The 72,089-nt window shown below is 31.6% G+C and overlaps 5 protein-coding genes across 10 annotated transcripts in view; 3 read left to right on the top strand and 2 right to left on the bottom strand.

Moving 5' to 3' along the window:
* Positions 1-3,800, top strand: part of LOC134696019 (uncharacterized) — a 10,589-nt gene extending 6,789 nt beyond the window's left edge. The window contains exon 3 of the mRNA XM_063557563.1: positions 1-3,800. This exon is cut by the window's left edge and continues 1,303 nt beyond it. Coding sequence (XP_063413633.1) covers positions 1-947 — 947 coding nt within the window. The 3' untranslated portion in view covers positions 948-3,800.
* Positions 3,801-23,565: 19,765 nt separating this feature from the next.
* On the bottom strand, positions 23,566-33,381 carry LOC134696021 (malignant T-cell-amplified sequence 1 homolog). The gene is made up of 5 exons (XM_063557565.1): positions 33,323-33,381; positions 27,974-28,126; positions 26,502-26,602; positions 25,169-25,370; positions 23,566-23,652 (listed from the first exon to the last, which is right to left on the bottom strand). The coding sequence occupies exons 1-5, from the start codon at positions 33,331-33,333 to the stop codon at positions 23,571-23,573; spliced, it is 549 nt and encodes a 182-aa protein (XP_063413635.1). The 5' UTR covers positions 33,334-33,381; the 3' UTR covers positions 23,566-23,570.
* A 3,925-nt stretch (positions 33,382-37,306) lies between these two features.
* Positions 37,307-42,044, top strand: LOC134696020 (uncharacterized). The gene is made up of 2 exons (XM_063557564.1): positions 37,307-37,435; positions 40,096-42,044. Exon 2 carries the CDS (start codon positions 40,103-40,105, stop codon positions 41,663-41,665), a length of 1,563 nt encoding a protein of 520 aa, XP_063413634.1. The 5' UTR covers positions 37,307-37,435; positions 40,096-40,102; the 3' UTR covers positions 41,666-42,044.
* An 11,304-nt stretch (positions 42,045-53,348) lies between these two features.
* LOC134697215 (mitochondrial ornithine transporter 1-like) lies at positions 53,349-62,789 on the bottom strand. Of its 6 annotated transcripts, none has more exons than XM_063559342.1 (7): positions 62,720-62,789; positions 60,700-60,846; positions 59,754-60,162; positions 58,706-58,878; positions 57,859-58,020; positions 54,164-54,307; positions 53,349-53,721 (listed from the first exon to the last, which is right to left on the bottom strand). In XM_063559342.1, the coding sequence occupies exons 2-6, from the start codon at positions 60,839-60,841 to the stop codon at positions 54,180-54,182; spliced, it is 1,014 nt and encodes a 337-aa protein (XP_063415412.1). In that variant the 5' UTR covers positions 60,842-60,846; positions 62,720-62,789; the 3' UTR covers positions 53,349-53,721; positions 54,164-54,179. The 6 variants fall into 6 exon arrangements, with proteins under 6 accessions (XP_063415412.1, XP_063415410.1, XP_063415413.1 ...); XM_063559340.1 differs by lacking the exon at positions 62,720-62,789 and adding an exon at positions 62,609-62,700; XM_063559343.1 differs by lacking the exon at positions 62,720-62,789 and adding an exon at positions 61,996-62,400 and having other exon boundaries at positions 60,700-60,843.
* Positions 62,790-69,050: 6,261 nt separating this feature from the next.
* Positions 69,051-70,814, top strand: LOC134697213 (uncharacterized). Its single transcript, XM_063559336.1, has 2 exons — positions 69,051-69,169; positions 69,771-70,814. The coding sequence occupies exons 1-2, from the start codon at positions 69,113-69,115 to the stop codon at positions 70,425-70,427; spliced, it is 714 nt and encodes a 237-aa protein (XP_063415406.1). The 5' UTR covers positions 69,051-69,112; the 3' UTR covers positions 70,428-70,814.
* The last annotated feature ends 1,275 nt before the right edge of the window (positions 70,815-72,089 follow it).

The raw sequence follows: 72,089 nt of genomic DNA, 5'->3' as shown, positions 1-72,089 counted from the left end.
GGAAAAGACAACCACCAAGAAAAAAGAAAAAGACGGTAGTTTATAATGAATCAGCAGATTTCAGTAGTCAAGAAGAGGACTTAGATTCTTTAAATGAAAACAGTGACAAAGAAGACGATGTTTACACTCCGTCTGGAAAGGAATTGATGGCTGATATAGATGAAACAGAATTTACAATGTCACTACGTAGGAAACCACCGAAACGAAAGGTGAAGAACAGATCTGTTGCTGTCAAATCAACCACAAAAACTGCTAAGATGACAGATCAAACCATGAAAACAGAAGCAATAATTGATGTTCAGGACATGGAGGTGGATCAGAGTCACTATAGATATGCCTGTTATCACTGTCAGTTACGGTTCAGTGATCGTCAAGACCGTGACAAACATGAGGAACAAAATTGCATTAATGAACTGATTCTTTGTGATGTCTGTAAAGGTTATTTTGCAAATACTACATCAAGAAACAAACATTTATTTGAAGTACATTCTGTTTTACCCGATGAACAAAAAGACGAAATTCAAGAGAGGCGGGAAGGGGCTATGGATGAATTTAAGACAATAGCACAAAATCCGTATGAATTTGAAACATTAAAGGACTGTGAAAGGAATGAGAACTCTGGGCTAACCATTGAAAGTGTTGGTTCAATAAGTCAGCCTCACTTTGATATGGAGGCGTCGTCTGCAGATACTCCCATGGTTACAGGTCTAGTTACAAAATTTATCGTACCATATTGTGTTCAAAATGAAAAGAACTTTATAAAATGTCCCTTGTGTATAAGTGTGTTCTCAGACACTAAAACAAAGGATGAACATCTCCGGTGGCGACATAGAATAGCCAATCAAATTGATAATGGTGATGGAACTGTATCTTGTCAAATGATTGAGACGAAACCTTCTAAAACCCCCCCAGTATATGTAACATTTGAAAAAAATAAAAACAATTAAATACTTAAATGTTTTTGAGATTCTGGTAGGTGACACTACAGTCTGTACAAAGGACTGTGGTAAAACCTTTTAAAACCCCATCTACACAACCAATAAATTGAATCAAATTATAACAGTTGAAAACTGAATGATTATTATTTTTGAGTAATGGTAGTATCTAGCTACTGATATATATAATGTATAAGTATATTTAATATAATGTAATAATTTAAGAGTTTTCCCTTAAAACAATGTGAAAAGTCTACAAATCGAAAGGGAAGGCAATGCTAAACAAGCTAAATGCCTGCTATGAGTGGTTGAATCAAATTCCTATTCTGTTTTAAAAACATGAAATTTATATTTTTTCCTTCAGATGGTTACCCTATTCACTCTACTTATACATAATATACATCATTGTACATCTTAAAATTATAGACCTAATATGATCTTGTTTTTTATTTGTTGACTTGTTAAAACTTTTTTTGTAATAATTTTATTTTTTGATATTATTAATTCAGAGAGAATTAAGTGAATTTATGATGTTTTGACAGTCTGATAAAAATGCAGATCATATGTCAGATAGTTACGGTAGTTTACAAGAATCTGAAGAAAAAAAATTTGTTTTAAAAGAAATTTTGAGATTCTCTGGTTTTATTAGATTGATACAATACAAGCCTTTAACAAATTGAAGGTCAATAATTTCATTGGCTAATGTAATAATTACCAGAATAGAAAGTAAAACTGAGTGTTGCAAGATCCTTTAACAAGTTTAAGATGGTACCTAACACTACAGGGAGATAACTCTGTAAAATCGGCTAAAAAATTTAATTACGTTGTGTTGTTAAGGGAATATTTAGCTTCTCAATGATCAAAATAAGTGTTTGTCAAACTGCTATATTACCAGTGTAATTTTTCTGATAAAACGGTTGGTTCAAATTTTTTGAAATTTTTATATTTTTGTCAAAGGATCAAAGTAAATACTTTGTCAAAATTTTATGAAAATTAAACGAGCCAAATTAATTTTAGTTAAAGTGTTGGGTACCACCTTAAACAAAGCCACATGCAAGATCTCAATTTTAAGCAGATTGATGTTTTCCTTGTACTATTGTAAAAGACAATTAAATATGTGATGATATAACATTTGCTGAAGTTTTATGTGAGAACTCTAATTTTAAATTCTAGATACATAATTTATGATTTGAGTTTAGTTTTTTTCTTTACCTAATTGTATCAATTTTGTTTATTGATTTTGTATTCTTGTCAGTTGATCAAAATCAAAATAAGAAATGCACACTTCTTTTTCTTTTAAAATTTTAATTTCAGTATTGCCATTATGGAGAAATGGCTGTTTATCCCATTAATTGTAAGCATTAAATGCTTTTCATGCAATATAATTGAGAATATTTGGTTTATTTAATGCTCCAGCCTAACCCCCCAAAAAATATATAAGATGGTAAAAAGCTCCTTAGATATTTTAGATATCAGGTAACATTAACCAATAATTAGTGTAATTCGCTTGTCAGACATGTCAGAGGCATTAATATTAAGTAGGCTTTGAATTTTTGTCCTGATTCATTAGGCATTTTTCTTCTATGGTTAAATTTACCATTGTAAGTGTACATCAATTTGAAATATTTCTTACAAAAGTACTCAGTATAGTCTACAAATGATTCACTGTATAGGAAATACACCACTAATTCATGGTCCAATTGCTTTCTATGTTAAATTCCTCCGTTTCAAGAAGGCACACCTCTTTTGTTTTAAGTTCAAATAAAGTGGCAATCATTGCATTTCAAAGCAACACTTTATGGTGTCTTCTACTGAAAAAATCAACATACTTTACATGGCATATAAGAAAGAACTGGTTCCCGGAACTTCGGATGTACCAAAACAGGTACTTCAAATCTGACAAACAGACAAATGAACCCTCTTTTTAAAATTTGATGCAGTTTTTTTAATATTTATAATTATATAATTATAAGTCCAAAAGTGTTCTACAATGATCACCAGTCCTTCAGCTTTCATTTCATACCAAAAAATGTACATTTGTACTACTTTCTGGTATGTGCTTTCATGCTGGGCCTTAACTAGTGGTTTAACACCTTTATAAACTAAACTTTTTTGAGTGAATACAAATTCAAATATACATGATGAGGTATGTTGGCATTTGATTTTTTTAAAGGAAGAAAACAAATTTGTGTATGGAAACAACAGGATATATTTTTAAATGTATGTGAAAACAAAAAAACCTTAAAGCATACTTGTAGTTGGGAAATGTGAGTCAAAAAGTTGTAACAATTTATAAAGGAAAATTTAAAAATAATCTTACCAATAAAATTGATAACTTTGATTTGGCTTTATTTAAATCAGATGCTTTTAGGTGTAATATGAACTCTTTTTTGTTTTATAACTATTTAACTAAATTTGGTGTATTTAATACCTTCTGATTGGTTAAAAGTATTACTTTTATTTTCAATGTTGTCAATTTTTATGGCAACACATCCATTCTGACGTTGTGTATTCATATGCCAACATGTGTGTATGCTGTTATTGATAATATAAATAATATGAAAAGTTCTTTGAGTCTTATTTTTTATAGATATTTATTTATAATGAATGGCAATAACTTGTTTTGAATTTATTGAACCATAAAACTAATTTTTGACTCTTCACATTTTTCATTATCTGCTTTGCGAATTATTCAATGTGAAGAGTCAAAAATTAATTTTATGGTTCAATAAATTCAAAATAATAATAGCCATTCATTAATTCATAAACATGGCAAAACATAACTTAAGGGGGCTGGCGGGTTTAAATCAATTTTTTTAATTTAATATAGGATTTCGCTATATTTCTCTCTAAATGAACTTTATCTTATACGTTAACCCTTTCCTCCATAATGACGCCTTTTGACGCCACCCCCCTTACTCCATAATGACGCCTTTTGACGCCTGTGTAGTACCTCAGTTGAAACACTTTGACTACAAACTGTCTGCAGTTGACTTAATAAAGTTTGTATCCAATATGAAAAGGAATATCATAAGAATATCTGACTTAAATTTATTTGATGAAATAGTTGTTTTTCACAATGCCTTAATACTTCAAAGCATAAGTTCAGCATTTTATCAAAAAAATCCTATGCGAACCAAGTATGCAAAAAAAAAATTTCAATGGAGAAAAATGAAATAAAAAAATTGGGTCACCGTTCATTTACGCTCACAATCTGCCTTCGAAAATGCATACATTTTTGTTAATGTCCTTTTTTTCTATTAAACTAATAGGAGAAATAGCGGAATTATCGAAATAAAAAATTTGTAAGGGTTCCACCATTGTCCACGGAACCCAGTGTCTCGCCTACTTTTGCTGTAAATCGCAGGCTCAACAAAAATGAGGAAAAAAATCAATAAAAATATTCCTCTTGATACAATCTTTTGATTGTAAGAAGCTACCATGTACTGTCTAAGTTTGGTAAAAATCCAGCATAGTTTATGAATCTATTAAAAGCTTTAAAAACTTTAACTGCAGACTTTACAGGTATGTAATGTTAATTGGAAGAAAATCTAAGTCAAAAAGTAAAATACGGAAAAAGTGGATTTTTTTTTTCAAATTTACTTCTGGATACTATATTATGATTATAGATAAGCTTCTGTTCAAGTTTGGTACAACCCAGGATAGTTTAAGAAAGTTATTTAAATTTTAAAAACCTTTACCACAGAGTGAATGTAATGTTTCACTGCAGAAAAACTAAGTCCATTTAAAAGTAAAATACGGAAAAAATGGATTTATTTTTTTGTAAAATTTGCTTCGGGATACTATCTTATGATCATAAACAAGCTTCTGTCATAGTTTGGTACAAAACAAGGATAGTTTAAGAAAGTTATTAAAATCCTAAAAACTATCCACAGAGTGAATGTAATGTTTCCCCGCAGAAAAAAACTAAGTCCATTTAAAAGATAAATACGGAAAAAATGGAATTTTATTTTTACAAAATTTACTTCTGGATACTATCTTATGATCATAAACAAGCTTCTGTCCAAGTTTGGTACAAACCCAGGATAGTTTGAAAAAGTTATTAAAATTCTAAAAACTTTAACCACAGAGTGAATGTAATGTTTCCCTGCAGAAAAAAACGAAGTCCATTTAAAAGTTAAATACGAAAAAAATGGAATTTTATTTTTACAAAATTTACTTCTGGATACTATCTTATGATCATAAACAAGCTTCTGTCCAAGTTTGGTAGAAATCCAGTATAATTTAAGAAAGTTATTACATTAAAATTTAAAAAACTTTAACCACAGAGTGAATATTTGTGGACGCCGCCGAAGACGACACCGATGACGACGGAAAGTAGGATCGCTTTGTCTCGCTTTTTCGACTAAAGTCGAAGGCTCGACAAAAAAGAACTAAATGACAGAAATCGCTTAAATTTTACATTTATTTATTTAGTTTGTGTACAGCTTATTCGAAAACAACAATAAAAAATATAGGTCACCGATGAGTTAAAAAAGATATTTCAATTTTAATGCCAAAAAATGGCATGTTTGCACCAAAGGGAGATAATTTGGAGTTTTTTCAATATCTACATTTTAAAAGTAACCTGGGGCCAACACGAATTGATTATTTGGATATGATTTTTGTACCATAAGATAAAGTAACAGCTACTTAAGGTAATAAATAAAATTTGTGATGAAAAATAAATGTTTATTTTTTTTCTAAAAATCTTATACCCGCGACCCTCCTTTATAAGTCAATTAATATTATAATATAAGTAATTATATCCCCCTAAATGTATCAAATTGGTGAAAAGGTTATCTCCCCTAGCAATTTCACAATATTTAAAATTATATGACATGCTATGTTGGTGGTTTATTTTTATCCATTTTGTTCAATTTGTTAAGAATGCACAGTCATGACAGTAGTGATATAAAATTAAATAAGTTGTTTTTTTTGTGGATTTTTTTAAAACATCTTTGATCATGTTGGTCACAAAATTAAAAAATATAATTTGCTGTTGAAATGTTTGTCTAGATCACCTTCAGTGTGTCCCCTTGTCCATGTTTAATTAATCTGAAAGATATGGGGATTTGACAATGGTGGTTATTAATTAAATTTAAAGGATGGGTTGGCATATACAGATTGGATGCGAGTTTCAAATTTTAAATAAATGGGACAACAAATGCATAAGGTTTCTTTATTTCAATTCTTCTAGCAAAGACACTGATGTAAATTTGTGCAATTACAACATTTTACATCACAAGTATAATGATTTATGAAACATTCAACATATTTAAGAATATGCCTCCAAAAAAAAAATTCTGCTTTTTTTTTCTGCAACAGTTCATATGTCAGGATTTGATTCATTTTATTATCATTTTTTGATGTTTATTTTATTTCAAAAAATAATTATAAAGATATAAATATTAACAGTGATTGTTTATTTGTTGGTTGTATTTATGTTGAGATTATACTTATTTTTTTGTTGTAAATACATGTTAACTCATCGTCTGTTAAACAGGTGTTCTTAATGTTTATAATAAAAGTTAATATTGTTTAGTAGCTGTTGTGCGTCTTCTAAACTGCCTAGATTATAAGCCTCAATTACCAAAAGGCCTAGTGAGCAAATGTGATTGATTGACATTCTTTTTTACTACCTGCATGGCCAATTTAAACAAAACTAGACAATTGAAAATACTGCCTTGAAAAAGATCCTTCAATTGTAATGTTTTTTTTGTTTTTTTTGTTAAATAAAATGCCAAACAGGGGCAATTTATTAATGATTTTGAGATGTTAATTTTTAATAAATTTTAGTTTAGTATGACGTCCATTTTCACTGTACTAGTTCAAGTTTTTGTTTAGGCGCCAGCTGAAGCACACCTCTGGGTGTGTGATTTTCTTGCTGTATTAAAGACCATTTGGTGGCCTTTGGCTGTTTTTACTCTTTTGTTGTGTTGTTGTCTCTTTGACACATTCCCCATTTCTATTCTCAATTTTATTGAAAGTGATGTTCCCTACGAGTAACGTCCAGAAAACTGTGATGTATATGTGAACAATTCATACATTCAACAGAACTGCCTCTGCCTTTTAAGCTCACCTGGCCCAAATGGACAAGTGAGCTTTTCTCATCACTTGGCATCCTTCGTCCATCGTTATCCGTCCATCATCGTTAACTCTTACAAAAATCTTCTCTGCAACTACTGGGCCAAATCAAACCAAACTTGGCCACATTCATCATTAGGGTATCTAGTTGAAAAAAATGTGTCCATTGACAGGGCCAACCAACCAAGATGGCCTCAATGGCTAAAAATAGAACATAGGGGTAGAATGCAGTTTTTGGTTTATATCTAAAAAAAATGCATTTAGAGCAAATCTGAGACAAGTAAAATTGTTTATTAGGTCAAGATCTATCTGCCCTGAAATTTTAAGATGAATCGGACAACCTATTGTTAGGTTGCTGCCCCTGAATTGGTAATTTTAAGGAAATTTTGCTGTTTTTGGTTATTATCTTGAATATAATTATAGATAGAGATAAACTGTAAACAGCAATAATGTTCAGCAAAGTAAGATCTACAAATAGGTCAACTTGACCAAAATGGTCAGTTGACCCCTTAAGGAGTTATTGCTCCTAATTACTGGTAGTCCATTTTTAACCCTTTTTCGTAAATCTTAGTTATCTTTTACCAAAATCTTTTTCTCTGAAACTACTGGGCAAAATTAAACCAAACTTGACTACAATCATCATTGGGGAATCTTGTTTAAAAAAATTGTCCGGTAACCCGGCCAACCAATGAAGATGTTGACATGGCTTAAAATAGAACATACGGGTAAAATGTAGTTTTTGGCTTATATCTCCAAAACTAAAGCAATTGGGGCAAATCTATCCGCCCTGAAATTTTCAGATGAATCAGACAACCCGTTGTTAGATTGCTGCCTCAGAATTGGTAATTTAAAGGTAATTTTACCATTTTTTGGTTATTATCTTGAATATAATTATAGAGATAAACTGTAAACAGCAATAATGTACTTCAAAATATAGTTTTGATGGGCCAATGGACAATGAAAATGAGGTTGGGGTCAGATAAACCATGCCAGACCTGCATGTTCACCTTACAATCAGTCTATGCATTAAATATAGTTGTCATATTGATTATAGTATCTAATGTATCTAAGAAACAAACTCAACTCTGACAAATGAACCATGGAAATGAGGTAAAAGGTCAGATGTCAATGCTACTCAGACATATACACTTCCCAATTATTCCATACACCAAATACAGTTGACCTATAGCTTATAGTTTAAGATTAACAGACATAAAAAAACAAAAAAACAATTAATGGTGAAAATCAGGCCAAGGCCAAAGAAACCTTTAACAATGACATGTACATTGTGAAATGTTTGCATAAACCAAAGATCACTGTTTGACCTTTATTTCATCATGTGGACGTACAGTTATAATGAATTTGAATATACAACACTGATGGGCTTGACTATCAATCAAAGTGGTTTATATGTACAAGTATAATTGCACTTATATAAGGTTGATTTCTATCAGGCCAGCTTATTTGTTAAGGGGGTCTTATTGGGGGGGGTTCCAATCCCGGATTCCGCTTATTGTTTTGTCAGATTCCTGTATCCCACTTACACTATGTACGTAAGCAATTCTCATTTTTTTGTCATTTTCCGGGTCACGCTAGACCTCAATTCCCGTTTTCACGACGCAATAATTTGATTTTCACGTATCACACTTACAAAATATCAGCAAACCCGCGTCACGCTAAGACCCTGTGTTAACAACTGTTGGTCCTTTTTTCCAAAGTTTAATTGAACCAGAATTCCATAATTCAAACCTTTGAGGAAAACAAATATCAAAACTCTTAACTTATATTATCACAAACATTCCAACACACCTACTTCAACAATGACAACAGATCAATACTGTAATGATTTAAAATGAACACAATATGATTGTAGTCCTAAAATAACAAGGGAGCACACACTGAAATGTCTCGCCTTCTTTACTAATCATTGATATAATGTTGATAGTCCTCAATATAAAGCTTTACTATAAATATCACATAAACTTTATAACATGATTCAAGAAAATATGACCAAGGTCATAATAACCAACAAGAAATAAATGTTCACCTGACAATCATTCAATACACTAAATATAGTTGACCTATTGCTTATAGTTTCTAAAAAACAGACTTAACCAAGAAAACTAAACATTGACCAATGAACCATAAAAATGAGGTTAAATTCAGATGAACCATGCCAGACAGACATGTAGTTTACAATTCTTCCATACAACAAATATTGACCTATTGCTTATACATGTAGTTTAAAAAACCCAGATCAAAACACAAAACTTAGCACTGAGCTATAAATCATGAATATGAGGTAAAGGTCGAATAAAATCTGTGAGACTGATGTACATTATAAAATATTTCCATACACCAAATATAGTTCACCTATTGCATATAGTATTACCGAAAAAGATCAAAAATCAAAAACTTAACTTTGACCACTGAACCATGAAAATGAGGTCAAGGTCAGATAACACCTGCCAGCTAGACATGTACACGTTACTATCATTCCGTACACCAAATAAAGAGTATATATGGCAAACAATACAAGACAGACCAAATCAAAATAAACTAAAACCAGATGCTTCGCAGGGCGTAGCTTTATACGACCGCAGAGGTTGAACCCTGAACGGTTGGGGCAAGTATGGACACAACATTCAAGCTGGATTCAGCTCTAAATTTGGATTGTGATTAAATAGTTGACACAGCATAGGTTTCTGACACAGAATGAATGTGTTCTAATGAACTTAATTTTTTTGTTTTCTCTTAGAGCAATTCACTATGCTGTTCAATATTAATCCTCTCAAAAAAATGTTTGAAGAAATTTTCTTTTTATTTATGAAATTTCAAATGAGAAAAATTGAACCCAATTTTTTAATCACATCCCCCTTTCCCTTATTCCAAAACTAATCTCAATTAAAATATTCTAATTGAGTTTGCAACAATAACTACTCATTTAAATACATCATAAAATATTAAGATGTAAAAAACTGCTTGTTATCACTGAATGGTAAAGATTATTTAAATTTATCAGTTGGTAGTAAAAAGTGAATATACATTGTATATTGTATATAACAAAAATTTAAGTTGATTCTGGACAAAGAAAGATAACTCCAATTAAAAAAAAATCTTGCAATAAGATATTTCTTGCTTACTATTTTGGACAAAGAAAGATAACTCTAATTAAAAAAAAATGCTATTTCACAATATTGTGAAATTAGATATTTCTTGCCATTGCACAATACTGTGCAATTGAAAAGACTTGCTATTCCACAATACTTAATATAATAATTTTACATCCTGATTTGGACCAACTTGAAAACTGGGCCCATAATCAAAAATCTAAGTACATGTTTAGATTCAGCATATCAAAGAGGCCCAAGAATTTATTTTTTGCTTAGTTTAATTTTGGACTCTTTGGACCTTAATGTAGGCCAATTTGAAAACGGGAGCAAAAATGAAGAATCTACATACACAGTTAGATTTGGCATATCAAACAACCCCATTTATTCAATTTTTGATGAAATCAAAAAAGTTTAATTTTGGACCCCGATTTGGGCCAACTTGAAAACTGGGCCAATAATAAAAAATCTTAGTTCATTTTTAGATTCAGCATATCAAAGAACCCCAAGGATTCAATTTTTGTTAAAATCAAACTAAGTTTAATTTTGGACCCTTTGGACCTTAATGTAGACCAATTTGAAAACGGGACCAAAAGTTAAGAATCTACATACACAGTTAGATTCGGCATATCAAAGAACCCCAATTATTCAATTTTGATGAAATCAAACAAAGTTTCATTTTGGACCCTTTGGGCCCCTTTTTCCTAAACTGTTGGGACCAAAACTCCAAAAATCAATACCAACTTTCCTTTTATGGTCATTAACCTTGTGTTTAAATTTCATAGATTTCTATATACTTATACTAACGTTATGGTGCGAAAACCAAGAAAAATGCTTATTTGGGTCCCTTTTTGGACCCTAATTCCTAAACTGTTGGGACCTTAACTCCCAAAATCAATACCAATCTTCCTTTTGTGGTCATAAACATTATGTTTAAATTTCATTGATTTCTATTTACCTAAACTAAAGTTATTGTGCGAAAACCAAGAATAATGCTTATTTGGGCCCTTTTTTGGCCCCTAATTCCTAAACTGTTGAAACCAAAACTCCCAAAATCAATCCCAACCTTTCTTTTGTGGTCATCAACCTTGTGTCAAAATTTCATAGATTTCTATTAACTTAAACTAAAGTTATAGTGCGAAAACCAAGAAAATGCTTATTTGGGCCCTTTTTGGCCCCTAATTCCTAAAATGTTGAGACCAAAACTCCCAAAATCAATACCAACCTTCCTTTTATGGTCATAAACCTTGTGTTAAAATTTCATAGATTTCTATTCACTTTTACTAAAGTTAGAGTGCGAAAACTAAAAGTATTCGGACGACGACGACGACGACGACGACGACGACGCCAACGTGATAGCAATATACGACGAAATTTTTTTCAAAATTTGCGGTCGTATAAAAACTTAACTACCAGTATAACCACTGAACCATGAAAATAAGGTCAAGGTCAGATGACACCGGCCAAATGGAAATTTACACCTTACAGTCCTTCCATACAACGAATATACTAGACCTATTGCTTATAGTATCTGAGATATAGACTTGACAACCAAAACTTAACCTTGTTCACTGATCCATGAAATGAGGTCAAGGTCAAGTGAAAACTGTCTGATGGGTTGAGAACCTTGCAAGGTATGCACATACCAAATATAGTTATCCTATTACTCACCCTCTATAATATAAAGCTTTTAGGAAGTTAGCTAATGCGGTTGTAGCTGCTGGATCACTATCCCTATGTCAAGCTTTCTGCTACTAAAATCGCAGGCTCATCAATAAACCAGATGCTCCGCAGGGCGTAGCTTTATACGACCGCAGAGGTTGAACCCTGAACGGTTGGGGCAAGTATGGACACAACATTCAAGCTGGATTCAGCTCTAAATTTGGATTGTGATTAAATAGTTGACACAGCATAGGTTTCTTACACAGAATGAATGTGTTCTAATGAAATTAAAATTTTTGTTTTCTCTTAGAGCAATTCACTATGCTGTTGAATATTATTCCTCTCAAAAAAATGTTTGAAGAAATTTTCTTTTTATTTATGAAATTTCAAATGAGAAAATTGAACCCATTTTTTTAATCACTTCCCCCTTTCCCTTATTCCAAAACTAATCTCAATTAAAATTTCTAATGGAGTTTGCAACAATTACTACTCATTGAAATACATCATAAAATATTAAGATGTAAAAAAACTGCTTGTTATCACTGAATGGTAAAGATTATTTTAATTTATCAGTTGGTAGTAAAAAGTGAATATACATTGTATTTTGTATATATAACAAAGATTTAAGCTGATTCTGGACAAAGAAAGATAACTCCAAATAAAAAAAATTCTTACAATTAGATATTTCTTGCTTACTATTCTGGACAAAGAAAGATAACTCTAATTAAAAACAAAATTGCTATTTCACAATATTTTGCAATAAGATATTTCTTGCCATTGTGCAATACTGTGCAATTGAAAATTTCTTGCTATTGCACAATACTTAATATAATAATTTTAGATCCTGATTTGGACCAACTTGAAAACTGGGCCCATAATCAAAAATCTAAGTACGTGTTTGGATTCAGCATATCAAAGAACCCCAAGATTTCAATTTTTGTTAAAATCAAACTAAGTTTAATTTTGGACCCTTTGGACTTTAATGTAGACCAATTTGAAAACAAGACCAAAAATGAGGAATCTACATACACAGTTAGATTTGGCATATCAAAGAACCCCATTTATTCAATTTTTGATGAAATCAAACAAAGTTTAATTTTGGACCTCGATTTGGACCAACTTGAAAACTGGGCCTATAATCAAGAATCTAAGTACATTTTTAGATTCAGCATATCAAAGAACCCAACCGATTCATTTTTTGTCAAAATCAAACGAAGTTTAATTTTGGACCCTTTGGACCTTAATGTAGACCAATTTGAAAACGGGACCAAAAGTTAAAAATCTACATACACAGTTAGATTCAGCATATCAAAGAACCCCAATTATTCAATTTTGATGAAATCAAACAAAGTTTAATTTTGGACCCTTTGGGCCCCTTATTCCTAAACTGTTGGGACCAAAACTCCCAAAATCAATCCCAACCTTTCTTTTGTGGTCATAAACCTTGTGATAAAATTTCATAGATTTCTATTCACTTAAACTAAAGTTATAGTGCGAAAACCAAGAAAATGCTTATTTGGGCCCTTTTTGGCCCCTAATTCCTAAAATGTTGGGACCAAAACTCCCAAAATCAATACCAACCTTCCTTTTGTGGTCATAAACCTTGTGATAAAATTTTATAGATTTATATTCACTTTTACTAAAGTTAGAGTGCGAAAACTAAAAGTATTCGGACGACGACGACGACGACGACGACGACAACGTGATAGCAATATACGACGAAAAATTTTTCAAAATTTGCGGTCGTATAAAAAATAAGTAATGGCATGTTTTTGTTTTTATTACAATTTAGTAGAAGATTCCACACTTGTTATAACACTATGTAATAGCACTGAGTACTGTGAGTTTTTATAAGAATATCACTCAATTTTAACTGCACCAAAAAGATCGAGTCTTCTAGATTATACCTTGGATTGTGATCATGTATTTCTAAGTTCCATTTCTAAAGCTTATATAAACTAGAGGCTCTAAAGAGCCTGTGTCGCTCACCTTGGTCTATGTGAATATTAAACAAAGGAAGCAGATTGAAAATTGACTACAAAGGTCAATAACTCCTACAGGGGTCAATTGACCATTTCGTTCATGTTGACTTATTTGTAGATCTTACTTTGCTGAACATTATTACTGTTTACAGTTTACCTATATCTATAATAATATTCAATATAATAACCAAAAACAGCAAAATTTCCTTAAAATTACCAATTCAGGGGCCGCAACCCCAAAACAGGTTGTCCAATTCATCTGAAAATTTCAGGGCAGATAGATCTTGACCTGATTAACAATTTTACTTCATGTCAGATTTTCTCTAAATTATTTGGTTTTTGAGTTATAAGCCAAAAACTGCATTTTGCTCCTATGTTCTATTTTTAGCCGTGGCGGGATGGCCAGGTCACCGGACACATTTTTTAAACAAGAAACCCCAAAGATGATTGTGGCCAAGTTTGGATCAATTTGGCACAGCAGTTTCAGAGAAGAAGATTTTAGTAAAAGATATATAAAATTTACAAAAAATGGTTAAAAATTTACTTTAAAGGGCAATAACTCCTAAAGAGGTCAACTGACCATTTTGGTCATGTTGACTTATTTGTAAATCTGACCTTGCTGAACATTATTGCTGTTTACAGTTTACCTATATCTATAATAATATTCAATATAATAACCAAAAACAGCAAAATTTCCTTAAAATTACCAATTCAGGGGCCGCAACCCAAAAACAGGTTGTCCAATTCATCTGAAAATTTCAGGGCAGATAGATCTTAACCTGATTAACAATTTTATCCCACGTCAGATTTGCTCTAAATGCTTTGGTTTTTGAGTTATAAGCCAAAAACTGCATTTTACCCCTATGTTCTATTTATAGCCATGGCGGTCATCTTGGTTAGTTGGTAGGGTCACCGGACACAGTTTTTAAACTAGATACCCCAATGATAATTGTGGCCAAGTTTCAAATAATTTGGCCCAGCAGTTTCAGAGGAGAAGATTTTTCTAAAAGATTACTAAGATTTACGAAAAATGGTTAAAAATTGACTATAAAGGGCAATAACTCCTAAAGTGGTCAACTGATCATTTTGGTCATGTTGACTTATTTGTAGATCTTACTTTGCTGAACATTATTGCTGTTTACAGTTTATCTCTATCTAAAATAATATTCAAGATAATAACCAAAAACAACAAAATTTCCTTAAAATTACCAATTCAGGGGCAGCAACCTAACAACGGAATGTCAGATTCATCTGAAAATTTCAGGGCAGATAGATCTTTACCTGATTAACAATATTACCCCATGTCAGATTTGCCCTAAATGCTTTGGTTTTTGAGTTATAAGCCAAAAACTGCATTTTACCCCTATGTTCTATTTATAGCCATGGCGGCCATCTTGGTTAAATGGCGGGGTCACCGGACACAATTTTTAAACTAGATACCCCAATGATGATTGTGGCCAAGTTTGGTTAAATTTGGCCTAGTAGTTTCAGAGGAGAAGATTTTTGTAAAAGTTAACGCCGGACGCAGGACGACGACGACGACGGACGACGACGACGGACGCCGGACGCCAAGTGATGAGAAAAGCTCACTTGGCCCTTTGGGCCAGGTGAGCTAAAAAGAAGAAATAAACAAAAGTCTATAATCATTCTGATGCAAACACAAAACCTTTCATTTGTCTTTTTGATGACCAGAAACATACATAATATATGATAACCAATACTAGTCAATTCTATTTTAATTTCATTCAGAGCTAATTAAAGTGCTTGTGAGCACTAAGGGGCTAATAGGCCCGTAGCCAGGAATTTCCAAAGGGGAGTTCGTTGGACTCACAAACTCGACTTTAACAGTCACAATTCGAACAGAACTTATTCGTTTTCAAGGGGGGGTTCAGACGAATTGTGAACCCCCCTGGCTACGGGTATGGTTAAGGTTTCATTCATTTTGAAGTGGGCTCTAAAATTTAAACACTGCATTGTATCAGCATTGAAAAGCGATATATTTTAAACTGTTTCTACTACAATTCTGGGCAAAGAAAAATATCTCTGAATAATTATTAGTCTTTTGCCCATATTTATTACCAGTAAAGAGCTTTATTTGGTTAATTTGACAACAGTGAGCAGTACAAGGTAGTTCTTTGTAAAATAAGGGGGGTGTATGTGTCCCAAAGTAGTTATATGGAGTGCTTATGTGTCCAAAGGCAGAGTTGCAAAAGACACTGCTTTTGACAAAACCATTATTATCCTATTAAATTAATTTTATTAAATGTTCAGTAGTTTATGGAGTTTTATGCTTCAGACCAGTTCATTATAATTTTACTTTAGACTGAATGGCAAGTAAATCATCTAGCACTTTCACTAACGCTATCTGAATGTATATTTGCTTTGAAAGATGTTAATGTTTATTTCACCCGTAAAAAGTAAGGAAAATTGTTTTTATTTTCAATATTCTGTAAGACAACCACATAAGGGTCACATCAAAAGTTCAATGTAGGATAAAAAACTTAATTCACATAGTTTTTTCACTGACCCCCCCCCCCCCCCCCCCCCCCCTCTTTACTTAATTTGGGAAAAATTGATTTACCAATAGGGATATATGTAAAAATTGATTTTAGATATACAAAACTTGTAGAACTTTAACCCCCCACCCCCAAACTATTTGATTTAAGTTTTTTTATCCTACCGGTACATCGATCTTTTAATGTCGTCTCTATTTTAAACAAAGATCATATGACATACATAGCTGGCCACTTATGCTGTTTGTCTTGTAAATCTGATCGTTAAATATTATAAATAGAGAAATAAACAGATTTACTGGACAAAAAGTTATATGAACGGAGGAAAATAACAAAACAATTGGCTATAACAAGAATAATATCAAAACAAAAGAAATATATTGATAACCATAGAAACAAAAAAATGGAAACATTATTATCTCACTTCTTCATAGACACATTCAGTTATTATCTTTTTATTCTATAATTTGATACTCCGATTTCTTTCATATTCTATTTTGTCTTTAAATTTCATATTTATCATAAGCAAAATGTACTCCTTACCCTTCGAAATTCTTGTATTCTAATGTTTAAATCTGTTTTGATCTTATGTTCTTGCCAAAAAACCCAAAATTGCAAAATTCTATCAACTTAAATGATATAAATTGCTACTACATGGAGTTCTTAACCTAATATACACTTAAGGGCATATCCAACAGTTTCAGGGGAGATAATAACAAACGTAAACGTCGTCTATTGTTTCCCGTAATTTCACGGTGTTTCAACGACGTCATAATGGCCGTTTGGAAAGAGCGGTTTCTTTCCTCATTGGAAATGGCACGGCGGGAATCGGCAAAAAAATCATACAGAATATTAGCAGAACTAGAATTCAAAACTAAAAGATATCTTTGTCCATTTGGTCTATTATAAAAGAACTGCAATTATCTTAATCATTACTAGACCATACTCACTTTTAAGTTTCCGTTTTATTAAATTATCTTCAATACATTAGAAAACAACGACAGAAAATGCATAATGATTTATTATTGCATAAGAAAGTAACACAAATTGTAATTAGTTCTTTATCAACTTTTTCCGAGATTTTGTCATTCAGGATAGAAAACTTAAAGTTTGGTTTTACTTGAGAAAGATGAAAAAAAAGGTTTCTTGAGAAAAAATAAATACGGCGTAAAATAGCATTTATCATGCATCTAGCTTTGCGTTGAAGTGCTAATAGATATACAGTAGCTCTTTAACATGAATATGAACTTTAACCGGTAAACTATGTAAAACAAAAGATGACACAGTAATAAAAAAATATTGAAATAGGAAAACATTGTAATATATACACTGACATACAAGTAGAAAATATCCGACGATTTTGGTGTTTACTTGTGTATGAGGAAACAAATATAATTAAAAAATAAAACACAAAAAAAAACAGTGTAGGTGTCTTTACTAATTAGACACGCCCTTTTCAGTCAGTAGGTCCATAACATGATGGGAAAAAACAGCCTTTGACAAAATACCATAATTCAAAATGGGGAAGGGGGGGGGGGGGCTAATAGCTTTACTCACGATTTTGATCATCATTCAACTTTATCTAGTACGGCATACGTTTTACCGCTAGTACACTCTTTATATCTTGATAATGTATCAATCGATCCACTCTCGCCTCGTCGTAGATATGCGTGATATATTTGCCACTGGAGCACGGCAGCAATAAATTCATCAGTTTCATATAGTGATGCATAATCATTAGTTCTCAACTGATAATTGTCTCAAACAGTGTTCCAGTTTTGGTTTTTTATTTTTATTTTATATCTTATTTTAAAAACGAAAATTTTAGAATTTCTTTCCGCATCTTTCTCTTTGAATTCACTTTTTTGAATAATCAATAATAATATAGAGTGGGGTGCTCAATTTCGCCATATCTTTCCATGTTTTCTTCAGTTTATGTTCAGGTCTTTATGTTTTTGAAGTATACTGATATTTCTATATGAAGATAACTTCAAATCAAATTATTCTTAGCTTGAAAACGTGTTTGTTTTGAGAAAAATCATCTGAAAAGTGTGATTAAAGGGTGTTTGAAATTTCCTGATTTTTTGTCAACGGGGGACACATATTCGCCGTTTTTGCATATCTATTTTAAACCAAATAACTGCAGCTTTAAACAATATTTATCAAATAAATTTCATTAAATATGAATAGCAGACATTTTAAAGGTGTAAAAAAATGAAATTTTGGGCAATCAGTCAAGAAAATAACTAAGAAATATTTCTTTGAATTTTTTTTTTCATGTCCGTTTTTCTGTCCTTTGCGGTTAGTTCCGAAATTGTGTCTCATTTTCAAAAATAACCATATTTGTTTTAAAAATATAATTTATCGGCATATTTCTTCCATTTCAACCATCCTTTGAAGTTTTTACACCTTAAAATTATAAAACGGCGTAATTGTGTCCACGGCGAATATGAGCGCCCCACTCTAGTAGTCTACATTAGTGGTTACATTGTATACAGCCAAACTATGTAGAGGGCAGTAGAACAGAAAACAATTTCCATTGTGTAAATATGCAATAACTCATCTATTGAAGCGTAAAACCACGGCAGTCAGGCTCGTTTAGGTGAAAAAAATACTGTCACAGTTTCAATTTCATATACTTATATAAATTATAGTAAATATGTCATAAAAGCAAAAACACACGAAAAAATGTCCACAATTTATTTTAACATTCAACATTTTTCGGTCGTTTTATTTATGCTCAAGTTAATGTCAAACTGGGGCCTGTTTATCGAAGCTCTCTTAGGATTAGGACGTGTCCTAAGACCAACTTAGGACACATCTTAGTCCTAAATGGGTTTATCAAACATGTCGCAACTTAGGAAAATCCTAGGAATTGTCCTAACTTTAGGATACCAATTTAGGTGTCTTAAGATGGTCTTAGGATGGTCCTTACTTTAGGATACATTCAAATTTCGCCTTTTGTTCATTTTCACGCGTAATATTTTTAAAGCAGTAGTAAAAATAGTTGAAATTCTCCGAAATGATATGAATGCACGAGATTTGCCTTTGAACTGTTAAATAATGTGACACTTCGAATTCAACTCACTCAAAAACATGTTATGATTTTTACGTATTATATATCTTGTTTACAGTTAGTTTGTTATTTTTTTTATTTTTGTGTCATGTTTTGTTTCACACAGTTTAAATGTACAATTATTTTACAAAAAATATTTATTACCTTTAATTTAAAACTACATGATATTAGTTATTAGATTCTAATTAACCACATTTGAAATAAAATTATTGATAAAATACATCTATGATATCATAATTATTTTTTTTTCATATTTGGTTTGTATTTTCTTTTCCGCTAATACTTAGGACATCAGTTAGGACGTCCTAGCTAAGATATTCCTAAGATAGCTTCGATGTGCATGCTGAGATGTGTCGTAAGTCGGTCCTAACTTTATCCTAACTTCTGTCCTAAGAAATTCTTAGGACCGATCTTAGGACAGTTTCGATAAACAGGCCCCTGATCTGTTTTGTTCATCAAAGTATGTTTTCATCTACAACTGCAAAAGGCGCAACTTCAAGATTCATGTGACCTTTGTTGTTGTTTATAGATTTTATTCGAAGTTCCTTTATCCCTTCAATCATTTATGTAGATGGTATTTTAGCGTATAGATAGCGCGAAACTCTCCTTACTCTATACATCTGATATTACGACATTTTTATTTCGACTAAATGAGGCTGCAAATTTATACATCCGAGTAGCTAAACGGCCGCACCGAATTTTAGCAAATATATACACGTAACTGTCGGACAGGAGCAGTCCAGAGACGGAATATTTCTATACCCAATCAATCCATTTTTAATGATAAAGATTTTAAAGGTATACATTAATACGTCAGCAAACCAACGACACATATAAACCAAAACACTAAGAGTTAACATACAGATTTTTGTTATAGCTAGAAGCCTGTAAAGAGAAAAAGCCAAAACTGCAACAGGAATATATAATATATAATACGGAGTGGGTGAGATTTTAGACAAGTGTTTGGTTGCAAAATTTCACGTGCTCTTTATTGATTTCGATATGTGAAATTATATAGACAGTGTAATGTAAATCAGTGTAAGGCCGTGTTCATATTGACCTAAATTCGATGTTGTGTTAGTGTAATTCACACGTAAACTAAACACAATTGCGTTCCCATTGATAAAACTCAATGTTTACATGTAGTTTAAATCATGTTTTACCTACACACAGTCGATAGTCAATGTAGGCCTTGTGTAGGTTAAGTGTACACAAAACTAGGCATTTAGGACATTAGTTTGATCGTGTATATATTTAAGGAGGATACTATTTTTGAGTAAAATTGATATTTTTGATAATTATTAGTCGTCTAAATTTTACAGATTTTTTTTAACAAAAAAAATTAACGTACTTTATTAACCCCTAATCAAGACTCAAAGCAGCATCATTGCCGAACCCTTAAGGCAGCAACCAACTGATTTTCGGAGGGGGGGGGGGGGGGGGGGGGGGGGCTATTATAGTTGAGTTTAAAACATAAAGGCAAGGGGTGGGTCGGTGAGCTATGGATTTTGTTTTCAAAACAAAAAATGTTTCCAGTTTTTGGCCCTGATTTTTTTTTTGTTTGTTTCACCCTCAGCTGCCACTATATATAATGCTAAAATTGATTTCGACTTGTCACCAAAATTTGTCCTGAAAAAAATCAATAGCTCACGCCCCCTCCCCCTCCGCTAAAAATGAAGTAAATAGTTGCTGCCTAATTTATTTGAAAAGGTCTTCCCGAATCGACTTGACGTACACAGAAATATTCGCCACTGGTCTTTACTCAAAAAACGATTCACGCATAAATTCATGACTTAAAAAAGTGTGAGGTAATTGATATGTTTGTCTAGTATCTCAGATCCGTTAAATAGCACGTAAAATAAATAAAAAAAAAACATTACCCTATTCCTTCACCAAAATCTCCTTGGAGAAGAAATACCATTTGAAACGAACAGAAAAGATAAAAATGTAGTGATCCCTAATATCTCAATCCTTGTTTTTTTGGCTGTAAGCACGCTGTTGCAGCTAACGTTTTCTAATGCATTATCGAGACATCTCTAGTATATTCAAACTACTGCAAATTATAAAAATGGCTTTCATAAAGTAGCAACCACTTAACTTACAAAAGGGGGAGGGTTATTTTTTTCGCGCGTACGTTTTTATTCCTTTTTTTTATGCTGGTGATCAAATACTTTTTTTTTTCAATATTTAACACTATAATGTATGGGGAAACTCTTGATTCAGAATATTTTTTTTATCATCTGTATGACCATTTTTTTTTTTTTTATCAAATTGGGGATCGGAATATTTCCACCCCCATCCCCCCCTCTTGAAGTCAAATGGTTGTTCCCTTACCGCTAGAAAAAAATTCTAAAAAATTTAAATTCAGTTCTACGTAATGAACATTTAAATGATAAATGACATATAGTTTACAAGTGAGAACAAATCTTATGTACAGGTAGCTAAACAAGATGTATAGATGTGAACAAATGTAATGTGAAACCAGTGTATACTACACTAAACTAATTGTAAACATTTTTACTCTACACGGCGTTTGGTGTGAACACGGCCTAAGACAAACACTTCTTTGTAAAGTAACGGTAAAATAAATAATGACGACGGACGTCAAGTGGTATTATATGAAAATGAAAAACATCAAAGGTAAATATAATATGAAAATTAACCCTGCTTTGTACTATAGACCGACACACAGAAACGGACTTCTAACGTGTAATTCGTTTGTTGTAAAAGAGGGATGAAATACCGTATACGATAGCCGGGGACTATTTTAATAGTTTGTTATTCCATGGTTTGCTAAACCGAATAATTCAGTACCTCCCAGGAATCGATCTCTCCTACTTGCTAGGTAGTAATCGTAGATCAGCGGAATATAACGACTGAATTATTCGGGTTAATGGTTTGCATGTTTCACACCCGGGTTTCACAATTTTGACGAACACTATAGTAGAGCTAACTGAATTATTATCTCGTTCATATACTGGTCCATTATAAAGAAGAAGAGGCGACATGACTGCTGTCGAGACAACTATCCAACAAAGTCACAGTGTAAAAATACATTTGTCTGCAACACCGTCGCACTGCCTATGAAAAATTAGCGGGAACTATAACGTTACGTTCCGAAACGTCTTATTTTTGGCGCAATTTGTGAGGCTTACGGAAGGGATTGAGTAAACAGTATGATATTACTCGATTTTTCTCAAAAACGAGTACGGTGACAAATATTTTTCAAAACGTTATGACGTTCCATTTTTTTCAAAGAATAACATATCTTACTTTGGTCAAATCGACACCGTTAGAAACATTAAAAAAAATCTAAAATGTGCATTTCAAATGTTCATTTCTTACCGTTTTTGGGGGTAACCATGACGTTTTTGGCTTTATTTGAGAAAGAATTAATTCTCTAAATGGTCAAGTTAGATTTTTCTAACCATTTTGAATTATTTTGCTTCAATTTGAGCCCAATTATATAAGTATATTTTGATTAAAAAATCATATTTAAATTTTTTAAATAAAAAACGTTTTTTACTCCAAAATTCCAAAAATGTTCAATTTTCACCAGCATTTTTTGCAAAAACGAAATCGACAACATATATTTTTTTGGGCAAAATTCGATTCTCTGTCAATTAAAGAATAAAATATCTTAAAGGGAAAAAATTCTCACCGTCAGAAATAAACTGTTGGATATGCCCTTAAACAAATCTAAAAAAGAAAAATAATAAATTGTTGAAAATAAAACAAAAATATTAAACTTCATTTTGGCAGAAAATCCAGATACAATGTATTATTTGTAATTTTTGGTTTGTTGTATTAGCAAAGTTAATCAAATTTTGATTAGGATTGGAAAAGAAAATGATTCAAGTTCAAGATATCAGTAACAATTAGGCCAAATAAAATAGTATGTGTGGTTCCAGTAACATCTAAAAAGGTTAGGGTAGGTAGGTAGAGATTTTTACTTTTTTTTCTTAAATTGAGTCTATAGGAGCAACATTCTGACTTTAAACAGTGCTTAATGAAAAAATACAAAATAAATTAGGGTATGCTATTATTAAGACTAAAAGGAAAGGTAGGTGTGGAACACTAAAACCAGACATATATTTTTCTTTGGCCTTATGTACAAATTTAACCTGTGCATCGTTATAAAATAATTTATCACAGATACAACAATTTGTTATAAATAGATAGTTCAGATCTTAATGCAAAAACTTTTATTTAACATTTTTCATGTTCCATAATCCATCATTTAAGTAATGTATATTTTCAACACCTATGCCTTTATTCTTGTCTAATCTGAAATGACAAAAAAGATAGATATAAATATAATATGAAGAATATTAATATATGATAAATTTGCAAAATATGATACAACTTGAACTTTGATCTTTTGCTCAATTAATCTGATTTCAGACCATGAGAACTGTATTTAGTAAACAGGTTTGAGACAAGGCTTTGTGTTGAAGGTCTTTCTTTGATCTATAATGTTTTACATTTTACACATTGCAGTGGTGGATCCAGAGGGGGGGTTCCGGGGGTGGCCTGGGTTAGCACCCCCCCTTTCGAAAATTCCTGCATCCGCCCCTGCATTGTGACTTGGATGGAGATTTGTCGCATTGGCACTCATACCACAAATTCTTATATCTGAGAAAGTGGTGGATGTGAAAATATATTCCACAGTAGAGCATGCACACATAAAGCTTGGTTACATAAAGCCTGTGTTTGAAGGTTCTAAGAAAAATATGATTAATTTTTTATTTTGTAAATATAACAAGTGAAACTATGAGCTACTGTTCACTGATGATACCACCCCTGCAAGTGGATAATTTTAAAAGTGTAAAATATGCAAGTGTTCAGTAAACAGGAAGTTGTTGAGAGATGAATCTGAAAACACATCACACGGTAAAGCCGACTTGTATAAACCCTGAAACCAAATTTCAAAAATCCTTGTATTGTAGTTCCTTAGAAAAATGTGACAAAAAATTTCAACTTGGCTATCATGTGTAAAATGATACAAGTGTTCGGTAAACAGGAAGTTGTTGAGTGATGAATCTGAAAATGCACCACACAGCACAGTATAGCTGACTTATATAAACCCTTACAAAATTTTTTAGAAATCCTTGTATTATAGTTTCTGAGAAAAATTCTAATAAAAATACATTGCACAGTAAAACATTCTCACATGATTAAAGCTTGAAACCAAATTTCATAAAGCTCTGATAAGTAGTTCCTGAGAAAATGCTAGAAGATAATTTTGAGACAGAATATTTTGAGGGATAAAGATAAGGCTGAAGTTCAAACAGACATGCATGAGTATTCCCCTAACTGATATGTGTTTGAAACCTGTACATATATTAAAGCCATAAGTTTGCTACATGTACATATAAGCCATAAGTTTGATACATGTACATATAAGCCATAAGTTTGATACATGTACATATATTAAAGCCATAAGTTTGATACATGTACATATATTAAAGCCATAAGTTTGATACATAACATTTAAGCCATAAGTTTGATACATAAACATTTAAGCCATAAGTTTGATACATGTACATATAAGCCATAAGTTTGATACATGTACATATAAGCCATAAGTTTGATACAAACTAAATCTTTTCAAAGGAAACAAATATTTTGGAATATTATTTCTACTGGAACAAAAAATAATACAATATTTGTTCTGAATGGAAAATAAGGCCTCAACAATCTTGGTATAGATAAAATTTTCCCTGCAACATGACTAGGTGTCTTTTCAATCAGTAGCTGTCTTCATTTAAAATTAAAGTGTACAGGTATTGTAAAATCTTACATTTCTTGTGTTGACATAACTAATTTCCCAACAGCTAATGCATGTTCTTTGCCTTCTGCCACAATAGTTGCTACTTGTCCCTCTTCTAAATTTGACATCTTGGCACCAGGCGACGTCAATCCTGGACACATAATATTAGCTCCACTTAATACAAAACGTATTGCCCCTTTGTCTACCTGCATCTGTGGTAATATGAAGGGGTCTGAAATAGAAAGATACATGGATGTTTTTTTTTTTTTAAATCATTATTCAACAACAGTATTGCAGTTATGTTTGTTTTTACAAAACTGACAGTAAATAAAACAGATTAAAATAAAAATACAATTTTACAGAATAAAGAGATGTGCATTTGGTGTAATTGTTAATGGGAATGTTATCAACCATACTTTAGATATAATCAAATTAAAAGAAAAAATTAACAACAATTTTGTAACATTGTTATTATAAAGATATATCTATATAAATTATTACATGTACATATCAAAATAAATAATCCACATAAAACAACTAACAATCAATCAATCATCCAAAATCTGTCAATAATCATATCCTGCTTGCTTAGTGATAATATAGTTTTAAACAAGAATGTGTCCACAGTACACGGATGCCCCACTCACACCATCATTTTCTGTGTTTAGTGGACCGTGAAATTGGAATAAATTCTCTAATTTGACATTAAAATTAAAATGATCTTATCAAAAAGAACATGTATACTAAGTTTCAAGTTGATTGGACTTCAACTTCATCAAAAACTACCTTGACCAAATACTTTAACCTGAAGCGGGACAGACGGACGGACGAACGGACGGTACGACAGACAGACGGACGGACGGACAGACCAGAAAACATAATGCCCCTCTACTATCGTAGGTGGGGCATAAAAAAAAGTTTTGATGTATACAAGTACTACATACTACAAAAGCACAGATGTATTATATAATCTATAAATAACCAAACAAAAATTTATTTCTTATATTTACCATTCATCATTTAAACACCAATACAAAATGCACATAATTTGGCCATGTGGCTGTAATTTATAATAATAAGTACATGTAAATGTATAAAAATGTGTGTATTGAATCAAACTTTAAGAATGCAATATCATCTTGTACTTGTAGTAAAATTTAAGATAAAACAAATCTACATGATTAAAGCCTGGGTAACTTTTTTTCCTTTAAGATAAAGGAAAAAGAGTCACCCAGGGAAATTATGGATGAATTTAGTGTTGTTGGGTAACTGTCTTATAAATCAAAGACAGAAACCTAACAAAGAAATTATAATTATCAAAATGTTTGGTTAGCTTATCTGGTCTCTTCCCTGTATAACTTACATTTATGTAATAACCTGAGTGTAGGCATGTATGGACCATCTCTATGTCTGAAGAATACAGGCTCTCCCTTTGAGTTGGCTAAAATTTCTATATGTTCATGACTACAAAAGAATAAACAAATATTTTATTGACTGAAAGCAAAATTTAAAAAAAATATTTACAGTTACTAAATGTATGAATACCTTACTGAATAGTGAATCAAGTCATTGTTGGATGGCCATATGTTCCTAATCAAAAGCATATATACTTCATATATCATGGCGTACTACAGTACATGATATATAAGGCATGAAGATGTTATTGTTACAGATCAGATAAATTATCTATAGTAAAGAATCCTACAAATTAATGTAAGATACAGTCACAGAAAATAATTATATTCATAAGTACGTCTGAGTCAGTGACAACCCTACAACAGATGTATCCATCGGATCGCCATCAATGATATATATACTGTAACAATAACATCTTCATGCCTTATATATCATGTACTGTAGTACGCCGCTAGATTAAAACTGACATGGAAAGGTAACACATGGCCAGCGAAAGCTCTTTTTTTGAGAGCCCAGGTGGTCGTGTAGTCTAGCGGGACGGCTGCAGTGCAGGCGATTTGGTGTCACGATATCACAGTAGCATGGGTTCGAATCCAAGGTTGGGCGGTAAATACCACCCCCGGTATTTACCAGTGGTATTTACCGGTATTTACCGCCCTGGACAATACTCCCCAAGTGGTCAATACTGGCAAATACTGGTCAATTGAAATTTTTATGGTTGTTTCTACTATTAATTGAAATAAAACCTTGATAAAAAGTCAAATATAATGTGTCAGCTTATAACATTAATGAATTTGATATGTTTTATACATTTATAACACTGATTGTTACTGTCCCTGAATCGAATCCCCGCGAGGGAAGAACCAAAAATTTGCAAAAGCAAATTTACAGATCTAACATTGTTGGGTTGATGTTTAGACGAGTGGTATATACATTATGTACACAGCCATTTATCACCATCATTGATGGCGATCCGATGGATACATCTGTTGTAGGGTTGTCACTGACTCAGACGTACTTATATATATATATATAACATATATACAAGTCTAAATTGAAAACTACATTGAAACCTATGATTGCGTTGGATAAAAATCACAATTTTTATACGTGTGCATGTACAACAAATTTTGTTGTAGAAAGGTCTAAAAACAGCACAAACAACATTTTTACCAAAAGACCAAAAGAGTGAAAAAGTATATTTAAACGTAACGCATTTGACTAACAGGTCGAACAACTGATGTTCTTTAACCCTGCTGACTGCCATTGGCGATTGTCAAATAAAATTGATCACAAGATGTAACAAAATGGATCTTAATATAAATTTAATACTTAACAGATAAAAATTAACTTGTGGCCATGATGTTATGCCACAAACATACGGTGTAAATATTTTTTTATATATATATAAAATCTTACCATTTGACAATTTTTAAATCTCCTTTCTTTGGTATAATGGTATCTAGATATGTTTCTATTGCTGGATAGTTTTCTAATATTGAATTTCTGATACCTTTCTGTACTGATGATTTGGGATTGTTAACCCCAGATACCATTTCTCTCTCATCAAACCTATAAATATACAATTTATAAAATAAACAAATTATAATGTATTGATATCTAGACTACATACTTGTATAGGTTTCATAATTTTATCTAAACTACATACTTGTATAGGTTTCATAATTTACTTAAAATTTTAAATTCTTTAACCACAGAGTGAATGTAATTGTTCCTGGCAGAAAAACTAAGTCCATTTATAAGTAAAATACAGAAAAAATGGAATTTTATTTTTACAAAATTTACTTCTGGTTACAATCTTATGAACATATACAAGCTTCTGTCCAAGTTTGGTAGAAATCCAGAATAGTTCCAGGATAGTTAAAGAAAGTTATTAAAATTTTAAAAATTTATACCATAGACTAAGAGTGAATATTTGTCCAGAAAAAAATCACCTCCTCCCCCTGGAAAATCAAATGGTTGCTGCCTAAATAAAATTGAGGATGGAAATGGGGCATGTGTCAAAGAGACAACAATCCGACCAAAGAAGAGAAAACTGCCAAAGGACACCAATGGCCGACAATGGGCCTTCAACACAGCAAGAAAATCCTGCACCAAGAGGCGTGCTTCATCTGGCCTCTAAACAAAAATGTGTACAAGTTCTGTGATAAAAGTTGCCACATCAATAAAACAAGTCTTACAGCATGTACAGGATTACTCATTTTTTATGGACTAGCCTACCTACAAATTCATTACACTTTAACATTAATAGCTATATAGCTAACAGCCTTGTGGAATATAAAGTTGAGAAAAGCTCTTGAAATACAAGTGAATTCAGAGCTCCAGATAAGAATTCACAAATTTGGGTTTTTACCCCTCCATTTTTTATTTAATTGAGTGAAATAGTTTTTCAATTGCATTATTAATTCCAAGTCACACCTCAAGCAAATATCAAATTGGGGTTTTCACCACCAAGCTTCTTAATGTATTGGGTTTTTTCATTTACACAATATTGAATGTTTGTGTTCACTCATCAACTATATAAAATGAAATATATACTATATATACTCTTGTCCAGGGTTTCCCCTGGGTCAATTATTTTTTTCGCCACCTCTTTCGCCAAAACAATTTATTTTTCGCCACTTTATTATTTTTTTCGCCAAGTAACATAACTATATTTTTCGTTTAAAATTTTCGTTTTTTTTCTACCTCCCACCCCCACCTTTTATTTCTACACCCACCCCCCTTTTCCCTTAAATAAGGTGATTTTGCACCATTGTGTCTATCTGAAAAGCCAGTCAAGGTCGTTAAACACTTCCATATATTGTGTCTATGATTATTCTCTAAAACTTATTTCAGAGTCTACATCTATTGAATAAAAACTAAACATTAAATAAAAGGGAAAAATATTCATTGTATTTTAAACAGTTTTTCTAAATGAGGGGGCCACTATACTTTTAATAATAAAGAAGATATAAGTCCTGGAATATATAAAAATTAATGGCCATGTTTTGATTACATGTATATAATACCAGTATAGTTCATAGGAAAAGTTTCTCTTAAAGAAAAATACTGGTGTGCCCTTATGTACTAAAGAAGTGTTTTTTACAACAAAAGAAAGCTTTGATCCCTCATTTCATTTGTAGTCATAACATTGAAGGGCTACTCTCATTTAAGAGGTTGTTCCCAACCTTTTGGATAGATTTCTTTATAACGACAGTTTTCTTTTCTTGACCATCGTAAATGAAAAAGTTGAGACGTAAAATTACGCTTGAAACACGCGTGTCACTCAAACGACTTTAAAGAAGTCTCTCTGATCAATTACCTATATTAAAGTCAAAGGATAATTAAAGTTTTAAATCAGAGATTTTTCTTGCTTTTGAACATTTTTCGTCACAACAACAGCTTTCTTTTCTAAACTATGTTTACAAGGAGAGGAGACGTCAAAAGAGTTCTTCAAACACGTGCGTCGCAAAGTGGTATTTTTATGTGACATTTAGCGGAAGCCATTTAGCCATATCATTTTGTCAAACAACTAAATCAACACCTTTATTAATTAGTCCTTTGTTGTCGATAGCTATAAAATGCAATCAGCTGATAATTGATTTTCTGTCCAAATTTTAATGAGGTCAAGGTGAATTCTGAGTATTGTCTAATCGGGTAAGGTCCGAGAAACTCGAAAAAAGTAAATAAACAAGATGAAGGAAAATAAATCTTTCTATATATTTCTTTCGCCAAATTCTTTCGCAAATGACGAATTTTTATCGCCACAATTATTATTTTTTCGCAAATTGCGAAAATTGCGACCGCCAGCGGAAACCCTGCTCTTGTCAGAACTAAAAATAAACAATGTTTTTGTCTAATTTTATTTACATAAATCTGGATTTACTTGTCCCTTACAAGGGACAAGTCTTATTAGAACTTCATATATTAAGTGATTTGGCCTTTTATGTTCAACTGATTAGTTTTGACGAGTTCTAACCCTGTTATTGTTAAGTCACGCAAACACGTCTGGACTCGCCATTGCACCACCCTGTGCGTTCAAGGGACGCTTCCTGACAACACTAGCTGAGTCTTGTTATCATCATATTCCTCTCAAAAGGAAGCTAAAAACATGCTTCTATTCAATGTTTTTACCGGAAATTTACTTTGTTTTAATTCATTGCTAAGTGTTCTGTTAAGTCCCGAGAAGTATGGAAAGAATTAGGACAACATGGCTTGTGCTACGCTAATTTGATAAAGACAGAGAAGATTAAAATGTTTTCTTCAACACATGAACCTTTTAGCAACGGAACATTTCAACAAGGACCCTTTCAACAATCTATTTTTAGAACGAAAGGACATTTCCAATTTTTAATATTACAAAAATAGATCTATGCTACTACTATGTAATAGATAAGGGTAAATAACCCATGTGATAGCGACTAAAAGCGTGAAGAACTCATGGTTTTGACAAATTATTTGGTTTTCCTTTGCATAAATTGGGTTTTAGAACTCTGCAATGGACAATAGACCACTTTCGAGTTCATCCGTCACCGGAAAAAAAATCGTCAATTATACGCGCCTTTATGACGTCATTTACCAGATAGAGGGGGTCGCCTGTATCCCTGCACTATTAACGTTCATCAAGCCTCTTAGTGATCGCCATTGTGCAGGTTAAACTAGAAATGATGGTTGTTGTTCTGTAGGTACTTAATGACAATTCTCTAATGACAGCAATGCTGATTGTCAATTTTGAGAATTCAATTTGCTGAAAATTCGAACAATATACAATTATAGTTTTCCAACCACTCGCTCAACATTGAAATGGAAGTGATGACGGCCCTAAACGCACAAATGACGTTCACTGAAACCTGAAACCAGAGTTTTTGACTGAAATGCATCTGTTGTCTGTTGCATTGGGTTTTCAATTATTTTTATTGCGTGATCACGCAAATATGCAGCTTATCTGGAGCTCTGAGTGATCCTATAATTCAAATTAAAGCATTGATAAGCAAGCATGTAAATTACAACTTCTTCTCTATGCTTGTATCAACTGACCCGTCACAAAAATATCTCAACCACCATAGTATTAAACAACTACTCGAAGTACTTGACCATTGGTCATCGTTATTGGATAATTTTTGTTCAGTGGATGCAATTTATTTAGATTTTAGTCGTGCTTTTGACACTGTGCCTCATGAGCGTCTTATTGGCAAACTTTACAATCTAGGAATTCAAGGAAAAGTTTTGGATTGGATAAAATGTTTTTTAACAAATAGATCCCAGCGAGTTAGACTTAATAATACATACTCTACTAGAGCTGAAGTGATAAGTGGCGTACCCCAGGGTAGCGTACTGGGGCCCATACTATTTTTGGCGTTTATTAATGATATGCCGGATGCAGTTGCTGGGTTGATTAAGGTTTTTGCAGACGACACAAAAATTTATTCATCTGTAGATAATGAGCAACAACACCAGGACTTGCAAGCCGATTTAGATAGACTATGTGATTGGTCCAGAAAATGGAAATTATCGTTTAATGCAAGTAAATGTAAAGTTATGCATTTTGGTCAAAATAATAACTTGTCTAGATACACAATGTTAGATAATGAGGATGATTATGTCCAGGTTAATCCTGTTACTGAAGAAAAGGACTTAGGAATAACTTTTGAGCCTAACCTAAAGTTTGATAAACATATTACTAACTGTGTGAATAAAGCCCAGAGAGTCTTGGCATTAATCCGTATTTCCTTCGACTATTTGGAAAAAGATATGTTTATTATTTTATACAAGTCAATTATACGTCCTTTGTTGGAATACTCCACTACAGTGTGGTCACCATATTTGAAGAAAGATATAAGGAGAATTGAAAAGATCCAGCGTCGAGCTACCAAATTAGTGCCTAGTATAAAAATGTTAAGTTATGTTGAAAGATTGAGAGCCTTGGGCCTTCCAACACTTGAATACAGAAGAGATCGTTATGATATGATACAAGTTTATAAAGCTTTACATGGGATAGATGATATTAAATGGCAAAATATGTTTGAGTTATCTACAAATTCTACTAGAGGACATCCTTGGAAACTAAGTAAAAAGAGGTGTAATTCAACTCAGCGTCTCCATTCATTTTCTCAAAGGATCATTGATCAATGGAATAGTCTTTCAACCGTAACAGTTTGTGCAGAATCTGTCAATATTTTTAAAAATCATATTAATGATGAACATTGGAATAGGAAGAAGTTTAATCCTACATAATGGAATAGTCGTAATATTATATAGCTTTCAACAGTAAAAGTTTGTGCAGAATCTGTCAATATTTAAAAAAATCATATTAATGATGAACATTGGAATGGGAAGAAGTTAAATCCTACATAACATTTTAATATAAATGCAGCAGTTTATAAATGTATGCGACAAGTATTTAAAATATTGTGGAAACCATCGTACAACATGTATAGAAGTACAGAAAAATTATTCGTTCTATTTATGCGCACAGCTCACAGTTAAAATTAAGTAATTTAATATCAAGTAAATTATGAGGCGGCAAAAGAAGTTTTCAACTTAATGATCGCCGCAATAATCCAGGTAGAATCCAGGTAGAATAAAAATGGTAAAATTATACTCCACCAGCAGCTGATGATATTTTATTTTGACTATTGAGTTTTGTGACGTTACATTTCTTATTTTTTAAAAAAAAGGTAATTTCTTATTTATTCAAGATATCGTATTAGTGTGTATACATATATCTGTTAATCAGTAATTAAAAAGAATCTGGAAAATACCAACTTTTTGAACATTTTGAGAGATTTTTCCTTCACATGCAACTTCCGGTGGGTGCAAACGATAAAACGATCGACGGAATAGTGCAGAAAATCCGGGTACTGATATTTTAGTCCAAGAACTTTTTCCTTGTTCTGTCAATGGGGTTTTCTAGTATCCACACTCATACCCGTAGCCAGGGGGATTCGGGGGGTTAAACCCCCTTGAAAACAAATAAGCACTGTTAAAGTCAATGTTCTGTTCGAATTGTGACTCGAGTTCGTGAGTTCAAATATGATCAAATATACTCCAACCCCCCTTTTGCAACTCTAGTCTTGCAATATCCTGGCTAAATGCTGCACACTTGTACAAATTTTTTCGTAAAAGTTTGGGTAGTTTACACCAATTGACTGAAGCAAGTGCCTGTGTTTAGTCTTTTAAAAACTTCAAGTACAAATACAAATATTTTATTGGCACAAACACAATTACAATAATTGGCAATGGCCCATACAACTGATATACAAATAGTAATAATGCATAGAATATCAATAGGCATATTTCGAACAATATCATCGAACGATATCAATATCATCAACAGTAAATGATTAAAAAAAGATATATCAATTACATAGTTGGTCAAACAAAATAAGTATTGAAAATAACGACAATATTAATATGTAATATTATGAACAATGATTATTAGCAATTTTATAGAGTTTGTTCTGCTTTACGCAGGTTCAAACTGTCTGAGATGAAAGAGGAAGTTAATTTTAGGATTGTGTATGAATTATTATTTAATAAAAAGATTATATTATTTAAGTATATGGCAAGCCAAAGTGGACAAAAAGAGCTATTTTCTAATATTAAAAAATCATTTTCTAATATTAAGAAATGATTTTCTAATATTAAAAAATCATTTTCAAATATTAGAAAATCATTTTCTAACATTAGAAAATCATTTTTTTAATATTAGAAAATCATTTTCTAATATTAGAAAATCATTTTCTAATATTAAAAAATAAGGTACTTTTTAATATAAGAAAATGATTTTTTAATATTAAAAAATCATTTCTTAATATTAGAAAATCCTTTTTTAATATTAGAAAATCCTTTTTTAATATTAGAAAACCATTTTTTAATATTAGAAAATCATTTTCTAATATTAAAAAGTACCTTATTTTTTGATATTAGAAAATGATTTTCTAATATTAAAAAATGATTTTCTAATATTAGAAAATGATTTTCTAATATTAGAAAATGATTTTTTAATATTAGAAAATGATTTATTAATATCAGAAAATGAATTTCTAATATAAGAAATTACTTTTGATTTTCTAATATTAGAAAATGAATTTCTAATATTAAAAAATGATTTTCTAATATTAGAAAATGATTTTCTAATATTAAAAAATGAATTTCTAATATTAAAAAATGAATTTCTAATATTAAAAAATGAATTTCTAGTATTAATAAATCATTTATTAATATAAGAAAATGAATTTATAATATAAGAAATTACTTTTGATTTTCTAATATTAGAAAATGAATTTCTAATATTAAAAAAGGATTTTCTAATATTAGAAAATGATTTTCTAATATTAGAAAAGGATTTTCTAATATTAGAAAAGGATTTTCTAATATTAGCTAATATTAGAAAATGATTTTCTAATATTAAAAAAGGATTTTCTAATATTAAGAAATGATTTTTTAATATTAAAAAAGCATTTTCTAATATTAAGAAATCATTTTCTAATATTAGAAAATCATTTTCTAATATTAATAAATAGACTTTTTCTTTTTTAATATTAGAAAATGATTTTTTAATATTAGAAAATGATTTTTTAATATTAGAAAATGATTTTCTAATATTAGAAAATGATATTCTAATATTAGAAAATGATTCTATAATATTAGAAAATAGCTCTTTTTGTCCACTTTGGCTTGCCATACAAGTAGAACTGAGACTACTATAACGCATATAGTGGTCTCAGAGTAGAAGCTATACAATTAAGATATATATAGTATTATACAAGCTTTTAAAATATTAAAAGGAATTGAAGATATGTCTTATGAAATATGTTTTACTGTCATCAGTACAAAAACCCGTGGGCATAATTGGAAAAGAGTAAAACCTAGATGTAACACTTCTTTTGATTCTCTTTTCGATTAAGACATTTATCACAACGTATTGTTAATGATTAGAATAACCGTCCAGTTGAAGCATTTGACTGCACTTTTAAATAGCAGTCTACCAGTCATTATAAAAATCACCATAAAGTATATTAATGATTGTTTTTTTATTGAGAACATCTGTATAACTCGAGGTATAACTTGTATTTCTTTTAATATGCAACCTAATTTTTGTTGTGTTCTTTTTTTAATTGTTCATGAACATTAATAATGTGATAGCTGTTGATATTTGTAGTCTTTTTCTATACCACTGTCACTCTTATATAATTATAATCAATTTAACTATTGTCAGTTTATTGTCTTAGTTTTGTATGCCATAAACATGTAATGTAAATGTGTTTGTGCTAATAAAATATTGTCTATTGTCTATTTCATCAAAAACTGTGGAAGCCTTTAAAATCATTATAGACCGTCATTGGGAGTCAGTCAATGACTCATGTATCAGTTAAAAAATTGATGAGGACACAAACAGTTTTCCATACTGTATAACTTTTTAATTGTGTGAAATTTTGCACTTAATCGTGCAGGATTGATGATTGTAACAGTTTTGAAAGTGTACCAAAATATGGTGGGCTAAAAAGGATAGGATCCTTCCATATGAGCCCAACAACGATCTTAAAGGTATAGATTTTTTTTTTTATATATTAAAACATGAAAAATTGACGTTTGTTCAATCATAATGAAAGTGAAATAATAATTCGCTTATAGAAGTCAGTTTGGTTCAAATTTATGAACGATTTGCATAGTGAATACACTATACAACTCCTTGTTTATGTTAAAATTAGCTAACTGAAACACTTGTAAAGGAACATAAGATTCCAACAGAGACATATATACACAGTAATCTGATTTAAAGATACATATGGGAAGCTATTAAGAGCGTATATAAACATGATAAAGGAAAGAAAAAGAACCCTATCTACATATATGCAACATATGCACATGCACATGATGCAGATTCAAAGAAGCCAGTGTATTAATGTCAAATTATGTGTAGTTCCAGTTTGGAGTTGTAACATTTATATATCTTGTGCTACATTAAAACAACTTCCAAGGGCAAACAATTGTTTTTTAACAATTGCAAACGTTAAATCATGTGTCCTTTTGACATTTGTAGTAAACATCTTTTAATATTGTCTTTTTTTGTGATGTACGTAGTTTTACATACCACTATTTTTAAATATCTATGATGAGTTTATTTAATCCATGGCTGGATATCTAAACCATAGATTTTACACAGATTTGGACATCAACTTTTTTATAAATATTTTAGAAAAAAATATATTTAATAATGTATATATACAAATGTGTTTTCATGCTTTTAATTAATATTATAAAATTATAAATCATTTATTTATAAACATCTTCAATATTTTATTTTTGATTGTAACGTTACTGTATTTTTAATGCTCAATATGTGATAAAATGATTTTAAATTATTATCAAGTTTTTTTTATTCTCTTAGACTACTAATCACAATGAACAGTTTTATTCAGTGCCGGCTAAATAGCAAATTTGCTATTTTGCCGGTGCCGGTCAAATAGCAAATTTGCTATTTAGCCGGTGCCGGTCAAATAGCCACTGCCTTTAATTTGACCCTGTACCTCAGAATTTGCCTGGAAGCAGTTAAGGATTTGTATAGTTGACTATACAAATCCTTGAAGCAGTTAAATGTGAGACAACGTATGAAAAAAAATTTGGAACCCGAGACAAAATGACCGAGATTTAAAACTTTAGAAAACTCCTGTTACGAATAAATCAATTCCGAAATATTTTCTGGTCTTTTCCGATTTTGGTTTTCTTTGAAAAAAATGTCGAAAGATGTCGCCATCATCGTCAATAACTTCCTGATTTCCAAAGAAGAAAGTAGCCCACAGAGCTATTGCCTTTTATGGTTCTTTAAGACTAACTCAGAAATTATGAATTAAGAAATCATATCTGTTTATAAAGGTATGACCAACAATCGGGATTATCGCCCTCAAGATGAAACTCTGCTGAATGTTGTATTTTGATTATTTTCACTTTTTTGACATAATTTCATAAACTATACTCAGTCTACTGTTCTCCGTCTCTCTGCTTCTTTAGCCAAAATACACATTTTATATAGATCAGAATTATCAGAAACAATATCATGTCAAGAATAACATTATATGCACATATGATACAACTGTACAATGTACATCATACATCTTATCGCTGAATTATCCCAGTTGCTTGAACTTTTAAGGTATCCGGTCGTTCTGGCCCCAAACCGGTCCGGCCCCAAGTCAATCCGGCCTAAAGTCGATCCGGCCCAAGTTGATCTGGCCCACGTCGATCCAGCCCCAAAATAAAATATGAATAAACTATATTCACTATAATGGAGAAATTTGTGACAAATTTGAACAGTATATACTGTATAAACGAAATTATTAGTCGGTAATTGGTTTGTTTATTCATCAATTGTCTGATGATTTTAAACTAAGGTAATGCCACTCGTAATCACTTAATTCAATCAAACCTGATTAATTAAAGTTACATAATCAACAAGGTCTTTATAATTCGATCTTCTGTTTGGTGTATATAATTTAAGGGACAACATCAAAAGATCGATGTAGGATAAAAAACTTAAATCAAATAGTTTGGGGGTGGGGGTCAACATTGCTGCAAGTTTTGTAAATCCAAAATCGATTTAATTGTATTTTTATTTCAGGTTACATCAGCGGCTTCTATATAACACTTTTTTTTTGTAATATCGAATATAGTCAATATTGAGTTTGTATGTATCAGCTTGGGGATCAGCTGTTACCATTGTGTATGTAACTACATGTATTTGTTATTACACAAGACGAAAGACTTGTTAGGATCACAGTCAATTGAAAGAAAATGCTAATTACTGCTGGTTAATGTTGATGTCTGAATTCTTTTTATATACGTTTTAATACAATTATACCCAATAATCTTGTACACCTTTTACATTATAATAAAAATCATAAACATTTATGAATTTAAATTAATATATATCTTTTTTTTATTCCTTTCCCTTCTAACATGTCTAAATATATTTTTTTTTTGGGGGGGAGGGGGGGGGTCGACATGGGACGGATCGACTAGGGCAGGATCGACACGGGGACGGATCAACACGAAAGCAACTTTTGACACATACAACAATCACTTTTCCATTGTAGCGTCAGATATTTTGTTTTATGACATCAAATTTGACAGGAATCTATGTGAAATACAGTAATGGTGGACAAATAGCGATAAGGTGTATTGTACATAGTGGTCTTTTGATCATGTTGACGGCTGTCTCATTCACAAATTATAATACCCCATCTGTATGTGTATAGTAACAATGCAATTTATCTATGACATGTATGAGGAGTCACATTTGTTCAGATTTACAATGTCTTCAAATGCTGTTTTAATTTTTTGTTGGGTGACATTATCATTTTGCAAATTTTATATATGTTTCTTTTTGTCATTTCATTCTAATTCAGTCTTCGAAATAAGTACACTAAAAGTGACCAACAAAATATATTTACAGTCATGTCAATAGACAAATTTACACTTGTATGCAAATTTGTCCGCCATTTCATAACATCACACAGGTTCTTGTAAACTGTGACATCATAATTCAAAATATTTGACGTCGCAACTAAAAAGTGATTGTTGCTTGACGTCATAAGGTAATTTGGAGGTGATATGATAGGTCATTTGGAGGCAAAATACAGCTAAATACCAAAAGTGTAAATACGTTTATTTATATATGTCTCTGCCTTATTAGAAAGGACAATAAGTTTTACCGTTGTGTGTCTACATTTATGTCCTTCTGTATGTCCCAAAATTGGTTTCTTTTCTTTAACTTTAGTTAGCCTCAACCAAATGGAATGAAACTTATACTGAATGCTTAATGCCACAAAACACAGATCAAGTTTAAATTTTGGTGGCATCACTTTACCATTCTAGAGTTATGGCCCTTTACAAAAGGAAAAATTGCTTTGTTATAAATTTTATACGCAATGCTTATAACCACAAAATCTAAATCAAGTTTGAATTTTGGTGGTGTCACTTTTACTGAGAGTTATGTCCTTTTACAAATTGAAAAAAATGCTAATTTTTTCCTGTCAGTTTTCCAACTTTAGTTTTGCATCAATCAAATGTGATGAAACTTGAACACACTGGTCAGTACCACAAAACACAGATTTTGGTGGGGTCACTTTTACTGTTCTAGAGTTATGCCCCTTTACACAAATATGGAAAATTCTTGAATTTTTCCTTCTGTTCTCTTACTTTTGTTTACATTTTTTTGTACCTCAACCAATATCCATGAATATCTATCTGTGAAATATTGTTTCAATACACTAAAAACATAATTACTTCCCAAAATTGTATAGTATTCATCTGTGAAATATTGCCTACATGTACATACAGACAAAATTTCACAATGGAAATTTGTCCTCTGGATGTTATGGTCATGAGATATTTCCTCTGGAACATAGGAAAATATTTTGCTTTACAATTAGTTCTGCTATTATAACTATTATATTAAAATAAGATGTGGTATTATTACCAATGAAACAACTCTATGATTGAATTTCTATGTTACATTTTGTTATTTTGTATTTCAGACACAAAATGGACCAGGCATATTATGAAAGGATTTCAAGACAAAAGCATGTAAGAACATTACTTCAGAAAGCTGTTTTAAATCTGTGCCAAAAGAATTATGCTTCATGTGCCCCAAACCTTGAAGTAGATGGAATTATTTGCATATCATTTCCAGATAGTCCTGACCAGCATGTGGTAAAGATTCATGAGAAAATTCAGCTGAATGATTTTCGTACAGGTCTTTCATGTAATGACGCACCAGTGACAAAAGTTCACAGGTCACCTAATAATTGTAATAATGGTCAACATATGTATGTTGTACACAATAATGAGTCTGATGAAGTTGTGGAAGATAGAGATAGTATGCAAAGCTCATACTTAGAGGTTAGAGATGAAAATTCATTGTCTTTAAGCCCTGGAAATTCAGTCTTTCCAAAGATGGAATCTGTCTCATCACTGAATAATAAACAATTTGAAGGGGACGTACACAGTTCTAAGTCAAAAAGGAAAATGTTTAAAGTAGTTCAACGCAAAAGAAACACTATTGAAGAACCAGATGTTGTGTCAGACTCTTCAGATGAGGAAATGAATGTGTTGAAAGAGCAAGAATCCTCCATTTCCAGTCCACATCATACTAAAAATGATAATATAGGGAAAGGCCAGTCTCCAAATGGAAAGAAAACTAACTTTTGTGAATCTGTAAAAGACGGATATGTCATTGTCAAGGTTGAAAATTTTGATGATGAAGGCATTGACGATTCAAAACAAAATGACATTTGCTTGGGCAAAAATAATAAACAGGCAGAACTTGGCAGTGATAGACTACCATCTCGAAAATGGATTCATTTGCCATCACATGATGAAAATGAATCATCATACAACAAAGGTAGAGAATCTCTTATTACAATCGAAGGTCATCTCACTGATAATTCAGCACATGAAAGCCCAAACAGAAACTCTAATAACAAAGATATCCATTTTCCTGATACTGATGGATATCAAGTTAGACCCTCGGTCGGACAGATTGATTTATCAAAAACATCTGGCTTCTGCGGTTCAAGTCCTGAAGACAAACATTTAGATTCTTATAGTTACCGTGGGAATGATTCACAGTTCAGAGATTCATCAAGCTTTTCAAATCTTGACAATGTAAGCTGTTTCCCTCCATTTACTAGAAGCTTGTTAGAGACTAGAGCTCTTCAGACTAAAGGTACAAAAAGTGTAGACAATCTTTTAATGAACAAGTGTAAAAAAGATCAACTGAGTGTCCACGAATCATCCTTTAGAGATAGACAAAGTATGATTGATCTCCAAACAACGTCAACTGCCTCAGAAAAAAAATCGCCATTTTCAACCTATACTATAGCTCTTAATACAGACAAGGAGAAGAAATATTTTTGCAAGCATTGTGGGAAGGGATTCACTCTGAAATGTACGAGGTCACGACATGAAAAGACAATTTGTGGAGGGGGAGGTGAAGGACAATACAGATGCCATATATGTTTGAAAGTGTTTACTCGCTCTGACAGTAGATGTAGACATCTATGGAAGACCCATGGTGTTAAAAATGAAGTTACTACAATGTGTTGATGTTTATGAATTTCAGTAATCATGGTAATATTTTGTGCTTTTAGTATGTATTTTTAAACATATTTTTGTTAAAACTGAAATTACTACTGTGTGCTGACATTTCAGAATTTCTGTAATTGTGTGTGCTTGAAATAAGAATGTTTAAATATAGTTTTCCTACATGTAAAAGGAAGTTTTTAATACTTCAATGTGTTGATGTTAAGTAATTTCAGAAATAGAATGTGAATTATTTCTGAATTTTCAGAATGTATGAACCTAATTATTTCCAGCAATTTGCTTTACAGTACTTCTGATATTGCTTGAAACTATTACAGTTTTAATTTTTTCTGAATTTCCACAATTAGTTTGTTCTAAATTTTATTTTTGCATGAAAGATATCTGCAGATAAATTTTTGCTTTATACATGTGTATTGTTGTCAATTTGTAACTTATTATTTATTTTATTGATTATCATATAGTTGTACTAAAAATAATTAGATTTTAATCTCTTCTTGCTCTTTGTCTGCTTTATAACTAAATCAGAAATGTTAAACAGTGTAGTTATTGTTTTCTTATATCATTATCATCATTATTTATAGTCTTAAAAGATGTGATTAGTGAAAATATCCTTTAAATTTCAAATAGTGCAAAAAGATGTATATATATTTTTTATTAAAAATAGTAAAAATTACTTTACAAGATTAACATCTCCATTTGATCTTCAGTTGTTCATAGGATTTATAAAAGTTCTCACAAGCAAATCCTCACATTAATGTTTTTTCCAAAATTTATTCATGGTCCTATTTTTTCTTTTTATTCTACACCAAAAAAAGAGGAAACTAGATTTGAAGTTACCTTTTGTATAGACTATACAGTCATTTCAGGTAATGGGACTCTACAGAAATATTCACTTCCAAGTTAGACAACTCTTGCAATTAAAAGGAATGAAACCATAAATTAAGGAATTGTACCATTCTCATTAAACTGTAAGAGTGGTCTACCTTGGAAATAAATTTTTTTGTGCAGTCCCTTTACTGGAAATAACTTAACATGATGGTAAATTCAAATCTTGTTTCCTCTTATACTCCATGTGTCATTCGACTATAACTTTCCCAGAACTATATATTTGTAAACCCTACTAATCATTCTAATCATGCTGGTAGTAACTGATGCTGCATTTTATACGTTTCTCATATCAACTGAAATCAATAAAAGTCATTGGGCATTTGTTAAACAAAAAAGAGTTACATACATGTACATGTATATCAAATGGTTCCTGCAGTTAAAATAAGTAGCTATATAGACTTATAATATTAAAAAAGAATATAGAATATATCATGTATATGTTATCATGAGTATTGGTCTTTCTCAACTTGATGAAATAAATCATAAATGAATATTTATAAAACAAAGAGATATATAAATTAAAAAAGAGTTAAGATTGTATAGGATTATTTTATATAAATCTTGTGGTCATTCAGATTTTATTGTTTGTATGTACAATGTAGGAAAAAGATTTAAGTACATTTTTGTACCATGAAATATGCTTTGTATGACCGTCCATCTGTATATCTTCCTGTGTCAGGAACTATCCATAAATGTGTTGTTTTACAGCTAATTTCCTAATGCATGTAGAACAAAACTTTGGTTAGCTTGCCTGCTTTGTTTGTATATTGTATAATCACTAGAAAAGCACCCAATTAAATTCAGATATGATATATATACAGGTACAACTATGCCTATATAAATTGTTTAAAGATGTCAATCTTATTCACAAAGCTTGAATAAACAGTTATACAAACAAAGCAAGCAAGGCAACCAAAGTTTTATCTACATGCATTAGGAAATAAGCTGTAAATAGGGAGATTATGTTGACTGTGTCAGCTATCTATTTGTTTATTATTTATTTATTGTGTTTTTCTTTGTTACTTGTAAATTAATTGATAGAGTTATTTATTACTTGTAATTTGAGAGGTTTTACAACAAAAGAATTCAGATAACCAATGCAATAGGTAATTGAAAAACAGGGATGTTCATTATAGGAATAGTACATGCATATAAAAAAGAAGATGTGGTATGATTGCCAATGAGACAACTATCCATAAAAGACCAAAATGACACAAACATTAACAACTATAGGTCATTGTACGGCCTTCAACAATGAGCAAAGCCCATACCGCATAGTCAGCTATAAAAGGCCCCGATAAGACAATGTAAAACAATTCAAACGAGAAAACTAACGGCCTTATTTATGTAAAAAAATGAACGAAAAACAAATATGTAACACATAAACAAACGACAACCACTGAATTACAGGCTCCTGACTTGACACAGGTACATACATAAATAATGTGGCAGGGTTAAACATGTAAGCGGGATCCCAACCCTCCCCCTAACCTGGGACAGTGGTATAACAGTACAACATAAGAACAAACTATAAAAATCAGTGGAAAAAGGCTTAACTTATCAGATAGCATGTCTGAGCATTGCTTACTGTGAACTTTCTTATTATGTATTACTAGATTCTTCTTGAGACCTAAGGAAAATTTCTGGTTATTTTTATAAACATATACACGTCCTTTAGGAACTTTTTTCAATCTGTGATGAGACTTTTATTTTGAAGAGCAAAATCAATAGTCAAGTTTTCTAAAAATTCAAAATGAGAACCTGTAGTTTGGGGACAAATGGTATCAATTTTTCTTACACCTTGTAACAAATTTCATTATATTTTACATTGTATAAGAAATATCGATTTTAAGAAGAATATATATGTATACATGTAGATCTCAAAAAGTACTACCATTGTTTCCCCATTTGTTTTCATTTTTGCACTCTTTTTTTATTATGTTCCTTAAATCATGCTACCGGACAGTAAGCCAATAACAAACAATCTATCCTTAAATGATTTTATTTATCTACCTTTAAAAAAGTTTAGTTTAATTTATATACCATCATTAAATTTTCACAGACCAAAGTGAAACCCTGCCTTGCCTGAATTTGACCTAAAGCACATTAGGTGATAAATTTAGATACAAATATAGAAAACATCCGCAGGTTTAATTTCTCATCATAATATTAGAAGAATTGGAGTTTTTGTTGGTGCCATTACAAACATTTTTTTTTCATTAAAAATGTTTAGAAACTATAAATAGTCTAGCTAGTGTAATTGGGATACCAGAGATTAACTTTTGTATACTTTTGTTGAGACACATTTGATTATAACATAAAAGAGGTTTCTTGTATTGGGTGTGTGTGTGTGTTTGTGATTTCAATATATGCTCTATGAATCCAATTCATTATTTTACTTTTTTCCTAAAATAGGTTGTTTCTAAGGATTACATATTTATGATTACTTTTCTATGCTGTTTTTATCTTTGTATTTACATTTGTATTAAATTTGATTTGTGATTCAGTTAAATCAATTAGTTAAGGGAAAGAAATCCACTCGTAGATTTAGAAACTGAAAGTTGTTTTAATAAAAGAGAATGTATTGTTTTTTTGTTGGTCGTAATAGGAGTACCTTCATGACAAATAAGAATTAAATATTCTGGCTGAGAAATATTTAATAATATTTTATATTTGGTAATTTGAGGTGAACTATAAAATTCTGAAGATTAATTAAATCAACTGTTTTAAATAAAGTTTAAGTATGGTTGTTGGATAATCAATGCAGGTGCTTGGTGTAGTGAGTCACATGATTCAAGGATGATTGACTTTAAGTTAAAGACCAAACAAAATATTTATTTGAGACTGGTATTTTAATTTAGTAACATATAAATTTTGGCTACAAGTACAGTTGTACAACAGTTTTGCATTGTCTTCCTTTAATAACAAATTTTATGTTAGATGTTACATAAAAACTTGACTTGTGCAAGCAGCATATAAACTTTATCTTTTCCATCGTTTAATATATTAATTTTTTAATAAGGATTGCATGAAATGCAATCAAAACCCTATGGGACTGACTTGATATCCAAATCTTCCAAGATTTATCACTTCCTTTGAAAAACACAAAATATAGTGCATTGATCATATCATTCAAGACATAGAGGGGGAGGGGGTTTAACATGTTAACAACACCTCGATTTAGGCAAAAACAGTTACCAAAAATAAAAAAATGCTGCTAACAGTTAACAAAGTGGGTTGAAAACAGTTAACAGCTTAAATTGATCTCAGATAACAGTTAACAATACCCTAAAAAGGGCCAAAACAGGTTAACATAAAAAGATTTTGCTTGGAGTTGTCTTCCTTTGTCCAGATTTGTGCTTGTAAGCACTTTGATTCAACTAAAGTAATTGCTGTATTGAATGAACTAGTCCCAAGAAATGGAATTTCATTATTTTTTTTAAATGTTGTTTGCTATTTTGTTAGTGTAGAATTAGATAATTTTATTATCATTATTTGATTGAATCTTGCCGTTTTATATTGTGATACACAAACAAATTGTAAATATGCAAAAAATTTAAATTATTAAAATATAATTGTAAAACTATTTTTTTGTAGTTTTATTTACGGTATATGTCATATGGTATATATAGTGTAAAAACAAGATGAATCAAACATACAAACATGACAGTGAAACTATATGTGATTTGCTGACAGAAGAGGACATTTGAGTGAAAAAATTTAAGACTTCAAATAGACATCTTAGCACAAACATTATATATAAAAAAGATGGTGTGGTATGATCGCCAAATCTTCTCAAAAGACCAAATGACATAGAAATAAACAGCTGTAGGTAAGGGTACAGCCTTCAACAATTGGGGAAGACCATATCGCATAGTCAGCTATAAAAGGCCTAGAAATCAAAAATTGCCTATTTAAGCACCAAACTAATCTGTTCAGTCTTATTTTCCACATCACATTTCAGCAAAAACTTTCCTAGTAAAAGAAAATACTAGTGAAGGTCTGGTTCAACATGGAAATAGACTTAAAAAGAAAAAGAAAGGTATAGTAATATGTGTTGGATTCCATTTCAGGCTTTTCAGAATAATAAAATACAAAAATGAATAGTGTACAATTTTTGGGCCTTTTACTGGTTCCAGTGCTATATGATTTTTGCTCGTTGTAGCATGAAGTACCTTGGCCTATAGTTGCTAATATCTAGGTCATTTGGACTGGTGTTTTAAGTCTCATAGGGGATAATACCACATCTTCTGATTCAACAGTTATTCCCAAAGTTGCAGGACATTGGACAAGGGCCAGTAAAAATTTGGTTTGGTCCAGTTATGTGATTGGCAATACTGGACCAAATGTCCAGTCAAATTTTTAAATTTTGTCCGAATCAAAGTCTGTGAAAGATCTGGTCCAGGTGAAAAAAATGGTTTCATGGACCAAATTAAATGTCCAGTTGATTTTACAAAAACCTACAATTTTATACTTTCTGCAATTCTCTGTTCAGTATTGTATAAAGGATATAAAAAGACCTCATTATATGTACAATATGTTGAATACTAAATCCAAGCTAATATTTGTTTGTAATATTTAACTTTAGAAATGGATGGTCTAAATCCAAGCATTGGTTTTATCTTGTAAACCATTCAGACCTCTTGTACAGCATCTTACTCAAAGAAACTTTTTATGTATTGCTGTTATTCTTTGGTGCTTAAATCCTTTTTTTCCCTGGTAATGTCCAACTGCTTTGCTAAACTTTTTAAAAGAATTACCAGGATTTAACATTGCTTGCAGGATATGACACCTGTCAAACAATTTTGGATTGTCTCTTATAGTATTGAAAGATAACAACCCTCCCACAAAATTGAGACTGATGATACACCATATTTGAACTGTCAAAATGCCTGGTGTTTATTTGGCCAGTGCATTTACTCTATCGTATAACTTATTACAGTTGATTTGTTGGTTGAAGTTTTGTCCTTTATTTGGCAGTTGAAAACATCATAACCTTATTTTCAGTGCTCAATTTTAAGATGCCATGATTTTTGTGTCCTAGAAAATTAAATTGGTACTACCATATACACATACACATGGAAAAGTTTTGCAGATTTTCAACTTTGTATGATGAACATTGAAGATGTGGAATACACTAGAGCATAAAAATGATACAAAATGCAGATACACACATTTGAATTATAAAATACAAATGTAAACTATTACAACAAGCAATTTCTATATGTACCAAATGGATGGATGGATGCTTTTAACTAATCAATTTTAGGTACATGTTCAGGGGATGGATGCTTTAAACTAATCAATTTTACGTACATGTTCAGGGGATGGATGCTTTAAACTAATCAATTGTACGTCCATGTTCAGGGGATGGATGCTTTAAACTAATCAATTGTACGTCCATGTTCAGAGGATGGATGCTTTAAACTAATCAATTGTACGTCCATGTTCAGAGGATGGATGCTTTAAACTAATCAATTTTAGGTCCATGTTCAGGGGATGGATGCTTTAAACTAATCAATTGTACGTCCATGTTCAGAGGATGGATGCTTTAAACTAATCAATTGTACGTCCATGTTCAGGGGATGGATGCTTTAAACTAATCAATTGTACGTCCATGTTCAGAGGATGGATGCTTTAAACTAATCAATTTTACGTCCATGTTCAGGGGATGGATGCTTTAAACTAATCAATTGTACGTCCATGTTCAGAGGATGGATGCTTTAAACTAATCAATTTTACGTCCATGTTCAGGGGATGGATGCTTTAAACTAATCAATTGTACGTCCATGTTCAGAGGATGGATGCTTTAAACTAATCAATTTTACGTACATGTTCAGGGGATGGATGCTTTAAACTAATCAATGTCATGTACATGTTCAGGGGATGGATGCATTAAACTAATCAATTTTACGTCCATGTTCAGGGGATGGATGCTTTAAACTAATCAATTTTAAGTCCATGGTCAGAGGATGGATGCTTTAAACTAATCAATTTTACGTCCATGGTCAGAGGATGGATGCTTTAAACTAATCAATTTTACGTCCATGTTCAGGTGATGGATGCTTTAAACTAATCAATTTTACGTCCATGTTCAGGTGATGGATGCTTTAAACTAATCAATTGTACGTCCATGTTCAGGGGATGGATGCTTTAAACTAATCAATTGTACGTCCATGTTCAGAGGATGGATGCTTTAAACTAATCAATTGTACGTCCATGTTCAGAGGATGGATGCTTTAAACTAATCAATTTTACGTCCATGTTCAGGGGATGGATGCTTTAAACTAATCAATTTTACGTCCATGTTCAGGTGATGGATGCTTTAAACTAATCAATTGTACGTCCATGTTCAGAGGATGGATGCTTTAAACTAATCAATTGTACGTCCATGTTCAGAGGATGGATGCTTTAAACTAATCAATTTTACGTCCATGTTCAGGGGATGGATGCTTTAAACTAAACAATTGTACGTACATGTTCAGGGGATGGATGCTTTAAACTAATCAATTGTACGTCCATGTTCAGAGGATGGATGCTTTAAACTAAACAATTGTACGTACATGTTCAGGGGATGGATGCTTTAAACTAATCAATTGTACGTCCATGTTCAGAGGATGGATGCTTTAAACTAATCAATTTTACGTCCATGTTCAGGTGATGGATGCTTTAAAATAATCAATTTTACGTCCATGTTCAGGGGATGGATGCTTTAAACTAATCAATTGTACGTCCATGTTCAGAGGATGGATGCTTTAAACTAATCAATTGTACGTCCATGTTCAGAGGATGGATGCTTTAAACTAATCAATTGTACGTCCATGTTCAGAGGATGGATGCTTTAAACTAATCAATTTTACGTCCATGTTCAGAGGATGGATGCTTTAAACTAATCAATTGTACGTCCATGTTCAGAGGATGGATGCTTTAAACTAATCAATTTTACGTCCATGTTCAGATGATGGATGCTTTAAACTAATCAATTTTACGTCCATGTTCAGGTGATGGATGCTTTAAACTAATCAATGTTATGTACATGTTCAGAGGATGGATGCTTTAAACTAATCAATTGTACGTCCATGTTCAGAGGATGGATGCTTTAAACTAATCAATTGTACGTCCATGTTCAGAGGATGGATGCTTTAAACTAATCAATTGTACGTCCATGTTCAGGGGATGGATGCTTTTAACTAATCAATTTTAGGTACATGTTCAGGGGATGGATGCTTTAAACTAATCAATTTTAGGTACATGTTCAGGGGATGGATGCTTTAAACTAATCAATTGTACGTCCATGTTCAGGGGATGGATGCTTTAAACTAATCAATTTTACATACATGTTCAGAGGATGGATGCTTTAAACTAATCAATTGTACGTCCATGTTCAGGGGATGGATGCTTTAAACTAATCAATTTTACATACATGTTCAGAGGATGGATGCTTTAAACTAATCAATTTTAGGTACATGTTCAGGGGATGGATGCTTTAAACTAATCAATTGTACGTCCATGTTCAGGGGATGGATGCTTTAAACTAATCAATTTTACATACATGTTCAGAGGATGGATGCTTTAAACTAATCAATTGTACGTCCATGTTCAGGGGATGGATGCTTTAAACTAATCAATTTTACGTACATGTTCAGAGGATGGATGCTTTAAACTAATCAATTGTACGTCCATGTTCAGAGGATGGATGCTTTAAACTAATCAATTGTACGTCCATGTTCAGGGGATGGATGCTTTAAACTAATCAATTTTACGTCCATGTTCAGAGGATGGATGCTTTAAACTAATCAATTGTACGTCCATGTTCAGAGGATGGATGCTTTAAACTAATCAATTGTACGTACATGTTCAGAGGATGGATGCTTTAAACTAATCAATTTTGCGTCCATGTTCAGAAGATGACCTCATTTCATGGATCAGTGAACAAGGTGAAGTTTTGGTGGTCCATATCTCAGATAGCTGTATGCAATAGGTCTACTATATTTGGTGTATGGAAATGATTGTAAGGTGTACATGTCCACCTGACAGGTGTCATCTGACCTAGACCTCATTTTTATTGTTCAGTGGTCAAAGTTAAGTTTTTGAGTTTTGGTTTTCTTAGTTAAGACTTTTTCTATAAGCAATAGGTAAACTATATTTAGTGAATTAAATGTAAGGTGTACATGTACTTCTTGTTTGGTTTATTTGACCTTGATCTTATCATGGATCATGTTATTTGTAGTAAAGCTTTATATTTATGACTATCAACATAATATCAATGATTTAATAAGAAAGGCGAGACATTTAAGCGTGTGCACTCTTGTGTGACATATTGAATAGAAACCATATTACCCTATACATGTCTTTTGGTGTTTTTTTTTTTGTGTTGTTGATGTCTATCTCACATCTTTCATGTCATCTAAAAGGATGAGGAGGATTACAACATAAGTCACCATTTGGCCTTCTACAATGTGCTAAACTCTTGTAGTATAATAAGCTTGAAAACACACTACAATGAGATAACCAAGGTATCACATACATACAAAAATAAGAAGCTGTGGTATGTTTCATGTGTTTGCCAACAACACAACTTTCCAAAAGAGACTAAATAACACAGAAATTAACCATAGGTCACCATACAGCCTTCATTCAGACATGAACTGAACACATTGCATCCTTTTTTTGTATAGCTCACCTGGCCCTAGGAGGCAAGTGAGTTTTTCTCAACACTTGGCGTATGTCAGCATTAACTTTTTACATTTAGAACTTCTTTAGAACCGCTAAATGGAATGAAACCAAACATGGCATGAATGTTCCTTACGAGGTGCGGACCAAGTGTTGTTACTTTGTAGCCGATCCATCATCCAAGATGGCCACAAGCAGGGGACTTAGTTTAACAGAGGACCCTATGGGAAATTCATACAAATGACTTCTTTTAGAGAACCACTGAGTGAAATGAAACCAAACATGGTTTGAATGTTCCTTACAAGTGGTTGATAAAGTGTTCTTACTTTGTAGCCAATCCATCGTCCAAGATGGCTGCCAGAGGGGGACTTGGTTTAACATAGGACCCTACGGGAAATGCATACAAATGACATCTTTTAGAGGACCACTGAATGAAATGAAACCAAAGATAGCATGAATGTTCCTTATGAGGTGCTGACCAAGTGTTGTTACTTTGTAGCCAATCAATCATCCAAGATGGCCACCAGCAGGGGACTTAGTTTAACATAGGACCCTATGGGAAATGCATACAAATGATTTCTTTTAGAGAACCACTGAATGGAATAAACTAAACATAGCATGAATGTTCCTTATGAGGTGCTGACCAAGTGTTGTTACTTTGTGGCTGATCCATCTTCCAAGAGGGTGGCCAGTGGGGGGACTTAGTTTTAACATGGATCCTATGGGAAAAACATACAAATTTCTTCTTTTAGAGAACCACTGCATGGAATGAAACCAAACATAGCATCAATGTTCCTGATTAGATGCTGACCAAGTGTTGTTACTTTGTTGCTGATCCATCTTCCAAGAGGGCGGCCAGTGGGGGACTTAGTTTAACATTGGACTCTATGGGAAATGCATACAAATGATTTCTTTTAGAGAACCACTGAATGGAATAAACCAAACATAGCATGAATGTTCCTTATGAGGTGCTGACCAAGTGTTGTTACTTTGTGGCTGATCCATCTTCCAAGAGGGCAGCCAGTGGGGGGACTTAGTTTAACATGGATCCTATGGGAAAAACATACAAATTTCTTCTTTTAGAGAACCACTGCATGGAATGAAACCAAACATAGCATCAATGTTCCTGATAAGATGCTGCCCAATTGTCAAGGGTGGGGGGGGGGGGGTGGGGGGTTAGTTATAGGACCCTATGGGAAATGCATACAAAAACCACTGAATTGAATGAAACCTAACATAGCATGAATGTTTCTTTCCTAATGAGGTGCTGGCCAAGTGCTGTTTGTTTCGTAGCCAAATTTTATCTTTTTTTATATGATTTTAAGTAGAGTCAGGTGAGCGATACAGTCTCTTCAAAGCCTCTAGTTTGTATTTATGAATGATAAAATATCCCTATACCAGGTAACACCCAAAGTAAAGTAACAGAGATTTTTTTTTATTGCTGTTCTTCATCCAAAAGTCACAGTAAGGCCATTTAAAAACACTTGCTTATTTGATGTTTTTAATTTTATTTTCAGGCTCAGCACACTGGCAAATTATTCAAGTACACTGTAACATTTCAAGGAGTTTCTTGGCTACAATCTAATCCAGGTTGATAGCTCTGAAATAAGATGCAGCAGAGAAAAATAATCATGTTTTAAAGACCATTAGTAATCTGTTTAGCACTATTGTCTTAGTCAATGTCAATGAAGTATGTCTAAGACACCAAACTTCTGAAATATGAAATACCCACATCCATAGAGTGATGAGATGGAAAAAGATCTAAGAAAAAGATCAAAGGAAATTTGAGCAACAAAAATAATTACAAATCTCTGATATATACAAAGACAGTGTTTTGCTATTTAGAATCCTAAAGCATTCTTATATTTCAGAATCTAAAAGGCTGTGTACCAACAATGAAAATTTCAGATTCCACTTTCGATAGTGAAAAGATGATTTACATCCTTTTATTTCTCTTTCAATATTTTTTATTAAAAAAATATTTAATTTAAAAGATCTATTAATCATTAAATGTAAGAGATAAAATGTAATACAAATAAGTCTGAATGAGCCAAAAATAATTCCATAATTACAGTATAAAATTGACCTCAAGTGGGGAAAAGTGGTTATTCTGGAATTCAGAAAAATAAATATCTATGTAAAAAGCTTCTATTGGCTTGACATCAATTACAATCTTTTTTCATGTACCCGTATTCCTCACTTAATCACTAATGTTTAAGGACTTTTAGTCTGAATGGAAGGTCATGTTATTGTAAATTTCTGAAGCATAATACATTTATAGAGCTACATTTTTTTGTATTAGCACTTATAATAAATTAAAAAGTAAGTACACTCTTTATGAATGATTCCTGTTGCTAAAACAATTTTTTCAAAATGAAATAAGTCTTTTGATTTTTCTTCAACTTGAGATTCTAGGCTTAAAATTCTCAATCAATCATCCTCCACACCAACAATCAGATTCATCATATTATCACAGATCTTTGGCAAATTGGATCAAACTAAAAAGAATGATAAATTGCATTAGCTTCTTATTTGATTATTATACATGTATATTTATGACAATAACATATTTGGTTATAATGCAAATGTCCATAGCTTTGCTGCAAGATAGGACATCTTAGGTTTATATTGTTGTTCCTGTTTTGTAAATGATTTATTTTATAAAGTTTATAAGTGTCAATGTTAGATAATTTAGCAGTTTACCAATATATGAGCTGCCTTGGATAAAATTAAACCTGATACAAGTGCAAATTTATATGTACAAGGCTATGTGTTGAAGACAATACTTTTACAAATTGTGACTTGGATGGAGAGTTGTCTCATTGGCACTCATACTACATCTCATATCTAGTATATATAATACGTTGACATTCATATCAAAAAGATACTTAAGACAACATTTCCCAATATTTTGAATTATTAAAGCATAATTTATCATACCTAAAAATTATTATCATCATCCAACATTATCATAAACATTGTACATAACATCTTTAGTCACTTCTACTGCCAAAAACAATGCTCCAGATGAAGGGAAAGTCCTAAGTAAACATGGTCCTAATCCTTTATACAGCGCTCGTATACCTGTTATAAAAAATAAAGCTTGTAATAGAAACAAAACATGCATCTCACTATAATTACTTTGCAAGTTATATTTCTATTGAGATAGTCAATAAGAGGCTATCTAGATAATAAGATATTTCATTCAAAATCAATATGTAAAACCTTATTGATTTATTTTTCAGTTTCCCTGAGTTTAATTTTATTTCAACAGCTACTGTTGACTCAGTTTCATTTCTTAACACTTTCCTCCATAGTGACGCCTTTTGACGCCACCCCCTTTACTCCATAATGAGGTGTAGTACCTCAGTTTTAAACGCTTTGATTACAAAGTGTCTGGAGTAGACTAAATAAAATTTGTATCCAATATGAAAAGGAATATCATAAGAATATCAGACTTAATTCATTTGATGAAATATTTGTTTTTCGCAATGCATTAATACATGAAAGCATATTAAATGTGAATCAAGTATGCAAAAAAAAAGATTCAATGGAGGAAAGGGTTAAGGAGACTTGAGGACACAAAAATTTTCAGCAAAATTTTAATAGAAAATATTTTCTTATTCATTACAAATTTTATTTAATACACAATTATTTGTTACTTTGATAGGTTACAACAATCGATCCATTTTGGCTCAAGGTTACTTTTTAATGTTACATCATTGACAAAGCTCCAAGTTATCTCCCTTTGTTGCAATTATTTCTCCTTTTAGTTCAACAGATAAAAAATTACTTAACAAAAATGCATGCTTTTTTCGAAGACAGATTGTAAGCTCAAATGAACAGTGACCCCATTTTTTATTTTATTTTTCCATTAAGTATATGATAAAGTTCATTTATAGAAAGAAAAAAAAAATCCTATACCTAAAAACAAATTGAATTTATACCTTTGAGCTCCTTTAAGGTATTAGTACATATTTTCATGGATTTCTTGTGTATTGGTAAAACACGAATATATTGGTTCAATGAAATATTCTTTTCAGTCTTTATGCAGAATTTTTCAAAATCACAAAATTAAAGTATTCAAGAAAATACAATTTTACCTCACATGTTACATCTAAAAACATTCAGGTATTTGCCATGAAAAAATTTCTCTTAGCTGTGGTAATCTGTATTCTAACTTAAATTGTGTTGTTGGGTTGTTGTTTCATTGACAATTACCTTATATCTTCCTTTTTTTTATGCCCCAGGGTTGGGGATGGGGCTTAGGTTCTACCCTTGTCTGTCTGTACCCTGTACCTCTATCCATCAGTCTGTCTATTCTCTAACTTAAGTTTACTTCAACCAAATGGTATGAAACTTATATACAATGCTTATTCCCACACAGATCAGGTTTGACTTTTGGTGGCATCACTTTTACAGTTCTAGAGTTATGCCCCTTTACAAAAGGAACCAGATGCACCGCAAGGCGCAGCTTTATACGACTGCAGAGGTTGAACTCTGAACGGTTGGGGCAAGTATGGACACAACATTCAAGCTGGATGCAGCTCTAAATTTGGATTGTGATTAAATAGTTGACACAGCATAGGTTTCTGACACAGAATGAATGTGGTCTAATGAACTTGAAAACTTTTTTTTTTGCCTTTGAGCAATTCACTATGCTGTTGAATATTAATCCTCTCAAAAAAATGTTGGAAGAAATTTTCTTTTTATTTGAAAAAAATCTGAAATGAGAAAAATTGACCCCCCTCCCCCCAATTATTTTTTCACATCACCCTTTCCCTTATTCCAAAACTGATCTCAATTCAAATTTCTAATGGAGTTTGCAACAATAACTGCTCATTTAAATACATCATAAAATATTAAAATGTAAAAAAAGTGCTTGTTATCACTGAATGGTAAAGATTGTTTTAATTTATCAGTTGGTTGTAAAAGTGAAAATACATTGTATATTGTATAAAACAATGATTTAAGTTGATTCAACTACTATTCCAGACAAAGAAAGATAACTTCAATTGAAAATTTCTTGCTATTGCACAATATTGTGCAATTAGATATTTCTTGCTATTGTGCAATACTGTGCAATTGAAAATACTTGCTATTGCACAATACCCTGCAATTGAAGATTTCTTGCTGTTGAACAATACAAACTGTGCAATTGAAAATTTCTTGCTATTGCACAATACTGTACAATTGAAGATTTCTTGCAATTGCTGAATACTGTGCAATTGAAAAATTTCTTGCTATTGCACAATACTTAATATAATAATTTTGAATCCTGATTTGGACCAACTTGAAAACTGGGCTCATAATCAAAAATCTAAGTACATGTTTAAATTCAGCATATATATCAAAGAAGCCCAAGAATTTATTTTTTGTTAAAATCAAACTTAGTTTAATTTTGGACCCTTTGGACCTTAATGTAAACTGATTTGAAAACGGGACCAAAAATTAAGAATCTACATACACAGTTAGATTTGGCATATCAAAGAACCCCAATTATTCAATTTTTGATGAAATCAAACAAAGTTTAGTTTTGGACTCTTTGAGCCCCTTATTCCCAAACTGTTGGGACCAAAACTCCCAAAATCAATCCCAACCTTCCTTTTATGGTCATAAACCTTGTGTTTAAATTTCATAGATTTCTATTTACTTATACTAAAGTTATGATTTGAAAACCAAGAAAAATGCTTATTTGGGCCCCTTTTTGGCCCCTAATTCCTAAACTGTTAGGATCTCAACTCCCAAAATCAATTCCAACCTTCCTTTTGTGTTCATAAACCTTGTGTTTAAATTTCATTGATTTCTTTTTACTTAAACTAAAGTTATTGTGCAAAAACCAAGAATAATGCTTATTTGGGCCCTTTGTTGGCCCCATAATTCCTAAACTGTTGGGACCAAAACTTACAAAATCAATCTCAACCTTCTTTTTATGGTCATAAACCTTGTGTTAAAATTTCATAGATTTCTATTTACTTAAACTAAAGTGATAGTGCGAAAATCAAAAGTATATCTGGACGATGACGAAGACGACGCCAACATGATACCAATACACGACCAAAAAATTTAAATGTTTGCGGTCGTATAAAAATTGCTGAATTTTTTATTTCCGTTCTCTAACTTTAGTTTGATTCAACCAAATATGTCAAATGTTATGAAACTTATACACAATGCTTATTACCACAAAACACAGATCAAGTTTGAATTTTGGTGGCTTCATTTTTACTTTTCTAGGGTAATGCCCCTTTATAATTTAATGTTATATGCCAGGGGGGCATCATCTGTGTACCTATGGACACATTCCATATTAAATTATTTAAGAATTGAATGCTCTTTTTTGTAAATTTATTGGGGTGTAAAAGCGTTGACCGAAGTACATTTTGTATAAAGTTACAAAAAAAGCATTCAATACTTATAATTGCATTTTTACCTATAGGATCATGAAAACACGCCTTTTATCAAGTTTTTTTTTCATTTACCTGTGCACTTTATTGTGGGACCTCATGTCATCATGAATGAAAAGTTGCATTATGATATGCAATTGATTCAGGAATCTCACGAGATTGCTAGTTAGCCAATCAGAATAACTTATTATAATGAAACATACATCTAATGTATTTATTAAACAATATTACCTTCTTCCCTATGAATCTGTAGGAGTGTCTTGTAAAATGAAGGAGCCGCCTTTCCCACAGTACTATTGACCTGTATCCTAGATTTGACAACATCAGTTGGAAATATAGATGTCCATAGTGCTATACCCCCGATACCACCAGCTAACATAGTCCTCAATGTACCTGAAGATAAATACAGATTATAAATATAGATGTCCATAGTGCTATACCCCCTATACCACCAGCTAACATAGTCCTCAATGTACCTGAAGATAAATACAGATTATAAATATAGATGTCCATAGTGCTATACCACCTATACCGCCAGCTAACATAGTCCTCAATGTACCTGAAGATAAATACAGATTATAAATATAGATGTCCATAGTGCTATACCCCCTATACCACCAGCTAGCATAGTCCTCAATGTACCTGAAGATAAATACAGATTATAAATATAGATGTCCATAGTGCTATACCACCTATACCGCCAGCTAACATAGTCCTCAATGTACCTGAAGATAAATTACAAATTAATAAGAAGCATATTTTTTATTGAGTTTGTTTATCATAAAATTTAAATTCAATAGGAATATATATGTCCTCTTACTTGGATAGGGAGTTGTCTCATTTTTTTAAAAGACAAAAATACACCATATGGAATTTGTACCATAGATGACAGTACTTGGAAAGTAGAAGGTAGTTAAAAGTTCAACTTAATCCACTTTATTTCAGATATCTAAAACTAATAAATGAAATTTAATCTAATGAAATTTTTTAGATTTTTAGCATAGATAAAACAATGTTTAAATGGTTGTATTAATTATATAACAATTTCAATGGTTTAAATACACCAGCTAATAATTACCAATATCCTCCTTTGTTTTCCCTTTTGGTGTAAGATAGCGTCTGCTAGCCTCATATCCTCCAAAGAAGAAGAAGTAGCCTGGAATTTCTCTAGCCATTGTACTTGTCAGGCCTTTAAACATTCCTCTGATTCCCTCAGCATGTAGAATCTCCCTTGTCAATCCAACTGGACCACTTATCAAAATGAAAAAAAAACATATTTTCATCTATGTCAACCATTTACAATTTGCTAACAACAATATGATGAAAAACTTACTTAATCTTAAAATAGATGAGGTAATATAACCTACTATTTAACCAAAAAGAAATGGAAAATAACCTTAAGGTTGTACCAAACACCTTGACTAAAATTAATTTGGTTTGTTTAATTTTCTTAAAATTTTGACAAAATATTTACTTTGAGACCATGACCAGGATGCCACAAATATAAAATTTCAAAAAACTTGAACGACACACTTTATCTGAAAAATGTAATCGAATAAATAGCCGTTTCACAAACGTTTAATTTGATCTGACATTGAGAAGCTTAAAATTCCTTTAACAATAAAATGTGATTAAAACTTTCAGCTGGTTTTTAAAGAGTTATCTCCCTGTAGTGTTATGTACCATCTTAATAGACCTACAAAATTTAGTTTAAATTAAAAAGAATGAATATCATGTCTATAATGTCTATTAATATTGTGATAACCATACATGTTTAAGACACTGAACCCCTAATCTATTCTTTAGTGTGTTTTAGGGGTAGTTTCTATTCATTGAATATTAAAATCAACAAAGTCTCCCTAAAAAAATCTAGTTTTTTTATAAATGTTATATGTTTATCATGTTTATATTGAAAAAAAATAATTGTTTGAAATACTGTGGATACATTATTACTTGCTATATACAATGTACATAGTTGTGAGAAACAACAAACAAAAATAGGTCAGAGAAGTTTTGATTCTTTTTTGTACATGTTGTATGGTGATTAAATTTATCAATATGAAAATACAGCCATGATTTATTATAAAAGAATAATCGAAATCTAATTTACAAAAGTTTGAATATACATTTTTAGTCTCTCTAATCCACCTTCCAATTTTCCTTGCGTGGCCATTTCCCTCATCGCCTGCAGACGACACTTTATAAGTTCTGTAGGACACAATGTAAATGAGCAAAAAAATGCAGCTCCACTTCCTGCCAGCGCATTTTCAAGTGGATTTAAATGTTTAATTTCGTGTTTTCCAACACTTAACATAACAAGTTTTTGGCAAACTCCATAGAAACAAAATAAAACTGAATTTTCTGCAATATTTGCTGTAAGAGCTGGCATAGTCCCAGCATATAGACCTCTTATTCCATCTTTTCGAAATGTTTGAGAGAAGCAATCAAAAGCATTTTTATATAGAGTTGGAAATGTCTGCATCTTAACCTTGACTGTGTCTAATGATTGTCCCACTACGACATTAGCAATTCCTCCTGAAAATAAAAATATAAATGATTGTACAATTTTTTTTTATAATCTATATCATGATGATTATATAAAAGATGGTTATGACTGATAATCTTCAACACCCCTAAAAAAAAAACACCAAACCACCGTATTATTCTGTATAAAAAAAAAATTGCAACTAGCTGGAACATCATTTCCAGAAATTTTTAATAGTCATACATGTATGTAAAGGGCTAGTAATTTTTGGCACAACCCTAACACTACAAAGTTACATTGTAAAACAAGACTACATGGACTAGAAAGCATAAAGCCCCTCTATCCTAAGCCATATAAGCAGGACACACAAAAAAAACAAATGATTATTGCTGTTCTTTATCTTGACAGTTTGCTGTTACTAGAATAATTTGAATGATGATCCAAAACACTGTTATGGCACATGAATGTTTATAATGGACACTGACCTCCATTCCTAACTTCACCCAAATTTAACTGCTATGGGGCAAACTTTTACTATAGCTTCTATAGTCAATTATGGTTTTATGTGTTTTAGTTTTCACACCTACCATTGCATCCAGCAACAAAATCTATAATGGCATCAGCAGCTGGATTTCTCTTAAATCTTGGTTTATCATGATCATGGTGGTCAGGTATATCAATTATTGGAACTGTATCCACTATGGTTATATGTGGACGCTGGTCACCCATGTCTTCTGAAAAGTGAATAGTCTTATTAATATTGTATGAATTAATGTGTGCTGATATTGTTAAAATTATCTAGCAAGAATTGTTTTGGGGTCTTTATGAAGCTTTGTCATAAATTTGGATTCATATTAAGCAGGAAAGGAATAAAACTGCATTAAGAGGGGCACAGTTAGTTTCCATAAGCTTTCCAAATTTTATAACTAAAAATTATTGCAAATTATGAAATGTTGATTGATTGATTGTTGATTTATAAAACTTTCTCATCTCTTGGCTGTAATAATGGCTGCTATCTACAATTTGTGGATAAAGCTGGAGTGTTACCAGAAAGAACAACCTACTTAACTTGTAGTTAATTTGATGTGGATTTTTCCTTTCTTTCACCTTTTTGATTATAAATTTTTTGTATTCATTTATAATATAAACATTACATTTGAGATGCAAGTTACATGAGCATTTTTTTAATTTATTGAGAAAAAATTGCACATCACTTTTGTTAAATTTAAATTTTTACATATATACATTTTGTAATCTGATAATGTTATTGAAACAAAGGATATATGTATATCTATATCTTTACCTTAATTAGTAACCAACTTATTTAGTAAGTTTGGTTGAACACATGCAGTTTAAAGTATGAACTACTCCAACCCTTTGAGTGTTGTACCAGAATCATATTAACATGTAAACTAGAAACACATCATACAATAATTACATTAGATGTAAGTTTCATTATAATACGTTATTCTGATTGGCTAACATCTTATTCCGTAAACAATTGCATCAGACAATAACATTTATCATGCATGATGACACGAGGTCCCACAAAAAAGTGCACATGTGAATTAAATAAAACTGGATAAAAATCGTGTTTTCATGATTTTAGCTTAAAAAATGTAATTATAAGTATTGAATACTTCTTTTTGAAACTTTATAGGGTTGTAAAAGCGTTGACCGTGCGTAAATTTTTAGAATGAAGCGCTTCCGCGCTTCATACAAAATGTACTTCGATCAACGCTTTTACCACCCAATAAATTTACAAAAAGAAGCATTCAATTCTTAAATGAATTATGTCCCTTGATCGAACCATAAAGTTTATATACAAAATATAAATTGAAAAAAAATATGAATAAATTTACTATACAGAGATGCTGTTTTACCTGCTTGCAAGGAAAGTCACAAAAAGCCAAAGTAATAGTTATCCAATGTCAATCAAGTTGTATGTATATAGCAAAAGTGCTTCTCATGACTGAAAATAAGCTTTAATAGCTTTTGTAGGTTTTAATTTGATGCTTGACAATTCCAGTTCAAACTGGTCAAATTTAGTTGTATCAGTTCATATTTGTTCTTATTAGTCTGTATAAGCTATTGTTAACCCTTAGTTTACATTTTTTGAAAGGGCTTCCTATATTGTTGTGTTTATATTATGACTTATACCATTTATCATAGCATAATTATTACCAGAGACATATATATACACATATCGTCTCTGTTATTACTATCATTAGGACTTCAGAAAAAAATTATTCCAGACATATTAAACAAGTCAAACCATCCACAAAGGCAAATTGTAATGTGCTTTTTAAACTCAATATTAAGACAGCACAAAGAGACTCTGACGCATGCCTCAATGACGATGTTTTGTTAAAAATTATACTGACACATACATGTGTAACGGAGTTTATAACCTTTGAGATAATCAGGGTCAACTTATTTTTTAATGATTCGGCGAGGAATGCAAAATGCAAATGGCAAAAAAGTACATATGCAAACCCTTGATCTTTGTTTTACATACTTTTCGTTTTATGACAATTTCAATTAGTCAATTCAATTTTAAAATTCATTTATCTGACACGATGATTTTGTTGACAAAACTGAACACACCTCCACTAATACGAACTTTTCATTGGTTGATTTTCTGCACTGTCAAGGTCAACAAAATCATTAAAAAAAAAACGTATTCCATGTAGTTACGAATGAGTTCCGTGAAAGATATAATATATATATATATATATGTCTCTGGTTTCGACAGCGATGTCACAGAAACAAGAGTTTTAATAGTACAAACAGATCTTCTTAAGGTGGTATGGGTGTCTTCCTCCATCTTGGATTGTAAAAAACAGAGAACCAAAGGTCCAGATTTTCCATCAAGTTAGCAAAATTTGATGCAGGAAAGCAGATAGTTAATGTGAATTTTCATTTATAAGACCCTTATAAGAACAAATTTATAAGAATATAACTTATAAATATTAATATTTGTGCAAATGTTAATTATTTTTGGTTGTTTTTCGTTTTTTTTTTTTGTTTTTTTTTTTAAATTGCCATTTTAAGGGGAGATAACTCTAAACAGTGAATTTTCTGAAGGATTCTACATGGAGTTTTCCTATTTTGTATTTTAGCCGGAAAAACGAGCGGTGACCCTATCTTTTCTTTTGATATTCTCAAAGCAGTGTCTGAAATCTATCTTTTCCTGAAGTATTTAACAATTTTATCATTGTGTTTAGTTTCTAATCACAAAATGGTGATTTTTCTTGTATAATCCATACAAAATGTGTCATTTTGTCCCGTCCTGTAGCTTGAGAAAATGCCAGGTGACCCATCATTTTTATTATATTTTTCGACATTTATCAAGATACTACATTTTGGCAAAGTATGAACAAATTCTATCATTTTTATTTTAGACTCCCATACCATTAATTGTCCAATGTCCCCAGTTTTCAAAATAATATTGGCACCTGAATACAGGGACTTTTCTATACTATAGGGGCATTGGAAAATTAAGCCAACGCGTGGAGTGATATAAAAAAAGCCCGAAGTTATCATAAATGGAGCTCCATTTTTATATAAAGTGAAACTGAGAATGATAAAAAAAGGTTTTTGAAATCTTTTACTTAAAACTTAATGAAATTTCATGATATGTATATATGACCATCAGTTTTAGTTGTACGGTAGTTTGTGAAACCGATATATGGCAGAGGGGTAAATGGATTAAGTTCAGGTGATATTAACTAAGGATTCACACATAACAGCTCTATATTCAAGGCACCGATGCCATCTGATTTTACAGGTATACTTTCTTTCGACATTTGGCCGATATAAAGACTTATATTGTTGCTATTCTTTAGTATCAAAACTTTTTAAATCTTTGAATTGATAAGTTACACGGACCCATGTACCATAGTTTGTTTGATTTTCCATTGAAAAAGTGAGCGGATATCTACATATAAACCGTGATCTACCGGCACTCAGTATATTGGGCCGAGATAACGAACCTATGATTATATTGTACAGTGACGTCTTGAAAAATGACATTTTTACTATAAAATGGAATAAAGCGGAAAACATCAAGAAATTATAAAAAGTTTTTTACTCTCTAGAATTGTGAAAAAAAAATGCATCTTAGTTGAAAAAGTTAAGTTAATATAAAAAAGAACGGTATCTAGTAGTCATCTTTAAGTTGCATTACTTTATTATTCACGACACCAATCAAACATAACCCATTACACGCATTACTTTACGTAAAAAATATATTCACAAACGAGATAACGACACAACGTCACAAAGCCGCTCCAAGCTCCGCAATAGCATTTCGGGAATATATTCAAGTAAGTTTTAGCATTTGTAGGGACAAAGTTCGATCATGATGATGAAATCTTTCTTTACTAGACTAACAGATAGGACCAAACGGTCAAGTGATCATACTACATGGTCAAATCATAGTGTTGCAAGTGACAAATCCAAGGAAAGTGAAGACATGCACATACTTGATGGTGTCCGCCGTTGGAGTTTCCGCCATCGATGCCTTCCAGACGAGAAAGCAGAAACTTTGATGACCGAAGAGATTGCAAACAATACGATAAGTGCTGGTTATATAGATTTTAAATTAAAATATCTTGAGCAGTGTCACCGTCACCCATCCCTTCCTAATGCTGCCATTTCAACTGTTAGTACCACCATTATTAGAGAAGAGGAAGACAGACGTCTTGATGAAAGGAAGAAAACTATTACAGCCGTTCGCAGTATAGTTAAACGATCGAGGAAAATCATTAAAGACTTCAAAACACCACAGCGAGTTCAAAACAGAATCAGACTTCAGGAAATATATCAAGAACCCGTTTCAGGAATTCCAGACTTTTTGGTAGGATTTTCTCGTGGAACTTTTAAATTAAAACCAACTTTTGACTGTGAAAAGAAATACGACAGTTTAGAGGTTGAACGGCTTGCTGATTCAAACAGATACATTCTTGTAGAGTTTTCAAAAAACCGAAATGGGCAATCTGTTAAAGTTACAGAGAAGATAGAGTCGGAAAAGTCAGATCAAACCGAGGTTTATAAGTGTTGCAATGCAGTTCTTTCCCATGCCACTACTAGAAAGATAGAAATTCATGGTGCGCATATAGAAAACGATGGAATAACTAACAGAAATTTCGTTCTTATTATTATTAACGAAGGTTCCTTTTGTGGACCAATAGATTTAAGCGGTGTTTATAGACGAAAACTGAAATCGTTGGACAAATTCGTTACATGGAAAATAAAATTTATGGCAGAAAAAAATTAAATAAACGATTATTTTCCTATATTTTTGTTTAGATGTTGTAGCTCTTAATTCCCCACATTTTCTAATTTACTAATTTCCCAAAGTAAAATAGGCGCGACACTAACATTATAATTCACAGTCATTTAAATCTCCCCCCGAAAAAGCCGACAAAGATCGATGCAAAAAAAACCAACTTAATGTTACTTCTGAATAAGGGAATATATTTTAACATACACTATGCACGCAGTTTCCAACGGATCAATTTCTTTAATTTCTGACAGAGCAAGTAATGAATTTTATTGTGACTTAAATTTTTACTAAGATAGTACATATTTTTTAAGGGGGCAACTGAAGCTTTCGCCTCCGGATGCAGGATTTTCTAGCTTTGTTGAAAACCCATTGATGACCTTCGGCTGGATTTCTTTTGCTGTTGAGGTCAGGTTGTTTTCTCTTTGACACATTCCCTATTTGAGTAAGATATAGACGTACGTGAACTCCTCAGGGGGTCCAGGCAAAACAAAATCCCATATATTGAATAATAGTTCAATTTAACCAAATATCATATGCATATATCATCACAGACATTTATTATTCGAATTAAGCCATTTCTAGTACCAAAGTGTTCCTTATAGACATTAGATACAGATTTACTAGGAAATTTCATACAGATATAAGAAGATGTGGTGTAAGTGCCAATGAGACAACTCTCCATCCAAATAACAATTTATAAAAGTAAACCATTAAAGGTCAATGAACGGCCTTCAACCCGGAGCCTTAGCTCACACCGAATAACAAGCAATAAAGGGCTCCAAAATTACTAGTGTAAAACCATTCATTCCGGAAAAGCAACGGTCTATATAAAAAACTAGATAAAGAGAAAATATCACCATAGAATTTTAAGATAAAATATTAGAAGATAGCTCTAATAATATGCTTTCAGATAAGAAAAAGAAATAAAATGCTTCGCTGAGCACAGCCTGATACAACCGCAGAGGTAAAACCCTAAACATTTCGGGCAAATTTTGTCTGAATTTGGATTGTGATAAAATTTTTGACATAATATAGGTTTCTGACACAAAATAAATGTGGTCAAAGATCTTACAAATCCTTTGCCCAATACTGTCACAGTGTGCAATTGAATATTTCATCTTGAAAATTTTCAAAGATTTGAAATTTGAAAAAATTTGGAAAAAAATATGAAAACCATAAAAAAAAAATTGCTTCTTTTGGTCTTTTTTTGGCCCCTTATTGCTACATGTTTGGACAAATATCCCCAAACCCAATCCCAGCCTTCCCTTTGTCATCTGGAAGATTGTGGTACAATTTCAGAGAAATCGACCCATACACTTGCACACAAGTTAGTGCCTGGAAACGAGAAAAATGCTGGTTTTGGGCCCCTTGTGGCCCTTAATTCATTACCTGTTGGCCCCATAACCCCTATAATTAATCCCAAAATTCTACTAGTTGTATTAAACATTGTTGTACAATTTTAGACCAATCAAAATATTTCTATATTTGAGTAATTTATATATCCTGAAACTAGAAAAATGCTTGTTTGGGCCCCTGTTGGACCCCGTATTCCTAAACGGTTGAGACCATCGTCCCCAAATCCAAACCTTCCTTTTGTGTGAACTTTCTGAAAAAAACACAAAGATCTATTTATTCAACTAAAGTTATTGTCCGGAAACCAATGTGTCTTCGGACGACAACAATAATATACTGTATTTTTGTTAAACACCCCCGTAAATTTGATAAAAGAAATAGTTTTCTATATTAACACGAATAGTCTAACATATGAATTACATACTAATCTCAAAATTTGCCCATTTTATTAAAGATCTAGACCGATTGTTATCTACTATATCAAAATCCAAGTTGGAGGAAGACACCTATGCTACCTTAACCGACCGTGCGAGGGCTTTATAGCCAGTCAAGTTCGTTAAAACTTCCATATTTAGCTATCTTAAGAAACCGGTGTCCGTGACCATAGAAGCATTATATCAAAATTTTATTATACTTCCATGCTGTCACATATATAATATTTAAATAGTTTATGTTGTTTGAATGCATGCTTTGTAAATATTCTATCATAAATAGTCCATTGGAGAAGACTCGTCCCTTTTGCATATTTGAGCAAATAAAATATTTAAATATCATGACATGCTTCAGTTTCATTGTGTTCACAACCAAATAGAATTTCAAATGTACATGTATAATTACTAAATTACGTCATAAAAATCCGATGATTTGTTATAAAAATTGTCAAAATGTAGTTTATATCAGGCATGCTGTACATATCAACTCAACAGAAATGTGAAATGTTCGATAGTCTTGTTGGATCGATCTTAAGCTACGGTTCTGAGATATGGGGGTTTCATCATGCCAAGGACATTGAACAGGTTCATAATAAATTTTGTAGATTTGTACTTAAAGTTGGTAAAAATTCACCTATTTGTGCTGTTATCGGTGAACTTGGACATTTCCCAATGTATACTGAGACTACTATAACGTGTTATAGTAGTCTCAGATGTATATTATTAGAAAACAAAGAATACTTAAATATTGGTTGAAAATTGTTACCAAGAAACCTCCTATTGTATTTGATGTATATAAAATGTTGGTTAATGATGCTGAGAATGGTAAAACAAACTGGGCGTCAAATGTTCGTACCTTGTTAACTGATCTTGGTTATAATTTTTTATGGTATAACCAAGAAAATGTTTTTTTTTCATATGATGTTTTGAAACTACGCCTCTATGATCAGTTTATACAAAACTGGCGTTCTAGTATGTTCGATTGTGAAAAATTGGATATTTTGAAAATGTTCAAAATTGACTTTTGTTTAGAAAAATATTTACTTCTTGATGTCAATGTTAAACTCTTAGCACAACTTAGATGTGGTTCACTTAAACTCAACATTGAAACTGGACGATATAATAATGTGCCTCGTAATGAAAGACTTTGTCAATGTTGCAATATGAAAGATATTGAAAATGAATATCATTTTGTAATGATTTGTCCAGCCTATAGACATCTGCGTTTAAGATTTTTGCCTAAATATTATTGTTCTTGGCCTAATATGTCAAAATGTTTATCACTTATTCAAACAAGTTCAAGGACTTTGGTATTAAAACTTTGTTGTTTGTTAAATGAAAACTGGAAACTACGGTCACAACTGATAAAGTAGATTATATATGGTACTATCTGTTTAATATGTGGTGTTGTTTTTTTTTGGTTTTTTTTGTGTTATTATTTTGCTTTCTGTTTTCATTTATATTATGTCGCTTACTATATTATATATGTTGTTGATGCTATAGCATTATATTATATGCTGATTTGCAATAAACTTATTACAATTACAATTTTAAAAAAAATATCATAAAAAGTATGGGCTGCCGGGCTTTGTTTCATGCAACAAGTTGTGCAAAATAGTCAGATTTTGTATAAATATGTATTGAAAACATAAGTTTGTGTGACAAAAAGATAACTACACTATTGAAATTTAAGATGAAATATGAGAAGTTAGCTTTAATTATCTGCTTTGAAATAAGAAAAAAGAAAAATGGGATCACCCGACTCGTTTTTCTGCTACACAATAAAATAGGTAAATTTAAAACACATTCTAACATAAAAATTAGTGCATATTTGATTATATTTGTACCTTATAGAGTGCAAACAGGTAGGTGTAAGCCTGTGAATAATTTGTTCTTCTACACGACGGTCCGCCTCTCTTTTCCAAAATGGCACACAGTGATGCATGGAAAACCTGTTTAAAGCCAAGAAAGGAGTTGGAAGAGGTTTGCTTTTACAGTTTTATTTAAAAAAAAAATCAATATTTTTGTAACTTGTGTCATTTGTTTTAAGGGGAAATGAAATTTAAATGGCAATGTGAAGGAATATGAAGTGTTGCGTAGATTTACCAACATTTTGTTAATTACAATATTGAAATTTAAAAACAAGTTGGTGCATTTAAAAGAGTATCTAAATTCATCTAGATTTAAGAGTTATTTTGTTTTTGTTTTGATACAATATGACATTAAACAAATATAGAAATATACAATTGCTCGAGTTCGCTATCTTTTCATATCTTTTTTTCTGTTTATATCGCTTCACTGACCGTCAGCAGTCTGCTGAGACAAAAAAACAAACAAACCACGAAACGAAGATCCATATTATCGAGCCCAAGCCTTGTATATTGTTTATTTTAGACTATTGTGATTTGGATATACTTTTTAGAATGATCCATATTATCGAGCCCAAGCCTACGGCTTGTATATTGTTTATTTTAGACTATTGTGATTTGGATATACTTTTTAGTATGTAATGAATGTAATGTAAGAATTTGACTCATGTTAATGTAAAATGTCATCAACTTTTACCGAAATTCATTGCTTTCAGGTGCTTGACAGAGTCAACAAATCGATTGAAATAAAGGACGCGCACATTGAATTGTCAACTGTAGCACGTGCACATGAGTTAGTCGAATTTCTTGGAGAACATTTTTTCCCTAACGAAACGTTATCTAAATCTATTGGTCTGAAATTTGATGAGGATTTGAGGAAAGACCTTTTAGAAATTCTGAAAGAAAATCTCTCAGTTATCGTGGTTCATAACCGAACAAATGAAATCCTAGCATTGGCGGGACTTGTCTTAGAATATGATGGAATGCCAGAAGTGAAACTAGCACATAAGAAATTTGCTCTGATAATGGAATATATGAGGCATAGACAGAATGACATGGACGTTTATAAACGCTTTAAATGTAACAAATGTGTAAACATTGCTTTCCTCGGTACACACAGAGAGCATAGAGGAAAAGAATTAGCAACTACTGTTTTAAAGGCGGCTCTAGCTTTTGCTAAAGAATTGGGATCAACGCCTGTTTATTTCCACGGAGAAGGGTCTGCACATGCATCGCAGAAAATATTTGAGAACTTACAGTTTGAAATAATTCATAGGTTTAAAAACGAAGAGTATGAAGTTAATGGAGAAGTTCTTTTCAAGAATACTGGAGACGTCAAGGAACTCATTTGCTATGTTAAAGAAATGCATTAGCTTAATATGTTTTATTAACCCAACAGAAATGAACCACAAGTAGCTATTTTAGAGTAAACACTCTTTTATTTAGACAAATACATAAATTATTCTCCTTTTGAATTGGAAAATTAATTCATCAAGTTTAACAGAAATATAGCAATTCATATTTAATATACATGTATAAATACCGAACTCCAAGGAAAATTCAAAACGGAAAGTCCCTGATCAAATAGCAAAATCAAAATGACTAAACACATAATACGAATGGAAAACAACTTTCATATATTGGCATTTTTATGTAGAACATAGTGGATTAACCTAGTTTTATTGTTAGCTAAACCTTTAACTTTTATGACAGTCACATAAAATCAATAATATTGACAACAATATGTGTGTATGTATATGTATATAAAATTATACATATTCAACAGACAAAAGAAACTTACGGAAAACTGATTGAAATTGACATCTAAAGAAGATAGTTGCTTGTAACTTGTTGAGCCTTCAGGAATTATATTTGGAATCTCTTAAGTTTTCAATAAATATTACATTTTCGTTTATTTTTTTATTTCTTCTAACGGAGAGTTGATAGTTGTCTCATTATCAATCATATATACCACATCTTCTTATTTTGATATTTACTGCAATGATATTCGTGATGTGTGGATGCAGCAGAATGTGAGTGTATGCTTTTTTATTGTTGAGCCTTCGACATTAGTCGAAAAAGCGAGACATACCGACTCTACAATTCGTCCACAAATATTCACTCTGTGGTTAAATTTTTTGAAATTTAAACTATACTGGATTTCTACCAAACTGGGACAGAAGCTTGTTCAAACTTTATGGACATCAGAGAGTATCTAGATGTAAATCTTGTAAATCTTGTAAAAAAATAAATTCCCTTTTTTCCGTATTTACTTATAAATGGACTTAGTTTTTTTTTTATGCCAGGAAACATTACATTCACTCTGTGGTTAAAGTTTTATAAAATTTCTTTTTTTGATTATCCCGGATTTGTACCAAACTAGAACAGAAGCTTGTCTATGATCATAAGATAGTATCTAGATGTAAATCTTGTAAAAAAATAAATTCGTTTTTTCTGTATTTTACTTATAGATGGACTTAGTTTTTCTGTCAGGAAACAACACATTCACTCTGTGGTTAAAGTTTTAATTTTTTTTTAACTTTCTCATACTATTTTGGATTTGTACCAATCTTGTTTAAGATCAAAAGCTAGTAACAAGAAGGAAATTTTGTTAAAATGTTGTAACTGTGTATCTGTATTTTACTTATTAATGGACTTAGCTTTTCTTCCAGTTAACATTACCTTCAGCCTGCAGTTTTTAAAACATTTATTAGATTCATAAACTATCCTGGATTTTTACCAAACTTGGACAGAAGCTTCATACAATCAAAAGATAGTATCAAGAGGAATATTTTTCCCCCTTATTTTTGTTAAGCCTGTGATTAACAGCAAGAAGTGTAGGCGAGACACTTGGTTCTGTGGAACCCTTACAATTTTTTTAACAGTTAGGTTTTTTGTCTTTTGAGAGAACTCTCTGCATTTCCATTATATTATTTTTTCTATTTCTGTTGGTCTTTTAAGGGGAGCTTTCTCATTTTAACCTTCATACTAAATCTTCTTAGGTTTATATTTAGTTCCTAGATTACTCTTTTAAG

This window comes from Mytilus trossulus, chromosome 14 (genome assembly GCF_036588685.1).
Source record: "Mytilus trossulus isolate FHL-02 chromosome 14, PNRI_Mtr1.1.1.hap1, whole genome shotgun sequence".
Taxonomy (NCBI): domain Eukaryota; kingdom Metazoa; phylum Mollusca; class Bivalvia; order Mytilida; family Mytilidae; genus Mytilus; species Mytilus trossulus.
Note: the sequence above shows the minus strand (reverse complement) of the source record. Positions and strands in the feature narration are given on the sequence as shown.

What these genes read in the sequence shown, in the direction of transcription:
- LOC134696021 (XM_063557565.1), bottom strand. An exon ending in ACTCAGGTTATTACATAAAT is followed by an intron (nt 25,371 to 26,501) that starts GTAAGTTATACA and finishes TTTCTATTTCAG; the next exon opens with ACCCCTTCATATTACCACAG. An exon ending in GTTATGTCAACACAAGAAAT is followed by an intron (nt 23,653 to 25,168) that starts GTAAGATTTTAC and finishes TTGTCATTTCAG; the next exon opens with ATTAGACAAGAATAAAGGCA.
- LOC134696020 (XM_063557564.1), top strand. Translation starts at nt 40,103, where the DNA reads ATGGACCAGGCATATTATGAAAGGATTTCAAGACAAAAGCATGTAAGA.
- LOC134697215 (XM_063559342.1), bottom strand. Translation starts at nt 60,841, where the DNA reads ATGGGTGACCAGCGTCCACATATAACCATAGTGGATACAGTTCCAATA. An exon ending in TTTTGTTGCTGGATGCAATG is followed by an intron (nt 60,163 to 60,699) that starts GTAGGTGTGAAA and finishes TTTTATTTTCAG; the next exon opens with GAGGAATTGCTAATGTCGTA. An exon ending in ACAGATTCATAGGGAAGAAG is followed by an intron (nt 54,308 to 57,858) that starts GTAATATTGTTT and finishes TTTTTATAACAG; the next exon opens with GTATACGAGCGCTGTATAAA.
- LOC134697213 (XM_063559336.1), top strand. Translation starts at nt 69,113, where the DNA reads ATGGCACACAGTGATGCATGGAAAACCTGTTTAAAGCCAAGAAAGGAG. An exon ending in CAAGAAAGGAGTTGGAAGAG is followed by an intron (nt 69,170 to 69,770) that starts GTTTGCTTTTAC and finishes CATTGCTTTCAG; the next exon opens with GTGCTTGACAGAGTCAACAA.